Here is a 60,948-nt window from a genome sequence, read left to right on the forward strand (position 1 = left end):
TTTTTCTGGTTTTTTAAAAATCAAATTTCAGGTTGGGAGACACTATGTTTAAATTCTAAAAGGATGTAGCATACTGAGAGGAAATAACAATAGATAAATTGTCCTTTTTGTAAATAATACACTTTATGGTACGACAGGAGACCAAGAGACACAACACAAATTTGGACTTAAAGAAACTAAGAGACATTCTCGATACTCAGCTGTTATGGCAGAGATGCCGGAATGATGGATGTCCATGTAGCAGTATTTTTTTTTTTTAGACATAATCTTGATCTATAACCAGGCTGGGGTGCAATAGTGTGATCTCAGCTCACTGCAACCTCCGCCTCCTTGGTTCAAGAAATCGTCCTGCCTCAGCCTCCCAAGTAGCTGGGACTACTTGCGCACCACCACACTCAGCTAATTTTTGTATTTTTAGTAGAGATGTGGTTTCACCATGTTGGCTAGGATGGTCTTGATCTCCTGATCTTGTGATCTGCACCCCTTGGCCTCCCAAAGGGTTGGGATTAGAGGTATGAGCCACTATGCCCGGCCCATGTAGCAGTACTTTTGAACTTAATGGCTGAAAGCATCCACCTCCAAACTTATGTATTATATTCGCAAAAGAGTACAAACCATGTAATGAATTTTAAGGGGAAGACAAGCCTGTGGGAATTCAACAGCCATGGCAACGTTTTGAACTTCTTTTTATTAAACATATAAGAAGTAAGTGAAGTTCAAGACCTAACAGAATTGCCAGGAATTATTTGAAGAATTACCAAGATGACTTAGACACTATGAAATCCTTATGATACCCTCTGGTGGAGTTTCCTCCTGGAGCCAGTGATTTTAAGCCAGAGGCAAATGTCTCTGCAGGCATAAGAATTCGACCCAAATGTACTATTCAATTTTAAATGAGATGACAATAAAATTGTCTCCTATATAGTAACAACTTTTTTTTTTCTTTCAGACAGAGTCTTTTTCTGTTGCCTAGGCTGGAGTGGAATGGGGCACTCTTGGCTCACTGCAATCTCTGCCTCCTGGGTTCAAGTGATTTTCCCACCTCATCCTCCTAAGTAGCTGGGATTATAAGCATGTGCCACCATGTCTGACTGATTTTTATATCAGCAAAATTATTTCTGGGGTGGAGAGTTAGGGACCTTTATTCTCCCACATCCAAAAACGTGTTCTCCAAATGATCTGTCAATAGAAATAACTGATACCTATATTTGCTAACCTATCTTTTTCTGTCTTTAAATTCAGAACTAGAGTGTGGAAAAGTTATATTAAGAAGGTTTTCTCAATTTTCAACACAAGTGATGGGCTAGGCACTATTCTAGGTGCTACAGATACACATTCACATACCCACAATGGTTTTGCCTTATTACCTCCTACATTCTAATAATGCACCAAAAGAAAAGTATAGATTAGCTTTTTGTTTTTTTGAGATGAAGGTTAATTCTATCACCCAGGATGGAATGCAGAGGCAGGATCTCAGCTCACTGCAACCTCTGCCTCCTGGGTTCAAGCGATTCTCCTGCCTCAGCCTCCTGAGTAGCTGGGATTACAGGCATGTGCCACCATGCCCAGAAAACTTTTGTATTTTTCAGAAAGACGGCTTTCATTATGTTGGCCAGGCTGGTCTCAAACCCCTGGTCTCAAGTGATCCCTGCACCTCGACCTTCCAAAGTGCTGGGATTATAAGCATGAGCCATAGTGCCCAGCCAAAGAGAATAGCTTTAAATAGAAAGCATGAAAACAAAAGAAACGTATGCCCATCAATTTTATACTGTATTTGGCCAGGTGCAGAAGACCTACTTGTAGTATTGTAAGGGAATAAGGTCAGTTCACATCTAATTGTTTGGACAAGTCACCAGACACCAAAAGTTGGAGGAGTTGTATCTTTTGAGGTGGGTTGCACAGGCAAGCGGCAAGTTGCTATCTCTCCAAAGTCCTAAACTGTTCTATGTCTTCTACTGTGGAAAAATGCATCTTCTACTTGATTTCAAATTATATAGGAAAATGCTTAATAAAACTAATAAGGGCTACATTCTTGGGACACAGCTAGACCACACATATACTGAATCTTGATTCTGGAAACACATCTTGTTCAATGTAATTGGATTTTCATGACAACAAAACTGTAACCCTGACACAATATTGGAGAGTCAAAAGGAAAGGACATTTTGGATTGAATTTTTTTTATTTTAAAAAATGTCCTTGAATTCTATTAACAATAGCTAAAATCTGGGAACAACTCAAGTGTCTACTGAGAGGAAATCGATAAACAAATTATACGCATATTATAGAGTAATATTGGGCAATAAAGGGGGATGATCAACTCTATTAATCACCATCTTAGATCAATATAATCTTTCTCACCCTGAGTGGGGAAAGCTAAGCTAAAAAGTGTCCTATAATATAAATAAATGTGCACAAAATTCTAGAACAGACAAACCTAATATAAGCTAAAAAAAAATTCAGAAAAGCCAGGTACAGTGGCTCATGCCTGTTATGCCAGCACTTTGTGAGGTGGGTGGATCACATGAGCTCAGGATTTTGAGACCAGACTGGCCAACATGCTGAAGCTACTACGTCTTTACCAAAAATACAAAAATTAGCCCAGTGTGGTATTGTGTGCAGGAACAGAAAACCAAATACTACATATTCACCGTTATAAGTGAGAGCTAAACATTGGGTTATACATTGCTTACCTCTCACTTATATGGAAACAATAGACACCGGAGATTCTTAGAGGGAGGAGGGAGGGTTGGGTACAAGGCCTTAAAAACTGTCTATTGGGTATTATGTTCACTATGTGTGTGATGAGATCATTCATACTCTAAACCTCAGCGTCACACAAGACATCCATGGAACAAACCTGCACATGTATCCTCTGTGTATAAAATTAAAATTAAAAAACTAAAATGAACTAACAGATATGAGTAGGAATTTCTCAAAAGAAGAGATACAAATGGACGACATATATATAAACAATTCTTACCCTCTCTAGTCATCACGGGAATGCAAATGAAAACTACCATGAAATATCACCTCACACCTGTTAGAATAACTATTATCAAAAAGATGGATGATAACAAGTGTTGGTAAGGATGTGGAGAAAAGGGAGCCTTTGTATACTGGTGGTGGGAATGTAAATTAGTATGGCCATCTTGGAAAATAGTATGGAGGTTTCTCAAAAAATTAACAATAAAAATACCATTTTGTTCCAGCAATCCCACTTATTTTTTATATATATATAACATATAATATATATATGAAGTCATTGAAATCATTATGTGAAAGAGATATCTGCACTCATATGTTCCTTTCAGCTCTGCTCACAATAATCAAGATATATGAAGAAGACACACATATTATCATTCATTCACGGATGGATGAATTAACGTTTTATATATATATGTATGCACAATGGAATATTATTCAGTATTATATAATAATGAAACCCTGTCATTTGTGACAGCATCGGTGGATCTGAAGGGCATGAAGTCATGTGAAATAAACCAAACACAGAATGACAAATATTGTATGATTTCACTTGTATTTGAAATCTCAAATAAACTCAGAAGCAGAGAGTAGACTGGAGGTTGCCAGGAGCTGTGGTGCAGGTAAATGAGTAGGTGTGATTATAGTACAAAGTTTTAGATATACAAACATAAATAAGTTCAGGAGGTCTAATCTACAGCATAGTGCTTATAGTTATGAATGCTGTATTGCATTCTTAAAATATAATAGGAGGGTGAATTTTATGTTAATTGTTCTTACTAATAGAAATAATAATTAGAATGGGAGGGAGAACTTCAGGAGGTGATGATTATGTTTATAATCTTGATGGTAGTGATGCTTTCACAACGTATCCTTATCCTCAAACTCACTGAGATATACACATTAAATAGGTACAGCTTTTTAATGTAATCATATCTCAACAAAGTGTTTTTAAGGGAGGTTGGTTAAAAAATTTAAAAAGGAAGGGTAGATGTTCCTTTGCCCTTCTCCCACACCTTTTTTCTTCCTGCTGTCTAGAATTCAGAAATAATAGGTGGGAATTTAGCAGCCAATCTAGGGTATTTTCTAAAGTATAGCAGAGCAGATACCTGGAAGGGTCCTGCATCCCTAATGATATTAGAAAGTATCTGTACTAGCCCTGAATGTTGTAACTACAGGTTAATTTTAAGTGACAAAGAAATCAACTTCTGTCTTGTTTAAGCAACTTCATTCAGGCATTAATTTTATAAACATGTAGAGAATACATACTCCTTATGAGCAGAAACAATGTTTATAAATAAAACAATGGTGATAAATGAAAGAAAATAAAAAGCAGTGGAACAAAGTGGTTTAATAGCTATACATAGTTATTTTGTTGAAAGATTCTGCTGCTAATATTATTCAATATTTTTGTATGCTGGTGCAAGTAAGGAAATTTACATTGTCTAATAAAAATTATTTATCAATTTATAAAACAGTAAACATTTCATATAATGGGGCTAAGAATCTGCATTGCAAAATAACTTTCAGTTGATTTTATGCACAGTAATTATTGAGAATCCCAACAGCTCTGGACCTACATAGGTGCTATCAAGACTTAAGGAAGAAAATTTTCCTGACTCTATCCACACCTCCAGTTAGTAACAGATCTAGAGATTCAGAACTCAAATCCAGACCTCCTGCTTCCATGTGCAGTGGCCTTTCACTGTCCTGTTTCGCTTCACTTGTTGAAGAGGATTTGAGAATAAATGACCACATGATTCAACTCTCTCCTCAGCTCTGAGGAATATAGCCCTGTCCTGGCAAACAAGAAGCTCACACAGTAGTAGAGGAGGCAAATAGACATTCACTAATCTAGCATACAAGCAGTAGGCACTGTACCATAAACAAGGCACTGTGGGGGTTCAGACCAGGAGCAAAGCAGGGATTAGCAGGGCTAGTAAAGTCTGGGAAGTGTTCACTAACAAAATATCTAATCATTAACTAAACCAAATGGTTTCTCAACATGGCCTAATTAATTGTAACTTAATATAAATGGTTGGTTGTTCATAAACCTTAACCTTTTGCCAAAATATTTGTAGCTTATGTTCCCATTTAACAAGGTTTTCTGGTCAAAACTGTGCACCCACATCTTTCTAATGAACTTAGTGTCCAATAAAACATGGACTTTCAGTCATCCCATGAAGGTGATTTTGCGTGCATAATACATCTCTGTCTGTGAATATGCCTAATGAGGTATGGAAGGACATTTATTATCCAAACAAAGACACTCCACTGGTGCTAGAGAGCTACAGACGGAAGTTTTTTCTGCCTACTGGAAATAAAGGCAAACTTTCTTCTTCCTTCAGCAGTGAGGATTGCTGTCCTCCTCTTTATCGTTCTCTCTCTCTCTTTTTTTTGAATGGGCAAAACTCTACCAAATAACAAGATAAACTTTGTGTAAGCCTTGGTAAGAGCAGAGTGTCTGACACCTTATGGTGCTATAATGCTCAAAGCAAAAGCAAAATCACCTATGACCAGAAAAGGGAGTCACAGGAAATCTAGAAGACTTATTGGCTGAGAGACCTGCAGCCTCATAGTTCATTAGCTCTCCAGAAGAACTCTCACGTGAAATGAAGTCAGTGGTGGTTCAAGTGCTTGAAACCCTCATTACTCTACCTCTAAATGTGAATTAATTAGGCAAGTTTACTAGCAGTTACTAGATCTCAAAAGCAAGAGAATCAGGCATTATTCTACTAAATATTGTTCTCCATAACTCCTCTATTTTCTTTAGGAAAAGCTAGTTAGCCTAAGACATTTGGCATAAGGCCTATGCCAAAGCTATGTTGGGGTCAGCCAGGAAGGATTCATGGGGGTCTCCTTGAAAATATTACAATAATCGAAGAAATCTTCAACCTATTGCCCCTCAGTACTGTTGGTCCCTTGTACTTGATTTTTCCCCTTAAGTTTTATTCCAATTTCTAATATTATCATTCCCTCTTCTTTCTCAGCAACTAGTCCTTCAAAGTAGAACTTAAACAATGAACAGACATGGCCCTGCAACAGAGCGTATCCTTCTACATTTAGCATGCAATCATGAATCACAGGTATAAGACCCCTTGAACAGACATGATTTTGGTGACTACATGTAGGACTTATTGCTTTTACCCAAGAAGAGGATCAGACATCCTAAATAGCTCAGAAATTTTTCTGGAGCTCTTGAATGTGTAGAGGCAAGAAAGATTAAGCAACCTGTTGCCTTACATGAGGCATACTATCTTCTTATGTTTTCTTTTGAATTCAGGATTTCAAGGTCGGGGAAGGAGTGGGAAAGTAGCCATGGACATGTGAGAATGTGGATGATCCTTTTACATAGTCAGGAACGGTCAAATTCTATGCTTTATGTTGTTTGCTAAAAGACACTTTCCAAAGCTTTCAACAGAAAATGTAATGGCACACATGCCTATTCTTGGTGAACCCAGACTTTTTGTCTAGTCTGTGATAGTCAATTTTGAAGGACTGCTTAGGGTAATGAATCCTTCAAGTTGTAAAGATGAAGGGCAGTTTTTGGACAATTCCCATTTTGCTGTAGGAAAACTAATCTGGAAGAAGTAAAAGGGAGAGATTGAAGTGGGAGAGAACGGAGGTGGAAAATGAGTTCAGTTGATCAAATATTTGTTAAGCACCCACTGTATGTCGGGCCCTTACAAGGAAGCAAGCAAAGAACAAAAGCATGTGATGGCCTTGCTCCTAACAAGCTAGAGGCCAGTAACTTGGATTGCTATAGAGCAGAAAAACGTCCACAAGCCCCTACAATACAGCACTGGCATAGGATGAAGAAGAAGTTTCTTTCTATGAGATAAATAGCATACAACCAAATAAGAAAGTCAAAAGTTACACAAAGTTCAAAAACCTAAGGCACCAACCTTTAAGAGATCTGAGTGTTGGTGGTGACTTTGGAAGGAAAGTTATTATTAGGATTATTTTAGTACTAAGAGTTTTGAGCTATCTATCCAATATTTTCATCTGCACTCTGCTTTGGTAATACTGTGTGTGTGTGTGCGTGCATGTGTGTGTGTGTACGTGTGCCTTTTCATGTGTTTGAAATATATTATCTATCCCACACTCCACATTGGTTTGGGGGTTAATTACATACAGGCTGATCTGAATCTATACTCTTAGGAACGGGGTTAAGCTACTCTACCACATTGTGAAGAGTTGATATGTAAGAGACTCTGAACATCTTATAAATTATCTTTAAAATGTTTCCTTTTTCGTGAAGGGAAGAATAAGTATTTGTAAACAAATGCAAAAATTTCTTTAACTAAATGAAAGAACAGTTAGTTAACCTTGTTGTGATTAGCAGAGAGGATAGCTGCAGACACTATAAAATCACTCAGCAACAAGATTTGACAAAACGTTAAAGATGGCTCTATTTTTCCTGTTTTATACAGGAAAATATTAAGGCCCTGGGAATTGAAGTACTTTTCCCAACAGTGGAGTAAATGTCAGAGTCAAGGCTGTGTTTTACATCTCGGTTTCCCCACACATCCCACCCTATGGTTCTGTTGTGCTGTTCCTTTGTGTGACTCCTCAAAGCCTGGTTAAAGGTGATACCGTATCAAATTGTATTAACTCAGTAGCACAAAACACCAGGGAATTGATTTATAAGAGTATTAACCTTGTGGCATTACTGAAGACCCATCTGATTAGTAGTTATCGAGTAGTCACCCTGGCTAAATATATGGCTTTGATTTTTAATTTTGAAAATGAAAAATATTTTAAAATCTATGTCTTACATCCATATCCCCAGGAAATTTTAATCAAGTTTTAAAACTTCCAAATTTAGATAAACTCATGTTTTTTGTTGTTTTAATTTTCACTCAATGAAAATAGAAAAAAACTAATTGGATAGAACAGCACAGCAGAAGCATTACTTATCGCCAAAAATGGGATGCAACAAGACTGAAGAAGAAAATGCAGGACAGTGCTTAAAAAAGCAGTCTGATGAAAAGTGGGGTCTCCTCAGGGTGTCCTTAGGTAGACATTGCAGCAGAACTGCAAAGTTTTCTTTAGAAGGCTAGGGAAGAGAGGAGGAAACAGAGAAGGGGCAAGAGTGGAAAATAGAATGAGGCTCAGAATACCAAGCGTTAGTGCTGTCCCTATCACCTTCCTCACTTGATCACTGGGTGATCTTGGGCAAGTTTCTTCCTTTCCCTCAGCTCATTTCCTCATCTGGAAGGTAAGTCACTAGACAAGATAGTCTTTGATGTTCATTGTAACTCTAACTGATCTTCCCCAAGCAAATAGCTGGGAAAGACACTGTGCCCACAATATGCAAGACACAAGGTTTACAAGCAAAGAACAAATCAAAACAAAAGATGTTTTAAAACCCCTAATGTCACTTGAATTCTTACAAATAAGCAATGGTACATCATACTTTTACAAAGCCCTTCTGTGATTTCATTTTTAAAATCATTTCAAGTTTTATTTTACTTCATATTAAGATAATGGGAGATAAAGTGTTACATGGGTTCATGCAGGAATATATGTAAGAGACACAAAAATCCAAAATAGGTAATTGTTATGTTAGTAGTTCCCTTTACTGAGGGGGAGCAGACAAAAGAATGTTAGAAAAAGCTTGATAAAGTGGATTATATAGAATGTGCTTTAAAAGAGTTTGGTATTTTATTGAGTGGGAAAGAGAAATACGAGGAGTTATTGTTCAAAGGTTAAAGCTATGCAAAATGAGTCAATTACAGAGATAGGCTCTAAAACATAGTATCTATAGTTATTACTGAGGTATTTTGTATGTAACAATTTGTTAAGAAGGTCGATCTTAGGGGTTCTGACAACAACAACAACAACAACAACAACAACAATAAAGGGACATAGGAAACATTTGGAGGTGATGGATATATTATTACCTGGATATTGGTTGTGGTAACAAGAGTAATATCTATGTGCAAATTTGCCAAACTGTATGCATTAATTATGTACAGTGTTTGTATAACAATTTTACTTCAGTTCCTACTATATTACCTGGCAAACAATACTTTATACTTAAAGTAAGAGCAATGATTATTGCATGTGCATGTTGAAAATAATAAAGAAAGCAGGTGACAGTAAGACATCCTGAGTCTTTTGGAAATAAATAGCATTCACCTGCTTTCTCATCCATTGAGATATCACCACATTTATGTACTTGTGTATCCCTGGAAGTTTCTTGTGGGAGATTTAGTTATTCTCTTTTCGTTAGGCTCTACTAACCAAGAACAAATCACAGACTCAGACAGCATCATAAAAAGGCCCAGACCCACGATGTCCAGAGACTCCAGGCTCAACCCACATTGATGCTGGCCCTTCAGCCATGAGACTCCATTTGCTTCTTCTTATTCTCCTTCTTTTTTCAATTCTTTTATCCCCAGGTAAGTTGGTAGCTGATTACTACAAGGTTCTGCAGATTAGAAGGCTATATCCCTGGCCAGACAAGATCCTAGAATCAGTCCTGTGGGTTCAAGAACCTAATATTTACAGCTTCACTAGGACAATAATAGGGAAAAATAGAAAAGAGACTCATTTAGCAGTAGTTCCTGTTGATAAGATTCCATCCATGTTTTTTGATCTAGTGAGTGGATATAATAATGGATGCTGCTGAAATTCAATCCTGTCAGATCAAACTGCCTACATATAAATTTCCATGTCCCACCAAGGCATCTCAAGATACAAAGTAAGAATACAACAGAATGTGACCTCAATGAGATGTCTTTGTGGGACCTGGAAATTTATATGCAGGCAGTTAGATCTGACAGGATTGAATTTCAGCAGCATTTATTATTATATTTGCAGAGGTTGCAGTGAGACAAGATCGCACCATTGCACTCCAGCCTAGGCGACAGAGTGAGACTCCAAAGAAAGAAAGAGATAGAGAGAGAGAGAGAGAGAGAGAAAGGAAGGAAGGGAGGGAGGGAGGGAGAGAGGAAGGAAGGAAGGAAGGAAGGAAGGAAGGAAGGAAGGAAGGAAGGAAGGAAGGAAGGAGAGAGAGAGAAAGAAAGAAAGAAAGAAAAGAAAGAAAGAAAGAAAGAAAGAAAGAAAGAAAGAAAGAAAGAAAGAAAGAAAGAAAGAAGGAGAAAGAAAGACAGAAAGAAAGAAAGCAAGCAAGCAAGCAAGCAAGCATTAGTTAGGGAGAGTGAGTGAGAGTGAGTGTGTTTGGGCCCCTACTGATGATGCTAAACTATCACAAGCCCACACTCAGCCTTTCAACATTTGCTGGAGATTCACTTGTTTCCTTGTTATCTCCACCAAGGGCAGCTTCCTCCTGCTTCTGCTGCTGCAACTCAGCTAGGCACAAAGCATCTGTGGATCCGTTCTTTTTTCAGCAGGGCTTCATCACTCTCAATTTAAGTTAATTAGCTTTTTTTGAGACCTCAGTTCTGTGTTTTAAAATGAAATCTATGATCTATAGATTATCCAGCTTATTCTCTTTGTCAGGGCAAGAGCATTTTTCTATAACTTTCTAAATTCTAAACAAAAGTAAAAGTTCACTTCTTTCCAGAATCCCCACGTGTCAGAAAGTGTTACTATTATCATCAGTTTAGTGATATTTATGGAATACCAAGTTGACTCTAATATCAGCTTTTGGGTTAAATTCTTTCTTTCTGATATGCAGCCTTTGAAATTTTATTTGCTGCAGTTCTCTTGGTAGTGAACAATTTTCATTTTTATCTGTCAATTTCATATTGTGATTTTTGATCTTGAAAGACAGCATTACTGAGTACCCAATTCTATATTAACAGTTATTTGCTCTCAACATTTGTTGATACTAGTTTACTCATTTTTAGTTTTTTCTTTCCTATAATAATCAGATAAATATTATTTCATTATAAATTATCCTTTTTTCAATGTTTGTATGGTCTGGTGTTTGGTTTTAATGTTTTATAATTTAACTAAAGTGAGTTTATTTTTATATCATCTGTTAGAAATATATTCTTTGAATCAATGGATTTATACCTTTTCTTAATTTCTTTTTGAGAATCTCTTGAAATGGTGAATCCTTTTACACTTCTCTCCCCCCATATTTGAATTAAATAAATGTTAGACCTTGTGTTTCCATGTTACATTCTGAGTATATCATTTAAACATTTTTTTCTTCACTAGTTATCCTCTTACCTCTGTCTAATATATCATTAATAACTTGCATTTATTTTTAAATTATTTTTTGTTTCAGACCTGCCTTTTTTTTTTTTTTTTTTTTTGGAGATGGAGTCTCGCTCTGTTGTCCAGGCTGGAGTGCAGTGGTGCGATCTTGGCTCACTGCAACCTCCACCTCCCGGGTTCAAGCGATTCTTCTATCTCAGCCTCCTGAGTAGCTGGGACTACAGGCACCTGCCACCATGCTCGGCTAATTTTTATATATATATTTTTTAGTAGAGACAAGATTTCACCATCTTGGGCATGCTGGTCTTGAACTCCTGACCTCGTGATCCACCCATCTTGGCCTCCCAAAATGCTGGGATTACAGGCATGAGCCACCACACCCAGCCAGACCTGCCCGTTTTTTCTATCATCTATATTGTTTTACTATTGTTTTTACATCTTTGTAATAGTAGAGTGTTTCTTTAAACAATTGATACATACCTGCTTAATTATTTCTCCACATTGACGATTTCAATACATCTAGTTTTAAAGGGTTTAGATATGCTATTCATTTCATTAACTTTTATTCATGGTGTCTTGCTTACCTGATCATTTTTAATACTGAACTCATTGTTCATCCTTAACCTGACATCATTTTATGGTCTGAAATGAGAATGCTATTATCCAGACTTCCTCTGTGAAGCTGACTCAATGCTTTAACTCAATATAGAAGTTTCAGCATTAACAAACTGGAACTTCTGATGTCCCAAGAGTCAGTAGTACCATCATTAGCATTACTGATCATAGCAGATCTTCCCAGAAGATCTGGGAAACCCTCACCCCCCTCCATCAGCTATCCAATACAAAGTGCCCACTGCTCAAGCTCCAGTTCACAGACTATTTTTGTGTTTGAAAGAGGAGATATTTTAAGAACTTGCCTAACCATTTTCAGGGATAGAAATGTTTCAAAGAGATCCTCTACTATATATATGTTCTATAGCAGCGGTCACTTGAGAGCAGCTCACTTGCAGTCATGGCCAAAAGCCTAAATCTTTCTTTCATTCTAGTCACACCTATTTTGTATCTTTTGGGGATATCTCAGATTCAGATGCATTCATAGTATTCTATGATTTGCGACACTACTATAGATTCTTCAAAATGTTACAACATTCCAATGGTATGTTGGGAGGTATAGAAGGAGAGGAAAAACAATGGGCTCAAATCTCCTCTGACTTCTCTTCTTACAATATGTTTCATTGTTCAAAACTTTTAGAACTATATTAATACAGCATTGACAGTGGGCATTCTTCTTTTCCTTCTGACTTTAATAGGATTGAAGCAAGTGTTTTGCTATGAAATTGCTATATGGGTTGTATTCAGATAAATTTTGACTTTATAAAGCCAATATTCTCCTCATTATTTTTAAATGCTTACCAGGATTCACAGTATTATTTTCAGTTCTCCCTGTTTAAAGGCATATTTAAATAACTTGATGACTTGGGTATAGTATATATGTTACTCTGCTACAGAAACAGAAAAACCACCACCATATTATATTCTAAGATACTTGGTACACCAATTGCACCATCTTTTTTTTACCTAAGACATTCAATTCTTCCACAGGTGGGAGCACATGAATTAGCATCATTTACTACTCGTAGCTTTCACTACAGACTTTCAGACTTATGGTGCCTAAAAGAAATAGAATACTTCTAGCTGGGTTTAAAAGCTACAAATAAACATAGGAAATATACACTATTTTGAAAGTATCACTTGAGTGTTATGCATGTATTTCAATATTATATTGCTAATTTTAATTGTTCAAAGTTAAAGAGCTTAAACCTCCCCCTCGTGCATTCCTGAATCACCCATTATTCCCACACATACATTGTTTGATACAGCATAAACCTAAGTAAATAAAGATGTGGCAAAATGAAAAAAATAAAATAACGTTATACCATTCTCATCTGTGAATGGCATCAGTAGACAGATGTGAATAAAAGTAATGTGATTATAATTTTAAAAATCATATTTAATAGGATCCATTTATTATTAAATGAACATTAGGCTACTTAATGAATAATAAATCTTTGACACAATGAAAACTCTTAATGCAGAGTGAGACCAAAATGAAAGTAATAACTGTTTTTCTCCTAACCCTTGCTTTAGTTGGTCTTTCCAACAGACTGTCACTTTAAGGATATTATAATTGCACAAAGCCACTAGCTTTACCATTAGAGAGATCTTCATTAAATTATCTTTGTTGTAATAAAGGTTATCTGGAGGAAATACTGGTCTGGACACAATAATAAATGTCAAGCTTTCTAATATTTTCCACTTTTAGACACAAATTGAAAGGATCATTTATAAGGTCAAAAATATACTTTTTTCTAACTAATCTATCCTATGACTAAGACGCTATTAGCAATTAAAGTAGATAGAGCAAATCTAAATGTGGAGAGAAAAAGTAATTACCACTTGTTTGAACAGATGAAATCACGAATAAATTGAAAGCCTGAAATATTAGCTTGGGGGAATAAAATCACTCGGGGGAGCAAAAGCAGGATATACCAGCCTTTAACTCTACACTTCCCCCAAGAAAAAATTTATAGATAGCTATGTACAAACCAAAATAGCGCTGGGAGGGTTCGAGGGACCACTTAAGAAACTATAGCAACACAGTGAAGCCAAAAAAAAAAAAAAAAAAAAAAAAAAGAGAGAGAGAGAGAGAGAGTGAAAGAAAAAAAAACACAAAAAAACCAAAAACGAATAGCCATATAGGAAAAACAACTCCTGAAATCAGCATACCTGAGACAGCAGAAACATCTTTTTTGGCTAGGAACGAAAAAAGCAGAAAGGGACTATCAGTATCAGCCACAAGGTGGAACCACTATGGCCCTCAGTAACCCTCTCTGGCAGAAGACACTGGCATTTTTGCCCTGCAGTAAGCAACAGCCATTTCTGAGAGAAAATCCAGAGGAAAAGATGAAGATGTACCATCCCCGCCCACATCCCTTTTCCCCCACCAAAAATACCGTGACTGTTGTGCCAAACCAGGATCGGAACTACTACCTTTCTTAATCTGCATGTGTCTCTGACATATGAGCAGCAACCATTTCAAAAGCTCCCACATAGAAATGCTCATACTAAATTTATTCTGTTACTTAAGACTGTTTATGGATTTACATTCCATTTGTGGTCTATCTCACTGGATCTTCTTTCCTGCAGTAAGAGGTGGTTTGGGTGCTGCTGAAGGTCATTGTCTCAATTTGTCTGGTGTTTGCAGAAGAGATGTCTGCAAAGTAGTAGAAGATCAAATTGGTGCCTGCCGAAGAAGGATGAAGTGCTGTAGAGCATGGTGGATTTTAATGCCAATTCCAACACCACTTATCATGTCAGATTATCAAGAACCCCTTAAACCTAAGTTGAAACGAAACTGATGTAAAATAAAAATACATCAAAAGTGAAGTTATTTGCATCTAAGAATATTGAAATATACATATTAAGTACTTCCATCTTGATAACCATCTTGTGTTTTCACTTATCAACATAAATGAATAAATACTAATTTCAAATATACCCAATACTATTTCTTTGTGAGTCATTAACAGATCTTAACAAAACCTTTAAAAATGAGAAAACTGGGCCGGGCGCGGTGGCTCACGCCTGTAATCCCAGCACTTTGGGAGGCCGAGGCGGGCGGATCACAAGGTCAGGAGATCGAGACCACGGTGAAACCCCGTCTCTACTAAAAATACAAAAAATTAGCCGGGCGCGGTTGTGGGCGCCTGTAGTCCCAGCTACTCGGGAGGCTGAGGCAGGAGAATGGCGTGAACCCGGGAGGCGGAGCTTGCAGTGAGCCGAGATCGCGCCACTGCACTCCAGCCTGGGCGACAGAGCGAGACTCCGTCTCAAAAAAAAAAAAAAAAAAAAAAAAACAAAAATGAGAAAACTGTTACTTTTGTTTTCCAAGATGGTGGATTGAAGGCATTGTTAGCCTGCCTCTTGCACTTGGAAAGACAAAATGGTGTGTAGAGATTCACACTGAACTTTCTTTCAAGAAGCAACACAGGAACTTAACAGGAAAATTGTAATAAGCCACAGATCATCGTCTCAAAAAAAAAAAAAAAAAAAAGAAAGAAGCAGCAGGATGCAGCTTACACCATAAGCTAGGCAGAAAATTTTGAGTTTCCAGGGTGTGAGAGGGGGATAAACTGACTGTAAGATATACACTTCCATTGGGAAACCTATCAATCTAGGCCATGGGGGAAGGCCTTAATCGTACTCAGGGCTGGAGTTGATTCAGTGAAGAGTGACGAGTATATGAGGAGTGGCATTGAGATGTGCTTTGAGTCTCCAGCACGTTCCCAGTTTCTGGCAGGATGGAGGGAAGCCATTTCTGATTCTACCTCAGAGAGGACCTCCCAGAAGTCTGCCAGCTAACTCAAATGGTGGTCACAGGTTGAGAGAACCTCCCAACTGAAATGTTTGATATAATTTTCTGTGGGGACAAACTCCCCAGGCCAGAACTGAGAGGTGAGTGGGACGTGTGATGCAGCAGCAAGCACAGGAGCTGGATGCCCCTGCTCTGCAGGTGGATCAGGAGGGGTTTGGCCTGAAGGCTGCAGTTACTGTCTCAATAGGAGAGGCTTATGGTATGGGTCAGTTTTGAGCTCTGAGTTTAGACTTCTTGAAACTTAGCTAACTACTCCCAGTGGAACACTGTGGGTGTGAGACCTGCCTCGCCAAGGATGTGGGAGCTGGATGGGGCTTACTGCCAAGCTGCTACTCCCCATTCTTCATACGGACTCTCCTTGTACAGAGGCAGAGGCAGCTTCACTTCTCTCTGGAAAATTACCCCAGTGGCCTAAGAACTGCCTTCCAATTCCCACTGGAGCCACTGCTTGTCCCACACGTAGAGAGCCAGAGCATCACTTTACCTGACCTAGTTCCCACTTGGTTTTGCTCAACCACCTACCCTGGTAGATTAACACAAATAACAGAAGAAACTTTTAGAAGCCCTTTGGCTCTACCCGTTCCCTGAGACACCAGAGTACCTCCCATGGGTAACATAAGGCAAGTCCAAATCTTACCACTACCACCACAGCTGGCAGTCTTTTGCAAGCACCACCTCCTGGCTGAAGGCCAACTGACACAGTCCATTAGAGCATCTTGAATTCAGAACATACAATGTCATGACAGGCCGGGGAGCCTCCTCTGCCCTAATTTGGCTCTCTATCACACATTCACACACACACACACACACACACACACACACACACACGTCACACACACACATCAACCTACTGGCAAACCGAGGTAAACACACACACACACACACACACACACCTGCTCAATTCAGGCCATTATCCCTGATGAACATCGATGCAAAAATTCTCAATAAAGTACTGGCAAACCGAATCCAGCAGCACATCAAAAAGCTTATCCACCACGATCAAGTGGGCTGCATCTTTGGGGTGAAAGGCTGATTCAACATACACAAATCAATAAATGTAATTGATCACATAAACAGAACCAAAGGCAAACACCAGACAATTATTTTGATACACGCAAAAATGCCTCTGATAAAATTCAACATCCCTTCCTGTTAAAAACTCTCAATAAACTACGTATTGATGGAACATACCTTAAAATAATAAGAGCTATTTCATACAGCCAATATCATAAAGAATAGGCAAAAGCTGGAAGCATTCCATTTGAAAACCGGTACAAGACAAGGAAGCCCTCTGTAACCACTTCTATTCAACATAGTATTGGAAGTTCTTGCCAGGGCAATCAGGCAATAGAAAGAAATAAAGGGTATTCCAATAGGAAGAGAGAAAGTCAACTTGTCTCTGTTTGCAGATGACATGACTTCCTATTTAGAAAACCCCATCATCTCAACTGAAAAACTTCTTGAACTGATAAGCAACTTCACCAAGGTCTCAAGATACAAAATCATTGTGCAAAAATCACAAGCATTCCATTACACCAACAATAGTCAAGCAGAGAGCCAAATCAACAATGAACTCCCATTCACAATTGCTACAAAGAGAGTAAAATACCTAGGAATACAACTAGGAGTACAACGGATGTGAAGGACCTCTTCAAGGACAACTGCAAACCACTGCTCAAGGTAATAAGAGAGGACACAGACGAATGTAAAAAATTCCATCCTCATGAATAGGAAGAATCAATATTGTGAAAATGGCCATACTGCCCAAACATTATAGATTCAATGCTATACCCATCAAAACACCGTTGACATTTTTCACAGAATTAGAAAGAACTATTTGAAATGTCATATGGAATCAAAGAATACCCCATATAGCCAAGACAATCATAAACAAAAATCACAAAGCTGGAGGCATTACGCTAACTTCAAACTGTACTAGAAGGCTACGGTACCAAAACAGCAGGCTACTGTTGCCAAAACAGACATATAGACCAATGGAGCAGAGCAAAGACCTCAGAAATAACACCACACATCTATGACCACCTGATCTTTGACAAACCTGACAAAAACAAGCAAGGGAGAAAGGATCTCCTATTCAGTAAATGATGCTGGGAAAACTGGCTTGCCATATACAGAAAACCAAAACTTGACCCCTTCCTTACACCTTATACAATAATTAACTCAAGCTGGATTAAAGATTTAAATGTAAAATCCAAAACCATAAAAACCCTAGAAGAAAACCTAGGCAATATCATTCAGGACACAGGCAAGGACAAAGATTTCATGACAAAAATGTCAAAAGCAATTGCAACAAAAGCCAAAATTGGCAAATCGGATCTAATTAAACTAAAGACCTTCTGCACAGCAAAGAAACTATCATCAGCATGAGCAATCAACCTACAGGATGGGAGAAAATTATTGCAACCTACCCATCTGACAAAGGTCTAATAACAAAAATTGACAAGGAACTTAAACATATTTACAAGCAAAAAAAAACAAACAACCCCATCAAAAGTGAGCAAAGGATATGAACAGAAACTTATCAAAAGAAGACATTTATCTAACCAACAAATATATTTTTTAACAGCTCAACAATACTGATCATCAGAGAAGTGAAAATCAAAACTACAATGAGATACCATCTCACACCCATCAGAATGGTGATTATTAAAATGTTAAGAAACAATAGATGCTGGTGAGGCTGAGAAGAAAGAGGAACGCTTTTACACTGTTGGGGAAACTGTAAATTAGTTCAACCATTGTGGAAGACGGTATGGTGATTCCTCAAGGATCTAGAACCAGAAACACCATTTGACCCAGTAATCCCATTAGTGGCTATATACCCAAAGGAATATAAATCATTCCACTATAAAGACACATGCACATGTAAGTTTATTGCAGCACTATATACAATAGCAAAAACATGAAACCAACCCAAATGTGCTTCAGTGCTAGACTGGATAAAGAAAATGTGGTACCTATACACCATAAAATACTACGCAGTCATAAAAAGGAAATGAGATCATGTCTTTTGCAGGCACATGGATGAAGCCATCATACTGAGCAAACTAACACAGTAACAAAAAAATCAAACACCGCATGTTCTCACTAATAAGTGAAAGTTGAACATTGAGAAAACAAGGACACAGTGAGGGGAACAACACACAACACGGCCCGCTGGGGACTGGGGGTGAGGGAAGAGAACTTAGAGGATGAGTCAATAGGTGCAACAAACCATCATGGCAAAGGATACCTATATAACAAACCTGTACGTTCTGCACATGTATCCCGTATTTTTTAAATTTAAAAACAGGAAATACTATGGACATACATACATACATACATACACACACACTTTCTTCCCGGATCTTCATTCCTGGTAAGCCAAGGAACCTGGAGAAACACCAGAATTCTGTCCCTCTGAAAATGCAGGACAGGTCTACTTTCATCAGCATAAAATTTTGGACCAAATGTGGTAACTGCAGGTCCACCCCACAATGAGTAACTGAAAATTGAGGCAGTATTTCAGATCCAAAAAAACTGATGAAGCAATTCGTGACACATTTGGGTTGTTTTTGCCTTTTCCTACTATGAGGAATGCTAGTAGGAAGAAGGAAGAACGGTGTACAAATATCTGTTTGATTCTCTGCTTTCAGAATCCTTTGCTTGTTTGTGTGTTTGTTTGTTATTTCTTGAGACAGGACATCACTACAGTCAGCCAGGCTTTTCCAGTCTGTAATTTTTGTTCTTTCCTTTTGTCAAGTTTTAGATTTTATTTAATTTCTATTGAATTTTAAGGCATTTTTAGATGTGTATTAAAACATTATCTCACATGCTGTGTGTTACATTTCATTTATTTTCATCGTCCCTTTTTTATTTTATTATTTTATTTTATTATAGTTTATATTCTAGGGAATATATGCACAAAGTGCAGGTTTGTTACATATGTATACATGTGCCATGTTGGTGTGCTGCACCCATTAACTCGTCATATACATTAGGCGTATCACCTAATGCTATCCTTCCCTCCTCCCCGCACCCCACAACAGGCCCTGGTGTGTGATATTCCCCTTCCTGTGTCCAGGTGTTCTCATTGTTCAATTCCCATCCATGAGTGAGAACATGTGGTGTTTGGTTTTCTGTTCTTGCAGTAGTTTGCTGAGAATGATGGTTTCCAGCTGCATCCATGTCCCTACAAAGGACATGAACTCATCCTCTTTTATGGCTGCATAGTACTCCCTGGTGTATATGCGCCACATTTTCTTAATCCAGTCTATCATTGATGAACATTTGGGTTGGTTCCAAGTCTTTACTGTTGTGAATAGTGACGCAATAAACATATGTGTGCATGTCTTTATAGCAGCATGATTTATAATCCTTTGGGGCTATAGCCAGTAATGGGATGTCTGGGTCAAATGGTATTTCTAGTTCTAGATCCTTAAGGAATCGCCATGCTGTTTTCCACAATGGTTGAACTAGTTGATAGTTGACAGTTCCACCAACAGTGTAAAAGTGTTCCTATTTCTCCACATCCTCTCCAGCACCTGTTGTTTCCTGACTTTTTAATGATCACCATTCTAACTGGTGTGAGACGGTATCTCATTGTGGTCTTGATTTGCATTTCTTTGATGGCTAGTGATGATGAGCATTTTTTCATGTGTCTGTTGACTGCATAAATGTCTTCTTTTGAGAAGTGTCTGTTCATATCCTTTGCCCACTTTTTGATGGGATTGTTTTTTTTTTTTTTTTTTTTTCTTGTAAATTTCTTTGAGTTCTTTGTAGGTTCTGGATATTAGCCCTTTGTCAGATGAGTAGATTGCAAAAATTTTCTCCCATTCTGTATGTTGCCTGTTTATTCTGATGGTAGTTTCTTCTGCTGTGCAGAAGCTCTTTAGTTTAATTAGATCCCATTTGTCAATTTTGGCTTTTGTTGCCATTGCTTTTGTTGTTTTAGACATGAAGTCCTTGCCCATGCTTGTGTCCTGAATGGTATCGCCTAGGTTTTCTTCTAGGGTTTTTATGGTTTTAGGTCTAACATTTAAGTCTCTAATGCATCTTGAATTAATTTTTGTATAAGGTGTAAGGAAAGGATACAGTTTCAGCTTTCTACTTATGGCTAGCCACTTTTCCCAGCAGTATTTATTAAATAGGGAATCCTTTCTCCATTTCTTGTTTTTGTCAGGTTTGTCAAAGATCAGATAGTTGTAGAAGTGTGGTATTATTTCTGAGGGCTCTGTTCTGTTCCATTGGTCTATAGCTCTGTTTTGGTACCAGTACCATGCTGTTTTGGTTACTGTAGCCTTGTAGTATAGTTTGAAGTCAGGTAGTGTGATGACTCCAGCTTTGTTCTTTTGACTTAGGATTGTCTTGGCAATGCGGGCTCTTTTTTGGTTCCATATGAACTTTAAAGTGGTTTTTTCCAATTCTGTGAAGAAAGTCACTGGTAGCTTAATGGGGATGGCATTGAATCTATAAATTACCTTGCACAGTATGGCGATTTTCACTATATTGATTCTTGATTCTTCCTATCCATGAGCATGGAATGTATGGAATGTTCTCCCATTTGTTTCTGTCCTCTTTTATTTCATTGAGCAGTGGTTTGTAGTTCTCCTTGAAGAGGTCCTTCACATCCCTTGTAAGTTAGATTCCTAGATATTTTATTCTCTTTGAAGCAATTGTGAATGGGAGTTCACTTATGATTTGGTTCTCTGTTTGTCTGTCATTGGTGTATAAGAATGCTTGTGATTTTTGCACATTGATTTTGTATCCTGAGACTTTGCTGAAGTTGCTTATCAGCTTAAGGAGATTTTGGGCTGAGAGGATGAGGTTTTCTAAATATACAATCATGTCATCTGCAAACAGGGACAATTTGACTTCCTCTTTTCCTAATTGAATACCCTTTATTTGTTTCCCTTGCCTGGTTGCCCTGGCCAGAAGTTCAACACTATGTTGAATAGGAGTGGTGAAAGAGGGCATCCCTGTCTTGTGCTAGCTTTCAAGGGGAATGCTTCCAGTTTTTGCCTATTCAATATGATATAGGCTGTGGGTTTGTCATAAATAGCTCTTATTATTTTGAGATATGTTCCATCAATTCTGAATTTATTAAGTTTTTAGCATGAAGAGCTGTTGAATTTTGTCAAAGGCCTTTTCTGCATCTATTGAGATAATCATGTGGTTTTTGTCTTTGGTTCTGTTTATATGCTGGATTACGTTTATTGATTTGTGTATGTTGAACCAGTCTTGCATCCCAGGGATGAAGCCCACTTGATCATGGTGGATAAGCTTTTTGAAGTGCTGTGGATTTGGTTCACCAGTATTTTATTGAGGATTTTTGCATGGATGTTCATCAGGGATATTGGTCTAAAATTCCCTTTTTTTTTGTTGTGTCTCTGCCAGGCTTTGGTATCAGGATGGTGTTGGCCTTATAAAATGAGTTAGGGAGGATTCCCTCTTTTTCTATTGATTAGAATAGTTTCAGAAGGAATGGTACCAGCTCCTCCTTGTACCTCTGGTAGAATTTGGCTATGAATCTTTCTGGTCCTGGACTTTTTTGTTGGTAAGCTATTAATTATTGCCTCAATTTCAGAGCCTGTTATTGGTCTATTCAGGGATTCAACTTCTTCCTGGTTTAGTCTTGGGAGAATGTATGTGTCCAGGAATTTATCCATTTACTCTAGGTTTTCTAGCTTATTTATGTAGAGGTGTTTTTAATATTCTCTGATGGTACTTTGTATTTCTGTGGGGTCGGTGGTGATATCCCCTTTATCATTTTTTATTGCATCTATTTGATTCTTCTCTCTTTTCTTCTTTATTAGTCTTGCTAGCTGCCTATCAATTCCGTTAATCTTTTCAAAAAATCAGCTTCTGGATTCATTGACTTTTTGAAGGGTTTTTTGTGTCTCTGTCTCCTTCAGTTCTGCTCTGATCTTAGTTATTTCTTACCTTCTGCTAGCTTTTGAATGTGTTTGCTCTTGCTTCTCTAGTTCTTTTAGTTGTGATATTAGGATGTCAATTTTAGATCTTTCCTGCTTTCTCTTGTGAGAATTTAGTGCTATAAATTTCCCTCTACACACTGCTTTAAATATGTCCAGAGATTCTGGTATGATGTATCTTTGTTCTCATTGGTTTCAAAGAACATCTTTATTTCTGCCTTCATTTCATTATGTAACCAGTAGTCATTCAGGAGCAGGTTGTTTAGTTTCCATTTAGTTGAGCAGTTTTGATTGAGTTTCTTAATCCTGAGTTCTTGTTTGATTGCACTGTGGTCTGAGAGACAGTTTGTTATAGTTTCTGTTCTTTTATATTTCCTGAGGAGTGCTTTACTTCCAACTATGTGGTCAATTTTGGAATAAGTGCGATATGGTGTTGAGAAGAATGTATATTCTGTTGGTGTGGGGTGGAGAGTTCTGTAGATGTCTATTAGGTCTGCTTGGTGCAGAGCTGGGTTCAATTCCTGTATATCCTTAACTTTCTGTCTCGTTGATCTGTCTAATGTTGACAGTGGGGTATTAAAGTCTCCCATTATCATTGTGTGGGAGTCTAAGTCTCTTTGTAAGTCTCTAAGGACTTGCTTTATGAATCTGGGTGCTCCTGAATTGGGTGTATATATATTTTGGATAGTTAGCTCTTCCTGTTGAATCGATCCCTTTACGATTGTGTAATGGCCTTCTTTGTCTCTTTTGATCTTTCTTGGTTTAAACTCTGTTTTATCAGCGACTAGGATTGCAACCCCTGCCATTTTTTGTTTTCCATTTGCTTGGTAGATCTTCCTCCATCCCTTTATTTTGAGCCTATGTGTGTCTCTGCACGTGAGATGGGTCTCCTGAATACAGGAAACTGGTGGGTCTTGTCACCACCAGGCCTGCCCTATAAGAGCTCCTGACTCTTTATCCAACTTGCCAGTCTGTGTCTTTTAATTGGAACATTTAGCCCATTTACATTTAGGTTAATATTGTTACATGTGAACTTGATCCTGTCATTATGATGTTGGCTGGTTATTTTGCTCATTAGTTGATGCAGTTTCTTCCTAGCATCGATGGTCTTTACATTTTGGCATGTTTTTGCAGTGGCTGGTATGGGTTGTTCATTTCCATGTTTAGTGCTTCCTTCAGGAGCTCTTCTAGGGCAGGCCTGGTGGTGATAAAATCTCTCAGCGTTTGCTTGTCTGTAAGGATTTTATTTCTCCCTCACTTATGAAACTTAATTTAGTGCTTCCTTCAGGAGCTCTTGTAGGGCAGGCCTGGTGGTGACAAAATCTCTCAGCGTTTGCTTGTCTGTAAGGATTTTATTTCTCCCTCACTTATGAAACTTAATTTGGCTGGATATGAAATTCTGGGTTGAAAATTCTTTTCTTTAAGAATGTTGAATATTGCTCCACCCCTCCCTTCTGGCTTGTAGAGTTTCTGCCGAGAAATCCACTGTTAGTCTAATGGGCTTCCCTTTGTGGGTAACCCGACCTTTCTTTCTGGCTGCCCTTAACATTTTTTCCTTCATTTCAACTTTGGTGAATCTGACAATTATGTGTCTTGGAGTTGCTCTTCTAGAGGAGTATCTTTGTGGTGTTCTCTGTATTTCCTGAATTTGAATGTCAGCCTGCCTTGCTAGGTTGGGGGAGTTCTCCTGGATGATATCCTGCAGAATGTTTTCCAACTTGGTTCCATTCTCCCCCTCACTTTCAGGTACACAAATCAGACGTAGATTTTGCCTTTTCCCATATTCCCACATTTCTTGGAGGCTTTGTTCATTTCTTTTTACTCTTTTTTCTCTAAACTTCTCTTCTCACTTCATTTTATTCATTTGATCTTCAATCACTGACGCCCTTTCTTCCAGTTGACCGAGTCGGTTACTGAAGCTTGCGCATTTGTCATGTAGTTCTTGTGTCATGGTTTTCAGCCCTCTCAGGTCATTTAAGGACTTCTTTACATTGGTTATTCTAACTAGCCATTCAGGAAATCTTTTTCCAAGGTTTTTAGCTTCTTTGCTATGGGTTCGAACTTCCTCCTTTAGCTCGGAGAAGTTTGATCGTCTGAAGCCTTCTTCTCTCAACTCGTCAAAGTCATTCTCTGTTCAGCTTTGTTCCGTTGCTGAAGAGGAGCTGCATTCCTTTGGAGGGGGAGTGTTGCTCAGATTTTTAGAATTTTCAGTTTTTCTGCACTTCTTTTTCCCCATCTTTGTGGTTTTATCTACCTTTGGTCTTTGATGATGTTGATGTACAGATGGGGTTTTGGTGTGGATGTCCTTTCTGTTTGTTTGTTAACTTTCTTTCTAATAGTCATGACCCTCAGCTACAGGTCTGTTGGAGTTTGCTCAAGGTCCACTCCAGACCCTGTTTGCCTAGGTGGCAGCAGTGGAGGCTGCAGAAGAGTGAATATTGCTGAACAGCAAATGTTTCTGCCTGATTATTCCTCTGGAAGCTTCGTCTCAGAGGGGTACCCGGTTGTGTGAGATGTGAGATGTCAATCTTACCCTAGTGGGGGTGTCTCCCAGTTAGGCTACTCCAGGGTCAGGGACCCACTTGAGCAGGCACTCTGTCTGTTCTCAGATCTCAAACACCATGCTGGGAGAACCACTACTCTCTTCAAAGCTGTCAGACAGGGACATTTAAATCTGCAGAGGTTTCTGCTGCCTTTTGTTTGGCTATGCCCTCTCCCCAGAGGTGGAGTCTACAGAGACAGGCAGGCCTCTTTGAGCTGTGGTGGGCTTCACCCAGTTTGAGCTTCCCCACCACTTTGTTTACCTACTCAAGCCTCAGCAATGGCAAGCGCCCCTCCTCCAGCCTTGCAGCCTCCTTGCAGTTAGATCTTGGACTACTGTGCTAGCAATGAGGGAGGCTCTGTGGGCCTGGGACTCTCCAAGCCAGATGCGGGATATAATCTCCTGGTGTGACATTTGCTGAGACCCTTGATAAAGGACAGTGTTAGCGTGGGAGTAACCCAATTTTCCAGGTGCTGCGTATCACGGTTTCCCTTGGCTAGGAAAGGGAATTCCCTTCCCCCTTGCACTTCCTGGGTGAGGTGATGCCTCGCCTTGCTTCGGTTGTTGCTCTGTGTGCTGCATTCACTGTCCTGCCCCCACTGTCCAACAAGCCCCAGTGAGATGAACCCGGTACCTCAGTTGGAAATGCAGAAATCACCCGTCTCCTGTGTTGCTCACGCTGGGAGCTGGAGGCTGGATCTGTTCCTATTCGGCCATCTTGGAACTGCCTCTCATCGCTCCTTTAATGAACAAAAGGTTTTAGCTTAGATATCTTCCTGTTTGTCAAGTTTTTCTGATTTTGACTTTTCAAAATATGCTGTCATATACAAGAAACCCTTGGATATAAAATTCCATGAATATTTCTCTTTTCTTGCAGTCATCACTTCGGTGGATGTCATCAATTAATCTCTGGGTTATAGCATGTTTTCTTGAAAGTGTTCTGCAGTCTATTTTGGGCATTGAGAATTTCAGCAAACTTAAGTGAATATTTCTACAAATTGAACGCATAGTCCCTTTTGATGCTTTATTATTTGCATATATTGCTTCCACAAGACCATTTCATGCAAAGACTTGTCTTGTCCCCACAGCCAGATCATTGCAACATGATATAGAATCAATTGGTCAAAAATGGGAAGGTTATCTCTGGAGTGTCTATTTGACTCCATTGATCTCTCCATTTTAATTAAGACACAATATGCAGTGTTAATTACATAACATCGCTGCACATTCTCAAATCAGAAAGTGTAGTTCCAACTTCTTGTCGTTCAATCGCGGAAAGAATGATCTTATCTCCCAGATGCACATGCTTGGAAGTACTTCTCAACACACACACACACTCTCACATCCAGACACAAAGATACAAATACACACACAGACATAAACTGTTTAATACGTACACAATTGTTAACTGGCATTGTTTTACATGAAATAAGGCAAATGTGTAGCCACTGTCCTAACTCAGTTCCACTCCTATCATATTTGCCCATAACACTGATTAGTAAATCTGATTCAACTGTTCTATAATCACAATTTAAGCTGTGTCCATTAAATTCCCTGAGGAATGCAAAAGGATACAACCTAAGACACAAAACTTAATGGACTGCTGATATTTCATTGTTAAATTGGGTAATTGATGGGTAAATGTAGTGGAACCGGTGGGTGGGCATTAGTTATATAAGGGGTGAAGCAGCAAGATACTTCATTATTAAAAGGTGTTTGAAAGAAATTGAAACACAGGAGTGTGTGTATTCAGCTGAAATAATATTAGAAAACCCGGAAATAAATCTCACTTGGGGTGTTAAAAAATGGCATTAGGGGAGATTCTGGGTCAATCGTCCAACTGTGCAAACTGGATCTTGGAAGCAGGATCCCTTTCCTGCAATGAGACTTGTTTATTGGTGGTGGTGTTTCAGTGGAAACGATTTTAGAGAATGGCCCCTTCCTTTTGTGTATCTGCTGATTAGATTTCATGGCTGATTAGATTTCATGGGAAATCTGGGGTTTTAAACTCTATTTAAATGTTAACATAATTCATTCAAATGGCAAAAAATCAACAGGTTCTTTGATGTGGAATCATCACAGATCCCTTTCTTCTTAGGTACAGTTATTAAAGTTGACCTACCAGAGTGAAACAATTATGGAGAATGGCCCCTTCCTTTAGTGTATTTGCTGATTAGATTTAATGGTACATTTATCATTAGGCATAGTGATCAAAGTTGACCTACCCAAGAGTAGAGATGTCCAGGACAGAACTCAGGACTCTGTAGAATCACAGAATCTTGGATGCAACACTGTTCAAGCACATAAATATGCTCATTCAGAGTGTTTCGGTGTGACATGTGTGTGAATTGCAGTGTAATGAGCATGACACGCAGACAGGTTATCAAGTGGACTCACCTCAAAATCAGTTATGGGCATTACAGAACACTGATGCCAAGTTCCCGGATCCAGAGGAAAGAAACTCCAGCATCCTGTGTAAAGCCACGGCATCTGGATTTCTCATGCTTCTGGGGATCATGCTCCTGAAAATAGTGACTCCTTCCTCCTTGTGGAGCATCTTTCTCAGCAGCGCTCATTTCTTCTTCCAGGACTCTGTCCAACAGAAAGGGGAAGCCTTCTGATAGAACACACCTGACCCATGAAAAGAAAAGGGAAAGAAAGGAGGCCAAAGGTCACACTCTCCTCATTCCACCATCCTCCCTAAAATCATCCTGATTTCATGGGCCCTGAGACCGGGGATGCTTCTGTACACCTCGAGGCCTTGCCACCTGGCCTAAATTCTATTCTCTTTCTCATTATCTGAAAAATTTTAAGAAAATCCCTAGAGCCAGGATCTTTATTCCTAGTAAGCCAAAAGTCCCAAAGAAACACCCAAATTCTGTCCCTCTTAGTTTGGGAAACAAGTCTACCTTCATCAGCATGACATTTTCCACCAAATGTGGTAACTGCAAGTCCACCACACAATGCTTAACTGGAATTGGAAGCAACATCTCAGACGATGAAAAATACATGCAACAATCCCTAAGACAAATGGTTTATTTTTCCCTTTCTTACTAAAACAACCGCCAGTTTTAACAACGGTATGCAAATCTCTTTTAGACGCCCTGCTTTTAAATCTCTATGTTTCCTCCTGAGACATGGACTCACTCCCATCACCCAGGCATTTACAGTGTTTAATTCTGGTTATATGCTATTCTCAAATTTACAACTATTTATTTCATCTCTCTCAAATGTTGATCCATTATCACATACGTATTAAAATATTATCTCCCATGCTGTGTGATATGTTGTTTTTATATTCATCCTTTCTTAAATGAACCAAAGGTTTTAGTTGGATTAAATTGTGATTAGTCAAGTTTTCTGATTTCATGATTTCTTAAATTGCGGTCATAGGACCTCAATCACTGGAAATAGAATGTCATGAGTATTTCTCTTTACTTGCAATCATAAATACGGGGAATGTCATCAATTGGTATGTCGGTGATTGCATGATTTCCTGAAAGTCTTTCACAGTCTAATTTGGGCACTGAGTATTTCGTCTAAGTTCAGTGCATGTTTCCAACACTTGATTCTTTATGATTTCGGTATATAGCTTCCACAAGAGCATTTCCTGCAAAGACATGTCTTGGTCCCCACTGGTAAGTCATTTCACTCGAACACAGAATCAATAGGCTGAACATGGAAAGGTTATCGCTAGAATACTTATTAGACTGCACGGATTTCTTCTTTGATATTAAGGAAACAAATACACTATGTTATTAACTGTACTTCATTGATGATTCTCAAGTCAGAAAGTACAGGTCTGACTTCCTGTCCTTCAATGCCTGAAAGGATGATCGTAACTGCCAAAAGCACATAGTTAGAAGCACATCGCAGCTCAAACACACACACACCCAGACATATAAACAAAAACAAAGAAACACTCACATGGGCATGATTCCGCATGCCCACAAGTTCACGCAAGCAAACACATACACACAAACACACACATTGTTTGGTAAGGACAGAATTCTTCCCTACCACTGTTTTAAGTAAACTAACGCATTCCCCAGGAGTTTTAAGTGAACTCCCTGGGGAATACAAGGGGACATACCCTATGACTCATTCTTTAACTGAGTGCTGATATTGGATTGGTGGACCGCGTACCTGATGGGTGGGTGGGGTGTTCGCGGTAGGCGGGGGTGAGTTATATAAGGGCTGATGCAGCCAGATGGCACGTCATTTGAAGACTCTCTCGGAAGAGATAGCGTCTTTCTGCAACGTGTGGTCCCAGCAGAAAAAGCTTGTGATCCTTGCTCCTGGCGACATGGAGGCCGATTCACTCCACTTGGGAGGTGAGTGGCAGTTCAACCACTTTTCAAAACTCATATCTTCTCGGCCAGATGCAGCTTTTGCTGAAATTCAGCGGACTTCTCTACCTGAGAAGTCACCACTGTCATCTGAGACCCAAGTCAACATCTGTGATGATTTGGCTCCTGTGGCAAGACAGCCTGCCCCCAGAAAGAAGCTTCCTCTCAGTAGCAGGAGACCTGCTGCGGTGGGGGCTGGGCTCCAGAATATGGGAAATACTTGCTACTTGAATGCTTCCCTGCAGTGCCTGACATACACACCGCCCCTTGCCAACTACATGCTGTCCCAGGAGCACTTTCAACTTTGTCAGCGTCACAAGTGCTGCATGCTGTGTACGATGGAAGCTCACATTACATGGGCCCTCCACTGTCCTGGCCATGTCACCCAGCCCTCACAGGCATTGGCTGCTGGCTTCCATCGAGGCAAGCAGGAAGATGCCCATGAGTTTCTGATGTTCATTGTGGATGCCATGAAAAAGGCATGCCTTCCCGGGCACAAGCAGGTAGATCATGACTCTGAGGACACCACCCTCATCCACCAGATATTTGGAGGCTGCTGGAGATCTCAAATCAAGTGTCTCCACTGCCAGGGCGTTTCGGACACCTTTGACCCTTACCTGGACATCGCCCTGGATATCCAGGCAGCTCAGAGTGTGAAGCAAGCTTTGGAACAGGTGGTGAAGCCCGAAGAACTCAATGGAGAGAATGCCTATCATTGTGGTCTTTGTCTCCAGAAGGCGCCTGCCTCCAAGACGTTCACTCTACACACTTCTGCCAAGGTCCTCATCCTTGTATTGAAGAGATTCTCCGATGTCACAGGCAACAAACTTGCCAAGAATGTGCAATACCCTGAGTGCCTTGACATGCAGCCATACATGTCTCAGCAGAACACGGGACCTCTAGTCTATGTCCTCTATGCTGTGCTGGTCCACGCTGGGTGGAGTTGTCACAACGGACATTACCTCTCTTATGTCAAAGCTCCAGGAGGCCAGTGGTATAAAATGGATGACGCCGAGGTCACTGCCTGTAGCATCGCTTCTGTCCTGAGTCAACAGGCCTATGTCCTCTTTTACATCCAGAAGAGTGAACTGGAAAGATGCAGTGAGAGTGTGTCAATAGGCAGGGTACCAGGAGCCCTTGGCGCCGAACACAAAGACAGGCGAGCAACGCAAGGAGAGCTCCAGAGAGAACCCTGCCTCCAGGTACCCGACTTGGAGGAGCACTTGGTGGAAAGAGCCACTCAGGAAAGCACCTTAGACCATTGGAAGTTCCTCCAAGAGCAAAACAAAACCAAGCCTGACTTCAACATCAGAAAAGTCGAATGTACCCTGCCTCCCAACGTGCTTGTGATTCATCCATCAAAATACAAGGGTGGGATGAACAACCGTCATCCTGAACAGCAAAGCTCCCTGCTGAACCTCTCTTCAAGGAACCTGACACCTTAGGAGTCCATGAACACTGACACACTCACTTCTCTGCAAGGGAGGACCAGGAGATCCAAAGGGAGGAACAAACACAGCAAGAGGGCTCGGTTTGTGTGCCAGTGATCTCAGGAAAAGTCTCCACCCAAACGCAGGAGTGCATGCGCACACACACTGACACACACACACATACACGTACACACACACACACCCACGAGGGGGTTCACGCACGCACATACACACACCATCACATCACATACACAGTCAATCCGACATAAAGTAATGAGGAGCCCAGGTTTCTGTCTACACAAGAGGGACAACTGGATAGTGATGGCTGCGTTTCAGGATGAGCCCAGACATGGGAAACATCGAGTTTTGCAGTCGTGAGTCTTCTGAACCTGTGGAGGCAGTGTCTGTGTGTTTGTGTTCATGGTAGATGACATTCAGTGTGAATTTCTGAATATGACATATTGCGGTGTAGGATTGCGCATGAGGTTATTGCAGGGGACGGGGTTGACTATTTTCTCTTGGGGTGTGTTTCATTCGTCAGTTGTTGGTGAGCACCAGAAGTTGAAATGTTGCGAACGTGGGACTTCTGTGGATCCTTCTCCCTACCTTGAGTAGTGGAAACTGGGACGCATTTGAAGAGAGGAAGGGTGTTCTTCTTTTGAACCTGCCTCGCAGTTTTTACATTGCTTGTTGAATGGATGTCAGGCGCCCTAGGACTTGTGCCCTTGGTGGAACCCACAGAATGCTGGAGACAGACAGACAGACACACTTGCCTATTGAATGCTGTCCATTTCCAATGAATTGAAGCAGAAAATCATCCCACTGGTATGTGAGTCATTTGGAAGTAAGTCGTATTGATAATAAAGGAAATCAAACACAGGAGCGTGTGTGTATTCAACTAAAATAAAATCAGCAAGTACTGAAATAAATCTCATTTGGTGTGTATCAAAATGGCATTTGGGAGATTCCGGGTCAATCGTCCAGCTGCGAAAGGTGCATCTCTGAAGCACAGTCCCTGAGCTGCAATGAGACTTGTTCATCCGAGGTGGTGTTGCAGTGGAAATGATTGTGGGAAATGGCCCCTTCCTTTTGTGTATTCGCTGATTGGATTTCAGGCTCCGTTTCTCGTTCGGTACAGTGATCCAAGTTGACCAACCCGAGAGTAAAGATGTCGAGGGCATAACTCAGGGCTCCGTACAACCACAGAATCTTGGGTGCAACCCTGCTCAAGCACACAAATGTGCGTATTAACAGTGTCTCTGTGTGACGTGTGTGCAAAGTACAGTGTGATGAGCATGACTGGCAGACAGTATGTTGCCATCATATGTCCCCAACCACCGGAAATAGAATGTCATGAGTATTTGTCTCTTCTTGCAATCATAAATTCGGGGAATGTCATCAATCAGCAGGTCGGTGATTGCATGATTACCTGAAAGTCTTTCACCGTCTAAACTGTGCATTGAGTATTTCGTCTAACTTCAGTGCATGTTTCCAACACTCGATGCTTTATGATTTGAGTATCTAGCTCCCACCAGAGCGCTTCCTGCAAAGACTTATCTTGTTCCCCACTGGCAAGTCATTTCACTCGGATATAGAATCAAGAGCCTGAACATGGAAAAAATCAAGAGGCTGGAATGTCTATTGGATTCCCCGGATCCCTACACACACACACGCACACAGGTGTACAGTCATTTCTACATAACATAATGTGGTCCTCAGGTTTTGTCTATGTAAAAGGGACAACTGGTTAGTGATGGCCGCATTTCAAGATGATCCCATATCTAATATGTTGTTGTGGAGTTGTGAGTATTCTGATCATGTGAAGGGACTGTCTCTGTGCATGTGTTTTCACAGTAGATGACATCCTGTGTGAATATCTGTAGACTACATTTTGAGGTGTAGGTTTTCCCCTCAGGTTACTGGATGAATTTGAATTTATTGTTCTGTCTTGGTTTGTTTTGATTAGTCAATTGGTAGGCGAGAGTAGGTGAAATTTTGCTAAAGTGGGATATAGGTGAATCATTCTCGTGAATGTGAATAATTGAGACTGGGATGCATTCGTAACATTTGAAGGGTGTTCTTACTTTTTATTCCAACTTTTTTGCGTTTGTTTTCAACTGATCTCAGGTGCCCTGGGTAGAACCTAGGTAATTCTTGGAACAGACAAACAGATGCTGCTAATTTTATGGTGTGAGTTTAAGTTTAATTTAAAGGGAAAATTTTCTCACCAGTATGTAATTCATTTTCAAATAAGTTATACTTATCATCAATGGAATAATACACAACACACTGAAATGTGTGAGTATGAAACTACAGTCAAATTAGAAAGTTCTTAAATAAACTGCATTTCATGAGTAAGGGATGGAATTTTCAGAAATTCGAGATCAACCATCCAGCTGTGAAATCTGTGTCTTTGAAGCAGTATCCCTGTCCTGAGAGTTGTTTTTCTCTGGTGGTATTTCAGTGGAAACTACTTTGGGGAATAGCCCCTTCACTTTTTATATTTGCTTGTTACTTTTCATTGTAAATCTGCGTTTTTAAACTGTATTTAAATGTTAATAGAATCCATCCCAATAAAACATAACCAACAGATCTTCTCATTTTTAATCATCACAGATCAATCTCTTGTTAGTTATGGTGATCAGTTTACTTACCTGAGAGTAAATGACACCTGGGCAGAACACAGGGCTCCATAGAAGTACAGAATCTTGGGTCCAACCCTGTCCAAGCATCAAAATGTGTATATTAACAATGTGTCTGTGTGAATTGTGTGTCAAGTAAACTGAGTTTAGTAAAACTTCCAGTAGATTATTAATTTGGCTCACTTAGTAATCAGCGAATGAGCTTTACAGAGTATCAATGACCAGTGCCTACCCCGTAGAGATAAGAACTTCCAATGTCTTGTGTGAAACCATGGCATCTGGATTGCTCATGATTCTGAAGATAATTCTGTCCTCCATGGTTTCACAATCACTGCAGGAGGTGGAAACAGATAACACATCAGTCCCTTGCTCTCTCTGCTCTCTTCACTCAGGAAAAGTCTCACTGGGACCAAGGAAAATCCTATCGTTTCCTAGGGAGAAGGATTTTTCTCAGGAGAGAAAATGGTGACTCCTTCCTCCCTGTTGAGCCTCTTCCTCAGGATTGCCCCTTTGTCTCTCCAGGACTCTGTTCATCAGACCTGAGATGCCCCCTGGTTGAGCACATCTGGCCTATGAACAAATAAGGGGAAGGAATGGTTCCAAAGACTGTACTATGCTCACTCCACCATCCCCTCTGAAACTATCCTGACTTCATGAGCCCTGGGTCAGAAGCTGTTTCTTTATATCTCTAGGCTTTGCCTCACAGCCTAAATCCTGCCCCATTTCCTACATCTTGTAAATTTTGACAAAACCTGTAGAGTCTAGATCTTTATTCCTGACAGGGCAAAGGGAGACACACCAGAATTCTGTCCCTCTGAGACTGCAGGACATCTCAGCTTCCATCAACATGAAATTTTGCATCAAATATAGTTACTGCAGGTCCACCTCACAATGAGTAATGGAAGTTGAGACAACATCTCAGACCCTGTACAGTTTTTGACCAAGCTCATTTAGTTTGGCAATGCTTTTACTCTATAAATCAGTTGTGAAAACACTTAGGATTCATGTTATTTAGTCTTTTAATCAGTCTGTTATTATTTTCAATGTATTTACTACACATTAGCTTAATATTTCTGATAAACTTTGTTGCAAAATTCTCAATATAATAGTGGCAAACCAAATCCAGCAATACATCAAAAAGCTTATCCACCAAGATCAAATCGGCCTCATCCCTTGGGTGCAAGGCTGGTTCAACATATGCAAATCAATAAATGTAATTCACCACATAAACAGAACTAAAGACAAAAACCCCATGATTATTTCAGTTGACTCAGAAAAGGTCTTTGATAAAATTCAACATTCCTTTATGCTAAAAACTCTCATGAAACTAGGTATTGATGGAGCATGCCTCAAAATAATAAGCGCCATTTATGACAAACCCACAGTCATTATCATATTGAACAGGCAAAAGCTGGAAGTATTCCATTTGAAATTTGGCACAAGGCAAGGATGCCCTCTCACCACTCCTATTCAATAAAGTGTTGGAAGTTCTGGCCAAGGCAATCAGGCAAGAGAAAGAATAAAGCATATTCAAACAGGAAGAGAGGAAGTTGGACTTTCTTTTCTTGCAGATGGCATGATCCTATATCTATAAAATCTCATCATCTCAGCCCAAAAGATTCTTAAGCTACAAGCAACTTCAGCAAAGTCTCAAGATACAAAATCAGTACGCAAAAATCTCAAGCATTCTTATACACCAACAATAGACAAGAAGAGAGCCAAATCACAAATGAATTCACATTTACAATTGCTACAAAGAGTATAAAATACCTACCTAGGAATACAGCTAACAAGGCAAGTGAAGGACCTCTTCAAGGAGAACTACAAACCACTACTCAAGGAAATAAGAGAGGACACAAACAGATGGAAAAACATTCCATGCTCATGGGTAAGAAGAATCAATATCATGAAAATGGCCATACTTCCCAAAGTAATTCGTAGATTCAGTGCTATTCCCATAAACTACCATGGACATTCTTTACAAAATTAGAAAAAAATACTTCAGAGTTCATATGAAACGAAAAAAGAGCCCATATACTCAGGACAATCCTAAGTAAAACTAACAAAGCTGGAGGCATCCTGCTACCTGACTTCAAACCATATTACAAGGCTACAGTAACCAAAACAGCATGGTAGTGGTACAAAACAGACACATAGACCAATGGAATGGAATAGAGATATCAGAAATAAGACTGCACATCTACAACCATTTTATTTTGGATGAAAACAAACAATGGGGAAAGGATTCCCTATTTAATAATAAATGGTGCTGGAAAAACTATCTAGACATATGCAGAAAACTAAATGGACCCTTCCTTATACCTTATACAAAAATGAACTGAAAATGGATTAAAGATTTAAATGTAAAACCCAAAACTATAAAAATCCAACCCCATATAAAAGTGGGCAAAAACTGGGTGCAGTAGCTCATGCCTGTAATCCCAGAAGTTTGGGAAGGTGAGGTGGGCAGATAACTTGAGGCCAGGAGTTCAAGATCAGCCTGGCCAACCTGGTGAAACTCAGTCTCTACTCAAAATACAATAAATTAGCCAGATGTGCTGGCAGGTGCCTGTAATCCCAACTACTCAGGAGGCTGAGACAGAAGAACCACCTGAATCTGGGAGGTAGAGGTTGCAGTGACCCGAGATTGTGCCACTGAACTCCACCCTGGGTGACACAGCAAGACTCTGTCTTAAAAAGCGAAAATAAAAATATTTTAAAAAGTGGGCAAAGGATATGAACAGACACTTATGCAGCCAACAAACATATGGAAAAAAAAGCCCAATGTTACTGATCATTAGAGAAATACAAATCAAAACCACAGTGAGATGCCATCTCATGCCAGTCAGAATGGCGATTATTAAAAAGTCAAGAAACAACAGATGCTGGTGAGACTGTGGGAAAACAGGAACACTTTTACACTGTTGGAGCGAATATAAATTCAAACTCTGTGGAAGACAGTGTGGTGATTTTTCAAAGACCTAGAATCAGAAATACCATTTGACCCAGCAATGCCATTACTGGGTATGTACCCAAAGGAATATAAATTCTCGTATTATAAAGATACTTGCATGCATATGTTCATTGCCACACTATTCACAATAGCAAAGACATGGAATCAACCCAAATGCCCATCAGTGACAGACTGGATACAGAAAATGTGATACATATACACCATGGAATACTATGCAGCCATAAAAAGGAATGAGATCATGTCCTTTGCAAGGACATGGATGAAGCTGGGAGCCATTATTCTCAGCAAACTAATGCAGGAACAGAAAACCAAATACACATGTTCTCACTTACAAGTGGCAGATGAACAATGAGAAAACATAGACACAGGGAGGGGAACAACATACACTGGAGCCTGTCTGGGGGTGAGTGAGGAGGGAGTGCGTCAGAATAAATAGCTAATCCATGTGGGGCTGAATACCTAGGTTACGGGTTGATAGGTACAGCGAACCAACATGGCACACACTTACCTATGTAACAAACCTGCACGTCCTGCACATGTATCCTGGAACTTAAAATGAAATAAAATAAAATTTTTAAAAACTTTATTTTTTCTAAGTCGTGTTTGCAATTTTCAATGTGAACTTTCTAGTAGACATTTATCATATATAGAATTATATAGTTGATTTTTGAACAACTATGGGTCTGCCATTATTTAAAATGCAGATTCTTTATGAGTGTGTGTATATGTACACATATGTGTGTATATATATTTGTGTGTGTATATATATGTGTACGTGTGTGTGTGTGCAGATAGATAGATAGATAGATAGATAGATAGATAGATAGATAGATAGATAGATAATGCTCCTGGTCTTCTGTTTGAGTAGGCTGAGAAGGAGGAGGGGGAGGAGTGATTGTTCTTGCAGTCTCAGAGGTAGCTAGGTGGAAGAGAATCTGTACAAATGAACACATGAAGTTCTCATTTGTAAGTGTGATTTAAATAATTGTACACCTGGACATAGAAGTGGAATGATAGACACTAGAGATCTGGAAGGGTGAGAGGGTGGGAGGGGCAAATAATAAACAATGGTTCAGATATCTGGATTCCTTGATCCCAAATGGTGTACAATTATTTTTTCTCTTTAATTTGTGTCCATTTACCAGCAAGTTTGAGAGGAGTGAGCCAAGCTCAGAAAGGCATTCAGCTCTAAAATCAGATGTGCATGGCAATGGGCAGAAGTACCCTCTCCCTTTCTCAGAACGAATCCAAGCTTCCTTTATACCCCTTACGTACAGGAAAGTTATGTTCCAAAATGTATTTCTGCTGGAGGCAAAACATTTTATATTTTATGAAAAAAAAAACTTGTAACTTGGTAAAACTTAGAAATTAATATTGGAAAAACAGTAGGGCACTCTCTTTGGGACTTAATCTTTGAGACACTTCAGCAGCATATACAGCTTGTAATTCGTCCTGAGAAAATCCAGATAGTATAAACTTGAGAATGTTCATGAGGAACGGAAAAGTACACATTTACTCACATATTTTACATTAAAGTTTATCAAGGGTATAAATTCAAAAATCTGTTTTACTATGAACGTTCATATGAAAGTACAGACATTCACCTAAATTTTCCTGAAATTATTTAAAAATTAATTTGTCATTGGTAACAGAAACTTCCAAACATCTCCTTTTTACAAGTTTCATTATCCATATTTTCTCTAAAATATTCAGAAGTAGAAAAAAATATATAGATTAAAATAGCTCCTATTTTTCAAATTTAAAATAATTGTTCAGTAACTGGGAAGAAAGGTTTACACAAATTGGAAATTCTGTATGTATATAGAAATTAATAAGATGAGAAAATTATGGCAAATAATAGGGGGCTTTAATAAGTTCATGCAAAATAACAATTATGAAAAAACTATGCATGAACTTTTAGCTTTTGCATCAAAACACACATATGCTAGTTTATTTTAACTTTTTTTAATTTTTGAGACAGGGTTTCACTCCTCTCACCGAGCTTGCAGTGCAGTGGAGCAATCTTGGCTCAAAGTAACCTCTGCTTCCCAAGTTGAAGCGATTCTCCTGCCTCAGCCTTCCAAATAGTTGGGACCTTGTCTGGTTAATTTTTGTGTTTTTTGTAGAGGCTAATTTTTATATTTTCTGTCGAGGCAGGGTTTTGCCATGTTGGCCAACCTCCCAAAGTGCAGGGATTACAGGCATGAGCCACCATGCCCGGACCTGTTTTAACATATGTGAACAGGATTTAAAACATCAGTCTGAAAAGAGCCACATGAATTCTGCCGAACTTGAATTCTGCCAAACCTGAAATAAGAACAAACATCAAATTTATGGTGAAGCTACAAAAAACGGTGAAATAAATTATTCTTTATGAAAAGTCTATGGGAAAAATGACCTGAAGGATCAGTCGTATACAAACGGATACCTGATTCTAAGAAGAGGTAAGACAATGTTGAAGATGAAGCCCACAGAGGAGGGGCACCCATTCCAATTTTTGAGAGAAAAAAAAAATTGTTTCTATGCCCTAATTGAGGAGAACTGACAATTAACGAGAGATATTATAGCCAACACCACAGACATCTCAATTGGTTCAGCTTACACAACACTGACTATAATGTGAAAGTTGAGAAACTTTACATCTGATGAGTCCCGAATACCCTTGTGCCTAGATCAGCTATGGACAAAAGCAGAGCTATTAGTGACTATTTTGAACAAGCAGAATCAAGATCCTGAAGCATTATTTTGAAGAATTATAACAGGGAGTGAAATTGACTTTATCAATAGGATCCTGAAGGCAAAGCACAATTAAAACAATGGCTACCAAGAGGTAGAAGTGCTCCAGTCAAAGCAAAAGCAAACTTCTCAAAAGCAAAAGCCATAGAGGTTTTGGGGATGCTCAAGGCATTTTGCTTGTTGACGTTCTGTAGGATCAAAGCACCATAATATTTGCTTAGTAGGAGAGTTCTTAGAGAAAATTAGCAAATACTTTTGCAGAAAAGTGCCCTGTAAAGCTTCACTAGAGAGTCCCTCTGCACCACAACAACACTTCTGTTCCTTCCTCTCGACAAACACCAGTAATTTTGAAAGAGTTTTCATGGGAAATTATTAGGCATCAACATTACAGTCCTGATTTGGTTTCTTCTGACCTTATTTTTCCTAATCTTGAAATAACTGTAAAGGGCACCCATTTTTCTTTAGTTAATAGTAGAAGACTGTATTGACATGGTTAAATTCCCATGACCCTCAGTTCTTTAGCAATGGACTGAATGGTTGGGATCATCCCTTAATGCAGTGTCTTGACCTCAGTAGAGATTATATTGAGAAATAAAGTTGATATTTATATTTTTATTTTTAATTCCATTTTCACTGACATTTTTAAATCCCTTCACAATTCGCGTTTGTCTCAAAGGTATTTAAATTTAGAAATCATATCAAGTGAGGTTGGTGCCACAATGGCCGAATAGGAACAGCTCCAGCCACCAGCTGCCAGCGTGAACAACACAGAAGATGGGTGATTTCTGCATTTCCAATTGAGGTACTGGGTTCATCTCACTGGGGCATGTTGGACAGTTGGTGCAGGACAGTGGGCGCAGCCCAACGAGTGAGAGCCGAAGCAGGGCAAGGCATCACGTCACCTAAGAAGTGCAAGGGGGAAGGGAATTCCTTTTCCTAGTGAAGGGAAACTGTGACACAGAACACTGGAAAATTGGGTCACTCCCACCCAATACTGTGCTTTACCAAGGGTCTTAGCAAACAACACACCAGGAGATTATATCCCATGCCTGGCTCGGAGGGTCCCAAGCCCACAGAGCCTCTGTCATTGCTAGCACAGCAGTCTGAGATCTAACTGCAAGGCGGCAGTGAGGCTGGGGGAGGGGTGCCCACCATTGCTGAGGCTTAAGTAGGTAAACAAAGCAGCCAGGAAGCTCGAACTGGGTGGAGCCCACTGCAGCTCAAGGAGGCCTGCCTGTCTCTGTAGACTCCACCTCTGGGGACAGGGCATAGCTAAACAAAAAGCAGCAGAAACCTCTGCAGATGTAAATGTCCCTGTCTGACAGCTTCGAAGAGAGTAGTGATTCTCCCAACATAGAGGTTGGGATCTGAGAACTGACAGACTACCTGCTCAAGTGGGTTCCTGACCCCCGAGTAGCCTAACTGGAGAGCCTAACTGGGAGTAGCCTACCAGAGTGGACCTCAAGCAAACTCCAACAGACCTGAAGCTGAGGGTCCTGACTGTTAGAAGGAAAACTAACAAACAGAAAGGACATCCACACCAAAACCTCATCCATACATCAACATCATCAAAGACCAAAGGTAGATAAAACCACAAAGAGGGGGAAAAAGCAGTGCAGAAAAGCTCAAAATTCAAAAAATCGGAGCACCTCTCCCCATCCAAAGGAACGCAGCTCCTCACCAGCAACAGAACAAAGCTGGATGGAGAATGACTTTGACAAGTTGAGAGAGGAAGGCTTCAGTTGATCAAACTTCTCAGAACTAAAGGAAGAACTATGAACCCAGCACAAAGAAACTAACAACCTTGAAAAAAGATTTGACGAATGGGTAACTAGAATAACCAATGCAGAGAAGTCCATAAATGACGTGATAGAGATGAAAACCATGACATAGGAACTACATGACAAATGCACAAGCTTCAGCAACCGACTTGATCAACTGGAAGAAAGAGTATCAGAGATTGAAGATCAAATGAAGCAAGAAGAGAAATTTAAAGAAGAAAGAGTAAAAAGAAATGAACAAAGCCTCCAAGAAATATGGGATTATGTGAAAAGACCAAATCTACATCTGATTGGTGTACCTGAAAGTGATGGGGAGAATGGAACAAAGTTGGAAAATGCTCTGCAGGATATCATCCAGGAGAACTTCCCTAATCCAGCAAGGCAGGCCAACATTCAAATTCGGGAAATACAGAGGATGCCACAAAGATACTCCTCAAGAAGAGCAACTCCAAAACACATAATTGTCAGATTCACCAAAGTTGAAAGAAGGAAAAAATGTTAAGGGCAGCCAGAGAGAAAGGTTACATTACCCACAAAGGGAAGCCCATCAAACTAACAGCAGATATCTCGGCAGAAACTCTACAAGCCAGAAGAGAGTGGGGGCTGATTGTCAACATTCTTAAAGAATTTTCAAACCAGAATTTCATATCCAGTCAACTAAGTTTCATAAGTGAAGGAGAAATAAAATCCTTTACAGACAAGCAAATGCTGAGAGATTCTGACACCACCAGGCCTGCCCTACAAGGGTTCCTGAAGGAAGTACTAAACATGGAAAGGAACAAACAGTACTAGCCATTGCAAAAAGATGCCAACATGTAAAGACCATCGATGCTAGGAAGAAACTGCATCAACTAACGAGCAAAATAACCAACTAACATCATAATGACAGGATCAAGTTCACACATAACAATATTAACTTTAAATGTAAATGGGTTAAATGCTCCAATTAAAAGACACAGACTGGCAAGTTGGATAAAGAGTCAAGACCCATCGGTTTGCTGTATTCAGGAGACCCATCTCATGTGCAGAGACACACATAGGCTCAAAATAAAGGGATGGAAGAAGATCTACCAAGCAAATGGAAAACAAAAAAATGGCAGGGGTTACAATCCTAGTCTCTGATAATACAGACATTAAACCAAAAAGATCAAAAGAGACAAAGAAGGTCATTACATAATGATAAAAGGATAAATTCAACAAGAAGAGTTAACTATCCTAAATATATATGCACCCAATACACGAGCATCCAGATTCATAAAACAAGGCCTTAGAGACTTACAAAGAGAGTTAGACTCCCACACAATAATAGTGGGAGAATTCAACACCCCACTGTCAACATTGGACAGATCAACGAGACAGAAAGTTAATAAGGATATCCAGGAATTGAACTCAACTCTGCACCAAGCGGACCTAATAGACTTCTACAGAACTCTCCACCCCAAATCAACAGAATACACATTCTTCTCAGCACCACATTGTACTTATTCCAAAATTGACCACATAGTTCAAAGTAAAGCACCCTTCAGCAAGTGTAAAAGAACAGAAATTATAACAAACTGTCTCTCAGACCACAGTGCAATCAAACAAGAATTCAGGATTAAGAAACTCAATCAAAACCACTCAACTACATGGAAACTGAACAACTTGCTCTTGAATCACTACTGGGTACATAACGAAATGAAGGCAGAAATAAAGATGTTCTTTGAAACCAATGAGAACAAAGATACATCATACCAGAATCTCTGGACACATTTAAAGCAGTGTGTAGAGGGAAATTTATAGCACTAAATTCTCACAAGAGAAAGCAGGAAAGATCTAAAATTGACACCCTAACATCACAATTAAAAGAACTAGAGAAGCAAGAGCAAACACATTCAAAAGCTAGCAGAAGGCAAGAAATAACTAGGATCAGAGCAGAACTGAAGGAGACAGAGACACAAAAAACCCTTCAAAAAATCAATGAATCCAGAAGCTAGTTTTTTGAAAAGATCAACAAAATTGATAGACCGCTAGCAAGACTAATAAAGAAGAAAAGAGAGAAGAATCAAATAGATGCAATAAAAAATGATAAAGGGGATATCACCACTGACCCCACAAACTACCATCAGAGAATACTATAAAAACCTCTACGCAAATAAACTAGAAAACTTAGAAGAAATGGATACATTCCTGGATACATACACTCTGCCAAGACTAAACCAGGAAGAAGTTGAATCCCTGAAGAGACCAATAGCAGGCTCTGAAATTGAGGTTATATACAAAATTAATGTGCAAAAATCACAAGCATTCTTATACACCAATAACAGACAAACAGAGAGCCAAATCATGAATGAACTCCCATTAACAATTGCTTCAAAGAGAATAAAATACCCAGGAATCCAACTTACAACACATGTGAAGGACCTCTTCAAGGAGAACTACAAACCACTGCTCAATGAAATAAAGGAGGACACAAACAAATGGAAGAACATTCCATGCTCATGAACAGAAAGAATCAATATTGTGAAAATGGCCATACTGCCCAAGGTAATTTATAGATTCAATGCCATCCCCATTAAGCTACCAATGACTTCCTTTACAGAATTGGAAAAAAACCACTTTAAAGTTCATACGGAACCAAAAAAGAGCCCGCATTGTCAAGACAATCCTAAGTCAAAAGAACAAAGCTGGAGGCATCACACTACCTGACTTAAAACTATACAGCAAGGCTACAGTAACCAAAACAGCATGGTACTGTTATGAAAACAGAGCTATAGACCAATGGAACAGAACAGAGCCTTCAGAAATAATACCACACTTCTACAACCATCTGATCTTTGAAAAACCTGACAAAAATAAGAAATGGGGAAAGTATTCCCTATTTAATAAATGCTGCTGGGAAAACTGGCTAGCCATAAATAAAAAGCTGAAACTGGATCCCTTCCTTACTCCTTACACAAAAATTGATTCAAGAGGGATTAGAGACTTAAATGTTAGACCTAAAACCATAAAAACCCTAGAAGAAAACCTAGGCAATACCATTCAGGACATAGGCATGGGCAAGGACTTCATGTCTACAACACCAAAAGCAATGGCAACAAAAGCCAAAATAGACAAATGGGATCTAATTAAACTAAAGAGCTTCTGCACAGCAAAAGAAACTACCATCAGAGTGAACAGGCAACCTACAGATAATATCCAGAACCTACAAAGAACTCAAACAAATTTACAAGAAAAAAACAAACAACCCCATCCAAAAGTGGGCAAAGGATAAGAATAGACACTTCTCAAAAGAAGACATTTATGCAGCCAACAGACACATGAAAAAATGCTCATCATCACTAGCCATCAGAGAAATGCAAATCAAAACCACAATAAGATACCATCTCACACCAGTTAGAATGGCAATCATTAAAAAGTCAGGAAACAACAGGTGCTGGAGAGGATGTGGAGAAATAGGAACACTTTTACACTGTTGGTGGGACTGTAAACTAGTTCAACCACTGTGGAAGACAGTGTGGCGATTCCTCAAGGATGCAGAACTAGAAATACCATTTGACCCAGCCATCCTATTACTGGGTATATCCCTAAAGGATTATAAATCATGCTGCTATAAAGACACATGCTCATGTATGTTTACTGCAGCACTATTCACAATAGCAAAGACTTGGAACCAACCCAAATGTCCATAATGACAGACTGGATTAAGAAAATGTGGCACATATACACCATGCAATACTATGCAGCCATAAAAAAGGATGAATTTGAGTCCTTTGTAGGGACATGGATGTAGCTGGAAACCATCATTCTCAGCAAACTATCACAAGAACAAAAAACCAAACACCGCATGTTCTCACTCATAGGTGGTAACTGAACAATGAGATCACTTGGACACAGTAAGGGGAACATCACACACTGGGGCCTGATGTAGGGTGGGGGGAGGGGGAAGGTATAGCATTAGGAGGTATACCTAATGCAAATGCCAAGTTAATGGGTGTATCACACCAACATGGCACATGTATACATAGGTAACAAACCTACACATTGTGCACATGTGCCCTAGAACACAAAGTATAATAAAAAAAATCATATCAAGTGTGAAATAAAGAAAATTATATATAGAGAGGGAGAACAGAATCTACAAATATGCATATTTGTGTACATACATCCATATACATACATATGTGTGTGCATGCAGTAATTTTATTCTCCTAAAGCAATGCCTCTGCCTTCCACCCCCACTGTACATGTCCTAGTCCTGTGATGTCCCTAGAACTGAGCACCTGATTTCCTTTTCTGCCTCCCACATGAACAGGGAATAGAAACGGAAACTACACTCTGTGGTTACTGTTGTGAAAATCCATGTCCCCCACAGGCTAGTTTGGCATCTTACATTCCAGTTCCCATTGTGAAAAAAGCAAGCAACAAACAAAAACTACAAAAGAAAAAATGAAATATTTGAAAGTCTAGAGCCACAGAGGTTCCGGATTCACCCACCACCCACAATGACCTCCGCCGCCCTCCAGACCTGAAGGCAGTTGCGCCTGAACAGCCTGCCTCTTCACCATCCATGAAAAGAGGTGACCTTAAACTTCAATAGATTTTACTGTGTTCAAAAGGAACCAGGTCACGGCCGGGCGCGGTGGCTCACGCCTGTAATCCCAGCACTTTGGGAGGCCGAGGCGGGCGGATCACAAGGTCAGGAGATCGAGACCACGGTGAAACCCCGTCTCTACTAAAAATGACAAAAAATTAGCCGGGCGCGGTTGTGGGCGCCTGTAGTCCCAGCTACTCGGGAGGCTGAGGCAGGAGAATGGCGTGAACCCGGGAGGCGGAGCTTGCAGTGAGCCGAGATCGCGCCACTGCACTCCAGCCTGGGCTGGGCGACAGAGCGAGACTCCGTCTCAAAAAAAAAAAAAAAAAAAAAAAAAAAAAGGAACCAGGTCAACATTCAAAGTCAGTGGTCTAGCAACTCTAAACTTTGGCCAGAAAGTATTGGAAACATTTAACGTGCAGTGGATGAAGCAGCCTGGCCCCACTGCACACAACACACTCGTGGGGACTCAAAGGAGGATACTCAAGATCCACTGGGTGGAAGTGAGGACAGACCCAGAAACACGGGGGGTAGCGGGGTCAAACCAGGAAGGCTCAGGCCCTGACCTCCTCCTAGGCCCTGCCCCTCCAGAACTTGCAGTTTTTCTGACCCAGAAGTGGATTTCACTGATGGAAAAGAAGTTCAGTATTTCTGGTCCAGCCCAGTAAGCTGCTCCCGTCGCCCAGCCTTCCACACCCCTGCAGACGTCACAATGCCTACTCCCAGTAACCCCACAAGGGAGCTGTGCATCGCCTAGAGACGGTCCTTGGCCTGCAACCCCGCGATGGGGTCCAGGGTCTGTGTCCATTTCTGGTTAAAATTGCTCTAAGGCTGGTCGCTGTCTTGGCCTTCCCTGCTTCCTCTCTGTTTACTTCTCCCCTCCTCACCCCATATGAAGCTTTTCCTCAGGAGATGGATTATCGCCCCTCTTCGAATATCAAGGACACCACCACGACACCGCACTGTCTCCTTGACCCTGGGATTCTGCAGGCCTCAGTCTTCCTCTGAGGTCCCCTCACTCCCTACCTCATTTTTTCCATCCTTCTGGGGCCTGGGTCTGCTATACCTCAGGCTTCCTCTTCACAGTCACAGACGGAAGGAGCCCCCTTCATCCTTGGGCTCTGGCCACAGTTCACCTGCTGCAGGACACTCAGTGGCTTTCAGTAGTTCATCCAGACATCCAGATGGAAGTGGGATTTCCTGGAAGAAAAGCAGGACCCCAGAATTACACTGAATTCTAACACAAGAGCCCAGAGTCCCCTTCTGCATGGGACATTAAGCTGCAAACACTACATAGGCACTTAATGCTCAGCTGCCCTTTTAACATCTGGTCCAGTTGTGTCCCTCCTCCTTGGAATATCTCAGAAAATATATCTCCACATAGAGTTGTTTAAACGCATCATCCTATGTGATTCCAGACCATCGGAGGTACAATGGGCCCTCACCAGAACTTCCACTCTGCTTGGAAGACTTAGAAAATCCTAGGGCTGCTCAGAGGGTCAGATTCCCATTTCTGGGTTTCAGAAAAACTTCAGTCTTCCCCGGACAAGTGAGGAGACAGAAAATGTCTAGTCTCTGGCACATCTTTTGCAAGCAATGGCGGCTCCCAGGAATCAAAACTATCAATGAATATATTTTTGAGACTCTGGTCAAAAGAAGAGTCATTCTGCAATTTCAGGTAGGATGGAATGGTTTTGTGGCTCCTGAGGTGATTGTGAAAAGATCTGGACCCTCACAAGAACCATGGAGGACATTTCTGACATTTCCAGACCAGGAGGAGTGACTGATGGACCTCCAGTGTTACTAGGAAAACTTTTTGTTGGACAGCTTTGCTTTGGCTTTCAGGCCTTCACATAGGTTGCTTAGATCATGGAAGTGCTTCTGCATTTCTGCATAGGCTCAGGATGCCTTCTCAAGTCGTCCCTGCAATTATGAGACAGTTTCTGTCTCCAGAGGTCACTTAGAATAACACAAGAGGCTTCACCTTCAAAGGGACACCAGACAATATAGCCACAGTTCAGCCAAGATTATCTGTGTTTACATACCTGTAAAGTAACACTCCTAGTTACCTCCATTAACGTGGACATCTTTCATGAATAGAGAAACTCTAGTGATTGTTATATAACAGCTGCCACAAAAATTAACCAATAAAAATAAATGATAAATGAAAAATATTTAATAATTATGATAGTGAACGCAATGACCTAAATAGTAAGAATTTTAATACTGGGACAATATGAACATAAGGATACAAAAATCAATGTGGAGATTCTCCTAAATATATGAAAAGTTCACAAATTGGGTCCTCCTTGTGTAATTCGGAGTCAGGGTCAAAGAATTTCACTATGAAATGTGTTCCATGACGGCAAACATGAGAAACAGGTGAAAGGAAAGCAAGCCACAGGAGAGCATGGGCTAATAGGACCACTTGTGTGCAAACCTCTCTAGTCAAGGACTACCAGCCAGAGGTGAAGAGAGTTTGGCTTGTGTCTTGCCTACCACTGGGCACACAAAAGCTTTCAGTAGTGCAACCAGATGGCTGGTTTGGCCTGGCTCCCTGCAAAGAAGACATGTATCTCATCCCCACCAGCCCATCAGTCCTGGAACTCAGAATCCTACATGCATTAAACATGAAGCTCCAACTCCATAGCTGACTTCACCTCCTTACTGTCCTTCTGCCATCTGGTGTTTCAGGTGCTCTCCAGATCTGGACTTCGTGGCTCCCCTACCTTTATCAAGTGAAGTCAGGATGTATCATTCTCAGAGTTCTCCTGCCAGTCCAATTTGAAACTCACCAATACAGGCATACCCTGGATGGACTTCCTTGGAATATTTAGAAAACAATGAGCTTGCTCGGGGGTGGTGTGAGCTCTAGGAGTAGAGTTACAGTTTCCCATGGAAACCTGAGAGGACTTAGAATAGTCCCAGAGGCCTAAGCAGTCCAATCTGCCCTGGAAACATCAGGAATGATATACTTGGTCTTCCTGAGGCTCCAAACTTTTTCTAAATAAACTCAGAGGTTACAGAACCATTTTTCTCTCAGGAACTGAAGTGGAGTTATTTGCCTTCTGCCAGCATCTCACTTTTTTTATTATCTAAGTTAGCTTTTGAACCCAGAAGTAGATATTCCTTGTATTTGATTTACACAGGGAGCTTCCTAGAATGCCCATGCGTCTGGATACTTTCTGCATTCACTCAGGTATTCACAAAATGCTGCAGTTCTGCTGAAAATCTATGAGATGATCATTTGATCACCCGAGCAACTTTAGAATGTGTCTTCTATGGAAGCCCTGGAGCCTCCCTTCTGGTATTTCATCCATTGCTGGTACTGAGTACCCAGGGTGAAACCCTCCATCAGACATTGTCAGTAATTCCAGTATGGAGATGGCACTTACGTGATGGGGCTCAAGAATCAGATGGTAGAAGACCAGCCAGGAGGTGAAGTCTCAGTAGGCTTGGGGGCTTAATGTTCGATTCACACCAGACTTCTGAGACTCAGGAAGCGGGTGTGGATCTGTCTGCCCAGTGCTTCTCATCTACAGCCTGGACCAGCCATTTCTTGGGGCGAACTACTGAAAGTTTTTGTATGACCTGTGTCAGGCAGGACTCTGGCCAGACCCTTTTCCATAGTCCATTTGTAATGTATTTCCACGTGGCACAGGCATCTCCACTTTTGCCCAAGCCCTCGTGTGGCTCAGAATTATTCTCCCTACTGCCACTCTTCTTTGCCATCACAGAAGATATTTCAAGATGCAGCCCCAAGCCTCTCCCTGTAATCAATAACATGAGGGCTCATATGGGAACAATGCCACAGGCTTACAGGAATATGCTCTTAAATATCTGCTTTTTTATTATTCTCTTCATTAAAATGACATTTATATCACACCATTGTGATTGCTATTAATATTATTATGTGGGTACAGTTCTTTATCATGGATAGATTTGTGGTAGTTATTAGGCAATGTTGAATAATTTTGTTTATGTTCTGAAGACTGTTGAATTTGCTGAAGATGATTAAAAGACAACCTGAAAACATACATACCACAGCAACCCCAAGACTCCTACTGTACCAGCTGGTGTCCTGTAGAAGAATGGGCTTCCTGACTTATTCTTTTCTTTTTCGGGCAAGTACCTATTCATACCAGCATAGGAGATGGATGAAGTGCACCCTGGTCTTGCCATGGGCTCAGAAAGAATTCATACATATGCTTTATGTGCTAGGAACTCTATGTGTAGGCCTGTGAGCCCTAGAATGCACTTTCTTTCACCAACTAGTCCACCTAAAAGTTTTCTAAGTCAAATTCTCCCTCCGTGCTTGGATAGGTCATGAATGGCTTTCTGTTACTCACCTAAGATGAAGGGATACCGCTAAATCAGGTTTGTGGCCAAGAAACTTTTACCTGGAGTGGCAGGAGAGGGACTACCTGTTCACCAGAGTCTCTGCAACATTTTCTTTTTCTTCTTCTTCTTTTTTTTTTTTTTTGCGATAGAGTCTCACACTGTTGCCCAGGCTGGAGTCCAGTGGCACAATCTTGGCTCACTGCAACCTCCGACTCCCAGGTTCAAGCGATTCTCCCGCCTCAGCCTCCTGAGTAGCTGGGTTACAGGTGCATGCCACCACGCCTGCCTAATTTTTGAATTTTTAGTAGAGACAGGGTTTCAGGCTGGTCTCAAACTCCTGACCTCGAAATCTGCCCGCCTCGGCCTGCCAAAGTGCTGGTATTACAGGCATGAGCCACCGCGCCCAGCCTCTGCAACATTTTCTAAGTCAGTACAGTAGTTCTTTGAGCCACTTTTTCAGTCAAAGAACTTGTGAAAAAGTCCTCCAAGAACTTGTGACCTTCTGGAAATTGTCAAAATCTCTACAGGTGTCCAGAGTCATCCAGAGCTGTATTGCAAACCACTGACTGGGTTCCACCATTAGTAAAGCAAATGCAAAATATGCCATGCCCACCAAAAAGAACCCAGAAGCCATGGTATTTAGCTCTTTCCATCTTTCTTGCCTCCTGCAGGTGGGAGAGTACTGAGTATGATGCCCTCCTACAGCCTCTGGAGGACATGCCAGTGCCTAGAGGTACCAGTAGAGAGGGACCATGAAAGAGCAGATGACAGTCAGGTGGCTGGGAATGACATTGTCCTGGGGTTTTTTGCTTGTCATGAACTCTGCCGCTGGGCAACATGTACGGGTCTGGACACGTATCTTCTCTGGATCCCTGCCCCATCAGCCAGCTATCTTATCTCCTGAAAGCTGGTAGGTGTTGGTCAGCATGGTGTTGCAGGACCAGGGTTATATTAACATTCCCTCTTAGGCTGAAACAGTAGAAGTTAACACAGGAGTCCCCAGGTGTGCACATGCCAACCTCCAGATTGTTTTTCTTCTCGTTCTAGATGTTCATCCTTGCTTTCTGGGACTTGAAATAACCCTACACCACCAAATAGTTATGCCTATTATCCACTTAGGGAAAACTTTTATGTCCCAAGTCCATAGGGTTAGTATTATTATCAGTATTATAACCACTAGTACTAGTATCATGATGATCATCATTCCTGTTAATATTCATCAATATTTTTATTAGTACCATTGTTAGTATGGATTTTTCATTATTGTACAGCAAGAAATATAGTTTATCCATTCACAAATGGTGTTCAGTTACTAAAGATGACCACAAGGCATGCTCTGCAGACATATACACACACAGCTGTCCTGGAGACCCAGCTTTGCCACCAATTGCTCTTTTATAAGATGAGCTCCCCCAATACCCACCAGTTTTTCAGGACTCGACCTGAGCTGGTTGGGCTAGACCTGGAAAAGTTTCCTATTCTCAGCTGTACCTGGAAAAATTTTAAAGACTCTTCCAAGGCCCAGTAATAGCTTTTGGCAGCTTCCAAGACCAGAGAGGGTTTCTTGGCCATTCAGAGCCATTCAAATATTCTAAGTAAACTCAAGGAACCAGAAACCCCACTTGCAGTCATGAAATACCAGTGAATGGCTTCTGTGAGTCTCTTCAAGTTTTTCAAAGATAACTGCCTGGAAAGGCTGGCCAGGAAGTCACCCAAGCCCATCCCTCTGCAGGATGTTCTATGTCAGCCAGGGACCCATTGAATTGCCATTGAACAGAAGGATGGAACAGAGACAGCATGCCTGAGCTTCTGGAAACATTCTAAGTGCCCTTGTTGGCCCAGAAAAGACTGGTGCTGCCATACGAGGCACAGATATGGCTACCTAGCCACTCTAGGAACCACACAAGATTTAAAGGCTCCCAGGAAGTCCAGGAAGGGAAAACATGGCCTTTTAGAGCCATCAGATTTTATTCTAAGTCTACGTGGGAGACAGTGCACTTGGCTTCATAAAAACACCAGTGGAGGTGATATCGCTTGCCCCAGTATCCGGTCTTTTCCACCTCATCTCAGAGCCAGGCAGCCACCATTTCCCAAAGCTGCTGTGCAATGAAAGGGGAATATTCTAGGTGCTCTCCTGTGCCCACGAAATTCTGTGGCTGCACTAAAGGCAGGGGCTGTCCTCCGGAATGCTCTTCAGGAATCTGACAACACTAGTCAAGATTAGAGAAGTTCAATTCAACGTCATACAAAACCAATCAGAAAAAAAAAAAAAAAAAAAAAAAAAGCATAGTGAGACAAAATGATGAACACACCTGCTAATAATCATGAATGACAATAACAACAATGATGATCTTAGTGATAATGCCACCAACACTGTTAATGGCAATAACAATAAACCTGAGGTAATGGGTGTTAGGGTCCCGATTCACTGATGTGAAGGATGGCGCCAATTTCTGGCCTTCCAGAAATAAAGGAAAAGTAAACACCTGAAGGAGGAGGATGTGAACCTGGAGCTCCCGCCGGCCTCTGGGCGCTCCTTGGTGGAAGGAGAGGGACTTGGTCCTGAGCCTGCCCAGGATCCACCCGCACCAGAACTCGGGAGTCCCAGTCCCTGGATGGGCTCAGTCCCACCCAGGCCAGACGCCCCGGAGCCCCGGAGCCCGGGTCCTCCAGCCCTCGCTGCCGCCGCTCCTCGCGGAGCCCGGGCCCCCCGCGCCACCTCAACCTCAGCGCGGCTCTGCGAGGGCAGCGCCAAGGATGCTCCGGGCCCAGCGGGGGCATCCTGCCCCAACGGGATACTGACGCCCTGAGGGCGCGGAACAGCGCGGCCTGTGCAGGGCCCGCCATCTTGGGCCTTGCAAAAAGAGCTGCCTCTTCAACGCCCCCACCCGGAACCTCCCCAGAGGCCCCAGCCCCAAAGCCAGGGCGGCGGCGCCTTCCTCACCCTGGGTAAAGAAAACTCAGGTCCTCCCTGGAGACCCGGCTCGCCGCGGCAAGCAGACCGCGCATGCTCCCTGCATGGCCGGACCGATGGGTTTCATTGCCCTTTGCCGGCCATGAGGTGGCAGCACAGGACGTTTGGCCTTTACTGCTTAGCGGTGGACCTGAGTCTGAATCAATGAAATTCAGGTATGGATTATTCAGTACCTTTCTTTTGGAAGATCAAATGGAAATTGAGTACGATATCTTGTGCTTTAATTAAAGAAGATGGGAATAAAGAAACAAATTCGAAAGTTAGTATAGAAAAGTCGATTGATTCCCTCTATGTGAAGGGAAGAAGAGCTTGAATAAGAGAAGCATTCTGTGTTATGCTTTAATGCTGGAGAATTGCCACCATGTATTTGTCAAATCCCGTAGAATTTCACAGCACAAATAGTACATCTTAATGCGGCTCAGGACTACATATAATGTCAGCCACAGTTTGAGGGTAAATTACATATTTAATTAAATAGATTAAACAATAAATAATGTTATGAGCTCTACCTGGACACGATCCTTGCCTCTCCAACCAGTTTGCCAAGGGCTCGAATTTCTTGCTCGTTATCCTCACACTTGACATAAACCCTGGCTGCTGAGTAAAATCAATCACTTGTGGAGATTTTTAAATATAATGATGTGTCAATTTCAACCATGGATAAGGCCATTTAGCCTTAGTAAGGCCTATCGTATTAAGATTGTGCCTGTTTTGCAAGATTTCAAGTCATCATCCCACTTATTATTCAGGAAATGTTTTCTCTTGAGTTTTAGGTTCAGTACTGAGGCTCCTTGATGGACAATACATTTTCCAATTCTGAGGACAAGGCAGAGGAGGCCCCGTCTGTGAGAACTTTCATTTTGCTTCTGGAAAAGTACATTGAATCAAATATAGGAAAGGCTTGCATGGTGGCTGACAGGTTCGGCTGTTTTATCATGCTGGTGTTTTACCTTCTGGACAGAAGTAAAAGGAACACAGCTGTGTCTGTCTCTGTGTAATAACTCAGGACTTACCTGAGTAAACTCTGGGGTGTCATGAGATGAACTGCTACCTCCACTTAGAGAGGCTTCAGGGACAAAATTTCAAGAGATTTCTGAGGGATAGAAGAGCAGGGCTGCCTTATTCTCTGATCCCAGGTAACTACCCAGAGACAGAGGCAAAGGCTGGGGACACCCAAATGCATATACTAGGTGTCTTTGATCCAGCCTCCGTTTCCTTGCTAAATCTATGCAATGACACACTGAGAAATCTGGCAAGTGGGGCTGAAGATCCCTGATGTGTCAGTTCCAGGGTTGGATGGAAACAAGTGGTTTTAGTGGACATGGAAGTAAAGGAAGGTGAGCTGTGAGGAAAGAGCCGTTGAAGACTGGGGAGACTCAGAAGTTGGGGTAGAATCTCGACCCATAATCCGAGGAGTGCAGATGCAAATCAATTTGTTAGGGCTGCATAAATGAAAGAAGGACTTTACCAACACACTAAGTTTTTCCAACAACCGATTGTATTCTTTGAATATTTGTAAGTATTGATATTTTGGAAATGTTTAATGAGATTTCATATATAATTCTGCATTCAATTTATGCCCAGGTCACTTTGCTATTATACGTTTATGTGCTGCATTTTTATGAATAGACATTTTCTCAAATTTCTGAATTATTTTGCCAAACTATGTGTTAAGAGTTTTTTCTAGAGGTCCACCTTCTTGACTCACTTTTCTGATGAGAAACTTATCAGGTTTCTCCATAGTGATTTTCAATTTTAATAGCTCCTCAATGTGAGAAACTTAATGTTAACTAAGAAATGAATTACCCCTAAAGAATCTTCTCCTTTCAAGATACTAACCGTGTTTTGTCCAGTGTGAAATCTCACATGTGCCACAAGCGTTACTCTGTGAAGAAAGGATTTCTCTTGATTTTTCAAGGCATAACTTCTCCAGTAAGAAGTGTTTGGTATTCCAAGAGAATTCATTGCCCTTGGAAAGACTTTCCCTTCTTATTTAGCTTATAAAGGATTTCCTCTCTTATTTTCCATTTTAGCAGCATTTTATCACTGTGTTTTCTTGTGAACATCAAGCCTAGTGCTTGGCTGAATGTTTATTCTCAGAAAATACAAATAAAGGGTTCATCCAAGTTAAGTTTTCTTACGTTATTTGACAACAAATTGCACATAAAAACATTTTCACACTGAACGCAGAGCTAGAGATTCTCTACCTGAAAGTCCCACACGTTTTAAGTTATTAAAACTGTTGCTGAAGACTTTTAGTTTATTATGTTGACAGTTTCAGCTCTCTCGTGTCATTTATGATCAGATCACTAACAAGCCTTTGGTACATATATGTCGTACAATTTCTCTTCCATATGAATTTATTGATGTGAACTGAAGAATAAAGGTAACTGAAGTAACGTCCATGTTGATTATAGTAATTCTTCAAAATGTGAGTCCTTTGGCATGTTTAGATGTTACAACTGCAGCTGAAGTCTCTTCCATATTCCTTACATTCGTCATTCCTAACACCATGTCATCTAAAGTCAGAATATGTTCTGAAGACATTTATCATTTTCTCTCCAGGGTGAATTTTCTGATGTTATTTAAGATTAGTACACTGACTGAAGGCTTTCCCACATAAATGGCATTCATATGGCTTTTTTCCAGTGCGTGTTCTCTCATATCATCTAAGGTCAGAAGATAGAATGAAGGCTTTCCCACATAGAAGACAAGCATGTGGTTTCTCTTCAGTGTGAATTCTTGTGTGTCCTCTAAAGCCAGAGGTTTGACTAAAGACCTTCCCACTTTTATCACATTCATAACGCTTTTATCCAAGGTGAGTTCTCTCATGTCTTCGAAGATTAAAGGTTTGAATAAAGCCTTTCCCACACTGATGACACTTATACGGTCTCTCTCCCCTGTGAGTTTTCTCATGTCTTCTAAGGTGAGAACACTGAGTGAAGGATTTTCCACATAGATGACATGCATATGGCCTCTCTCCAGTGTGAGTCATGTGCCATCTAAGGTGAAAGTAATTAGTATAGGCCTTTTCACATATATTACATTGATATGATTTACCTTTAGTATGAATTTGTTTATGTGGTTTAGGGAACAACTGATTACTAAGGGATTTTCCACACTGTTTGCTGATGTAGGGTTTCTTTCCACTCTGAGTTAACAAACGCTGAGTCATTGTGGAACTGTGAGTGCAATCTTCTCCCAAATCATTACATTCAAAGGGATCCTCCAGAATGAGAGAGTTCTCCTTTAGGGACAAAGATTAAAAGCTCTTAATGATTTACCAACATACATCTATACATTCATTTCACCACCTTTGAATTCTAGACCAACTATTCAGTGGTAGAGCCCAGTTGAAATCTTTCCAATGTTACTTGTGTGAAAGGAAATTAAATTTTGGCACCCCAAACTCATTGAACCAAAGGGAAAACTCGAGCTGGAAACAGGGTCACACAAACCTGCCTCCTCCTTCTGGTTCCTAAATAGTATGGCTACAAGATGAAAAGCTACATGCCTCCCCCATATTTTGCCCACAAGGAAATTCCTCATGAGCTGTTAAAGTTACACCATGGCAATGCAAACTGATAGCTTGTCTTTGTAGGCGCAGTCATCCCAAGTTCACCAGACACAAATGCATATCCGATTGTTTCCCTGCCCCATTTTGCCTATGTTGTCTTATATAAAATGCAGCTCTCCTGCATTATTCCTCTGCCTCATTTGTTTATGTCATCTTATGTAAAAAAAATCCAGATTCACTGAGCCAGAAAAATGCATGAATATTTTTTTCTACGCACCTTTTACATGAAAATTGTGTACTTCTCAATATCCCACCCTTTCCCCCTTTAAATTTAGAGAAAATCATCTTTGGAGAAAGGTATACACCTGTCCCCCAGGTACATGTCCTTAACTCTGGCAAATAAATCTCCTAAAATGATTGGGACTTGTCTCATCACTTTTCTCGATTGACACTTGCGTACACATTGTCTCCTGCAGACACAGATATTTTCTCTTTTGTAAGATCCCAACTGCAGAGTTATTCCATTGATTGTGATGATATCAATATCTTTCAAAGTCTGAACATGAGCAATGTATATGCACTTGTTCTATTTTAAAGATCTCATGTTATGGTTTAGAACACAGGTCACTTTATTCACTGAATTCAAACTATCAAATTTTTTTTTGCTTAGAAAGCCCTTAATGCCAGCCTAATTACGCTCAGGTGACTGTGCGTCATTACTAACTTAACCCATTACCAGGTCTTTAACTTAGATGACTGGTGTACACAGCTATAAAACTCACCATTGTCATACCGGTGGATGCGGCTTTTCTGATAGGATGCATGAATATCGTGTGTTTTTTCTTAAGGGCACTTTCCTTGTCTGAAATAATTGAAAAATAAATTGTTACCTTGGTATTATGGTAATAAAATTGTTTGAAAAACCCCAAGGCCCTTTTACTTTTTTTCAAAAATTGACACTTAGATGTGGCAAATGTGTCAAATGAAGAAAATACTTCAATAGAAGAAACAGATTGTACAGCGTCAGCAATTAGAAAAGTGCTTTAAAATTAAAATGTGAAAAGAGATAAAATGGAGATGAGATATCAGGCAGGTAAATAGAGGGATAGTCTTCACAGGGGTATCGGGAAAAGGGTCAGCATGTGACAGTTTAACCCCAACAGGTACATGAATTATCCTTTTCCCGAAAGTAAAAGAAAAGGCAAGAGGACACAAGAGTAGCATCTGACATATGAACAAAATGATAATAACATCTAAGGAATTCTGCTCCAGTAGCTTAACCTACATTTTAGAAATTACCACTCATTTAATAAAACTGCTAATTAATATTTGACTGATATTATTCATTGACAAAGCACTTCCTCCTGTTAGAGCACAGGACCTTGTTCCTTACCCAGATTCTGGCCTTGGAGAAATTCTCTTCCTTCCCACCAGAGCTCTTTTCCTTGCTCCAGCTGCAAAGTTATATAGGATTTGCTTATCTGTACCCTGTTAGTGGAAACAGTACATGTGTTTTGAGTTCACTGTCAATAAATGTGCATTATCACCAACTGTAAGGCAGGCTACTGAGGAAGAATAAAAACAGTGAAGGTCAGCTCAGGCCACAAGACCTAGAACACAGAAAACTCCCCAGGATTTTTCTGACCCAACGTGAGACTAGAAAATAAATCCAAACAAAAGGTCCATCAGGAAAAGGAAATTCAAAACAGTCAGGACCTATGAATGCTGAGTCCATGCCTAAGTTCCAAGACACAATGCATAATACACAGTCTTTTCAGAAAGAGATTAATTAAACCTCTGCACAGTATGTTTATTATTATTCTCATGCAGAACAAAAAAAAACATTCGATTTACAAAAATAATTGGTGTTCTATACAGAAAAGATATTGCTATTGTTTTCACTAATTGGTCTCAGCCTAAGCATAGCGACTGAAGCAGAAGAGTTATTTAGAAAATATTTAATTTAATACATTGAAAATATTCATTAAGTTCCTAGGTCTGTTCTGAGTATTAGAGACTGAGTACCAAGGAAACCATGAAATCCCTGTCAAGATTACATTCTAATTGCGTGACACACTAAATAAAACAAAATAAAATAAAATAAAGATATTTCTTTAGACAGATTTAGAGAGCTCAAACTTTTTTCAGATAAGATCTGTGAGAGAATCAGAGAAGAGATTAGAGTGAGATATGGGGAAGCTGTTCCAACACTTATCGAATGAATGAGTCAATGTGTGTCCACATACGTATGTGAATGTTGAGGGACTCACCGAGGGACACCAGGTGACACGCGTTTTCCAGCATTACATCTCTGTACAGCTTTCTCTTGGATGTGTCCATCATGGCCCACTCTTCCTGGGTGAAGTCAATAGCTACATCTTCAAAAGTCACTTTGTTCTAAAACATCACAGACATTTTAGTTTGGACAGAGAATCCCTTTTAATGTCCAGAGGAGGAAGGCTGAAATGACATAGGTAGGAGCTGGGTATGCAAAACACTCAGTGTTTTAGGTTCCAGCCAGTTCATTCTCAATACTAAGCTGGTATCTGCCTTTCAAATTCACTCACAGAGACATACCCACTCTTACTCCATTAAACTTTCCTATGAAGAAATATAGCATGAGATGTGGCATAGTATAGCCCAGATATTTTTTAGTAATGTGTTAATCACCTGTACATAACTGATTATAAAATTTTCACTTGAACCTTCATAAATAAAACAAATTTACCATGAATTTCAAGTAAATTACAGATTTGTCACAAGGCAAATAACCATGATTTACTACTTTTTAAACACGACCGTGATTAAATGAATTATTTCTCTAGATAAAACACAGGTTTCTCACCAATCAAATGGTTAAAAGACCTATTGTGTGTTTTGAATAATCTAAAGAAGTAATAGAAAACATGTTTCCTATCTAGCAAATATTTATTAAATACAGGTCATTGGTCCCTTATTCATTAAAAGTTAGAAAGTGATGAACCAGACTCCAGCATTCTTCAGAACTGAACAAGTTTTACACAGAATATAGGACTCAATTCATATATATAGTCACTCTAATGTTATGTAATTCAGGTGTTCATGACAAGGCTTAAAGACAGTCCAGCCGCACAAGACAAGACCGCTGAGGCTGCTATACTGAGGAAGTCTTAGTCTGATGATTCCTGTGATATGAAGCCTCCTGTTCTCAACTTTCTCTGATCAACCCAAACATCAGTTATCACTGCCTCTCTTTTAACTTTACCTTGTCACTTGGCTCGTTCAAGGATAAAAAGGCCTCTTTACTGTTTTGTTTTTTTCTAACCAGCCCTTACAGAGCATTTCCACAGAACCCTAAATTGTACTATATCTACTATATTCCTTCTCCTGAGTGTGCAACCATAATTAAGTAATTGTATTTCTTATATGTTACTTTCAGTTACCAGAAGGCAAAAATGTTAATTATCAAAAGGCAAAACGAATGGGGATAAGAATAATAATGACTTCTTTAGTTGTCCTTTTGCAAAGTTTTTAAAAGCATAAATATATTTTATCAAACTCTCCTTTTTCCTCAACACTATGCAGCTCTTGCCCAAGGCCTATCACACGGGATTTATTGAACTCAGCTGCTAGAACATCAGCCTCATTATTGGGCTGTGATCTTCTGCTCTTCACGCATCTCTATTGCCTGCATTCATCACAATCCTAAGTCTATTTCAGCCAACGGGACAGTTAATGGGTCAATTATTTCCCTATGAGGTTATAGGATGGATAGAAGAAAAAGAAATACATAAATGAGACCTCCATGTCATTTCTTGTAAATAGCCTGCATAGGGGCTGGAATAAAGTAGTGTAATATTAGAAATTATATTGATAGGAATCATTGACACATGATACCCAACCGAGAGTCCTGAGAAAACTTAATTGGAGGCCAGATACCTGAAAGTCTCCTGATTGCATTTGGAACACCCAGGCTGGGTGGATTTTGCATCATAAAAACAAACAAAAAAAGAATAAAAATGAAACACCCATGCAAACTGGAGAAAACTGCCCATTTGCCAGCAATATGGGTATAATTTCAGTAGAAAGAGCCATCCCCCACTCACTAGTGAATGCATTGTCAAGAACTCAGTTTCTCTCTGTCTTCTTCTGGATTTCCACTTGCAGTCGCTTCAGGCACTAAGAAAAGCTGAGGTTGGAGAAAGAACACGTGAGACACCAGCCTTGTACATAATTTTCAGACCAACCTGTGATGAAAAGCCAGACCTTCACTGAAGGGTGACACCACCTGCACCACAGCCTGACCAACAGTCACAAACACACAGAGGCCTCTCCTCTTTTCCCATGGTCAAAATTAGGAAGCCTATGACTGTGGTTTCTGACAAAGAAGGAACACAGATATCTTATGAATGAGAGCATCAAAAGCACTGGGTTTTGTATGTGAATTGACACAAGTCCAGATATTCAATTCCCTCACTGATTTTAAAACACAGGGATCCCTGACTCCGCCTACATGTGGAATATGATTTCCACCTGTAGATAAACACTGTGGGATTTCTCAGATTTTATTATCCCAACTTTATGCCCTAGCAATGTTTCTCCAACACCAATCACAGCCTTCT

General features: G+C 40.2%; 2 protein-coding genes, 1 long non-coding RNA gene and 1 pseudogene across 3 annotated transcripts; 2 read left to right on the forward strand and 2 right to left on the reverse strand.

The window, feature by feature from the left end:
- Nucleotides 1–9,203: 9,203 nt before the first annotated feature.
- LOC135967588 (beta-defensin 109-like) lies at nucleotides 9,204–14,677 on the forward strand. The gene is made up of 2 exons (XM_065531091.2): nucleotides 9,204–9,392; nucleotides 14,329–14,677. The coding sequence occupies exons 1-2, from the start codon at nucleotides 9,335–9,337 to the stop codon at nucleotides 14,538–14,540; spliced, it is 270 nt and encodes an 89-aa protein (XP_065387163.1). The 5' UTR covers nucleotides 9,204–9,334; the 3' UTR covers nucleotides 14,541–14,677.
- A 12,848-nt stretch (nucleotides 14,678–27,525) lies between these two features.
- Nucleotides 27,526–52,867, reverse strand: LOC102128493 (uncharacterized). Its single transcript, XR_010581346.2, has 4 exons — nucleotides 52,801–52,867; nucleotides 46,542–46,715; nucleotides 33,464–33,529; nucleotides 27,526–27,622 (listed from the first exon to the last, which is right to left on the reverse strand). It is a non-coding gene; the product is annotated as an uncharacterized lncRNA (long non-coding RNA).
- On the forward strand, nucleotides 29,337–30,824 carry LOC135967531 (ubiquitin carboxyl-terminal hydrolase 17). The gene has a single exon (XM_065531061.1). The coding sequence runs from the start codon at nucleotides 29,337–29,339 to the stop codon at nucleotides 30,822–30,824; it is 1,488 nt and encodes a 495-aa protein (XP_065387133.1).
- A 2,628-nt stretch (nucleotides 52,868–55,495) lies between the features above and the next one.
- Nucleotides 55,496–60,444, reverse strand: LOC135967532 (putative zinc finger protein 705B; annotated as a pseudogene).
- Between the last annotated feature and the right edge of the window lie 504 nt (nucleotides 60,445–60,948).

Source organism: Macaca fascicularis, chromosome 15 (assembly GCF_037993035.2).
Source record: "Macaca fascicularis isolate 582-1 chromosome 15, T2T-MFA8v1.1".
Classification (NCBI taxonomy): Eukaryota; Metazoa; Chordata; class Mammalia; order Primates; family Cercopithecidae; genus Macaca; species Macaca fascicularis.

What these genes read in the sequence shown, in the direction of transcription:
- LOC135967588 (XM_065531091.2), top strand. Translation starts at nt 9,335, where the DNA reads ATGAGACTCCATTTGCTTCTTCTTATTCTCCTTCTTTTTTCAATTCTT. An exon ending in TTCAATTCTTTTATCCCCAG is followed by an intron (nt 9,393 to 14,328) that starts GTAAGTTGGTAG and finishes TCTTTCCTGCAG; the next exon opens with TAAGAGGTGGTTTGGGTGCT.
- LOC135967531 (XM_065531061.1), top strand. Translation starts at nt 29,337, where the DNA reads ATGGAGGCCGATTCACTCCACTTGGGAGGTGAGTGGCAGTTCAACCAC.